General features: G+C 36.4%; 3 protein-coding genes across 5 annotated transcripts; 1 reads left to right on the top strand and 2 right to left on the bottom strand.

Annotated features, from left to right (window-relative positions):
- Positions 1–27,544: 27,544 nt before the first annotated feature.
- LOC128226767 (uncharacterized) lies at positions 27,545–45,140 on the bottom strand. 2 transcript variants are annotated; one of them, XR_008259726.1, is made up of 4 exons: positions 44,909–45,140; positions 32,485–32,515; positions 32,175–32,299; positions 27,545–27,912 (listed from the first exon to the last, which is right to left on the bottom strand). XR_008259726.1 is itself a non-coding variant. In XM_052936813.1 (4 exons), exons 1-4 carry the CDS (start codon positions 33,365–33,367, stop codon positions 27,853–27,855), a joined length of 303 nt encoding a protein of 100 aa, XP_052792773.1. In that variant the 5' UTR covers positions 33,368–33,463; the 3' UTR covers positions 27,545–27,852. The 2 variants fall into 2 exon arrangements, 1 of the variants encoding a protein (XP_052792773.1); XM_052936813.1 differs by lacking the exon at positions 44,909–45,140 and adding an exon at positions 33,281–33,463.
- A 3,610-nt stretch (positions 45,141–48,750) lies between these two features.
- On the top strand, positions 48,751–51,868 carry LOC128229419 (uncharacterized). 2 transcript variants are annotated; one of them, XM_052941336.1, is made up of 3 exons: positions 48,751–48,912; positions 49,637–49,740; positions 50,204–51,868. In XM_052941336.1, the coding sequence occupies exons 1-3, from the start codon at positions 48,788–48,790 to the stop codon at positions 50,461–50,463; spliced, it is 489 nt and encodes a 162-aa protein (XP_052797296.1). In that variant the 5' UTR covers positions 48,751–48,787; the 3' UTR covers positions 50,464–51,868. The 2 variants fall into 2 exon arrangements, with proteins under 2 accessions (XP_052797296.1, XP_052797295.1); XM_052941335.1 differs by lacking the exon at positions 48,751–48,912 and having other exon boundaries at positions 49,563–49,740.
- A 1,790-nt stretch (positions 51,869–53,658) lies between these two features.
- LOC128228174 (mortality factor 4-like protein 1) lies at positions 53,659–71,191 on the bottom strand. The gene is made up of 15 exons (XM_052939332.1): positions 71,107–71,191; positions 69,681–69,727; positions 68,866–68,933; positions 68,311–68,394; positions 67,657–67,707; positions 66,212–66,312; positions 60,387–60,572; positions 59,510–59,578; positions 58,818–58,957; positions 57,969–58,124; positions 57,676–57,764; positions 56,735–56,834; positions 55,611–55,680; positions 55,074–55,158; positions 53,659–54,319 (listed from the first exon to the last, which is right to left on the bottom strand). Exons 1-15 carry the CDS (start codon positions 71,141–71,143, stop codon positions 54,235–54,237), a joined length of 1,368 nt encoding a protein of 455 aa, XP_052795292.1. The 5' UTR covers positions 71,144–71,191; the 3' UTR covers positions 53,659–54,234.
- Between the last annotated feature and the right edge of the window lie 898 nt (positions 71,192–72,089).

Here is a 72,089-nt window from a genome sequence, read left to right as displayed (position 1 = left end):
TGTGTTTGGATAAGAACGCCTGTGTATGTTCTTGGTATTATCTAGATACTTTATTTTTTCATTTACACACATCTGTCTGACGAAACCCCCAAGAGCTACTTCACACATAAACAACCTCTGTAATGCAAAGAAATTGTACTAATTAAAACGTATCATATTAATGATACTGTTGATTAAATTGTATGAAGCTTCTATTAACGACCATTCAAAAAGACAAATACTTTTAATCATTTTCGCAGAACGCTCTATTTTTTTCAACGCTTTTACTTTCACTACATTGAACAAAGCACTTTTGATAATTTTACTGCTCTACTAGAAGATGTTTTAAACAGAAACTAAGTTCGATTTCGGTCTAAGAACAAAAACGCATTTCGTGAATTTATTGCTTTTTGTGAACACTCGGTTAGATAAATATCGATCTTACACTGAAATTTAACAAATTGAATGGAATTCATGAATATGAAATGGTATTGAAACCTGTTACAGACGGAAAATATGAATTTAGTACTTTGTTGTACAAAATTTTGTTGAGAATAGAGATTTTCATGAACAATAGATAACGTATCAAAAGCGCTTGCCAACTCTCAAAGAGGCAATTTCTCTCTTGTCTCCAACACATTGAAAACGCATTGAATTTGAGTTAAATTAATAACGTTTAACGCCAAATAGCATAACGGCATTTTCTAGTTAATGGGAAGCGATGCAACGTTAATGACAATATCATGTTTTCTGCATTATTGAAATCGGATTGCAATGCATTACTGTTTTATCCTGGCTTAAGAAACTTTTCTCAAAAGAGGAATGTGTGTTTTTTGTTAAGGAGAAATGTGTTGTTTTTTTATATTTTTCCATCCTATTGCCATTCTTACCGTACAGTGTAAATAACCACTGTGTCATTATTATCCTTTACTCTGTTATGAGAATGTATGAAACATGGGAAAAACGTTGAAAAGTTAATTATTGTTGTTGTTTATTTTAAACTGATACTTAATATTAGTTCGTGCACGTTGTTCATCATTTCTGGATTTGTTTGGGAGGCAGAGTAGCTATACTGTTCTTGAAATCTACACAACAGTATTTAGATGTCACTATTACACAAAACTAGTATTGTGTTTTAAGCCAGTGAAACCATTCGTAGAAATCATTAAATATTTATTCAAAATTATAAACAGTGTTACACATTTAGCCTTTTCTGTCAATAAACAGGCTCAATCAACCCAAGTAAGCTGTGTTATACATGCTAAGAATAAAATATTCATCTCGAGTCTGTGTTTTAATGTGCTTTGCACAAGGAGTGCTTTTGGGAATGTGCATGATTTTGCATTTGCCATCATTGCTAATACAAATGAGCCAACTGTTCAATTTGTGAAATGTGTAAGAAAGTATATGCTTTTGTGTTGTTGTTGTTTTTAATTCAGCTGTCTGCTGTCTAAGGTTTTGTATATAATGATATAGAAAAAATCGAATTCGCACGTGGTAAGGAGCGCAGGAATTAAATTGAGTTATTGTTGAGTGAATACATCCAATTGTTCAATTTTAAACATTTTAAATGAGTCCTAACATTTTAAATGGTAGACTTTTATCGTTTATTAAAGTATAAGATAGCAAATTCAGAAACACTAGAAACAGTTGGAACCTTTAAATTGCTTCCAACTGTTTGTCGTTTTCACGAAAAATCTAGAAGTACCTCTTATTTTAGGAAATAACATAATGGAAACTTCTTTATTGCATTATATATCAGGAAACAGAAAATACCGGTGTTAAAGGGACTGAACTCCATATGTTGAAATAGCGAAAAAAAAAGAAAATTGTCAAAAACTGACATAAACTTGGTATCGATGTGTATAATGCATTGAACCTTACTAACTGAAGTACCACATAGTTCTCAATTAATTTATTTTTCGCAGTTTTTTCGTATTTTGCCATTAAAAATATTACTAGGTATGTCTACCTAGTAGAATTCATTCCTTATGCGTGATTGGCTAGTCGATGTTATCACGTGTTATTACCAAGTTAGGTATATAGCTTAGATATTCCAACCGTTTTTAGTAAGCCTTCGTAGCACAGTGCATAAAACAGTGGACTGTGGCGTCACCGGTTCGAACCCGGTCTCCGACTCGATTTTTGTATTTTTTTACAATTATGATATCAAAGAGTAAAACATTTTATAAAACAATTGTTCTGAGATTCGTTACAGAAAAAACTTTTTTTGGTGCGAATCTGGTGAACAGTCCGTGTAAAATACCGGAACGTATATAAACGGAGACATTGTCATTAAGCGGTGAAGTCAAAAAACAATAGTCCAGCATGTTCTACTCTTGTTGCCAAATAGTTCAGTACTGACATTTAAGATTTTAGTTGTATACCCATTGATAATGTTCCAAAAAAGATGGAAAGCCTGATGAACGACACCTATTGGATTCACCCCTTCGCACTGTGTGTTCAACGAATCTAATATTCTGAACTACTGTATAATGAAGAATAATACATATTCACATTAAACTCATGCGCATTGTTTTGCATGTGATATTAGATTAGTGAAGTTTCTTTTTACATAGAACAGTGTTCTGTATGTGTAGACATTTTCCTACTTCTGACAGTAGTCCAGTTGTGGCTGTAATTTGTGTATGATATTTGCCTAATTATCAGTTTTCTGTTGTGACATCTTCTTCTACGGCTCGAATTTATCAAAGGGTACGTTACAATAATGTAACTTAATTAAAATGTTAATGTTTGACATTCAATATGTAGTTATGTTTTTGACATTCATTTTATAGTTATTGTTCTAGTGCATGTAATACTGATGATGTTAACCTCATGCCATAATTTGGGTGCAAGGGACGTGTAAAATATTCCATGTTCAAACGGTTGAGTTAGGGAGATCAGATCAAATTGATGGTTTTAACAACAAATGTAGGGGGTTACATCATGTTAATCGTTCAAAGCTAACTTATCGCAGCAAAGTAATGAACGGTAAATAATCTATGCTATTCCCAAATGACCTCCCTATATCTGTCCAAAGGGCTGTTCAGATTTGTCAACAAAGTTTGGTAGTCTTAAATCGCACTTTATTTGTTCCCAGTTTAAGTACAAGGATGTTTTTTGTTATGAAACTCTATGATCACATTGTTTTAAACTTTTTAGTTTATAAGTGTGTGATATTCATAGTCAACAATGACTGCATTGTATCTTTGAAAAGTGTCTGCAGATAGAGTTGGGATCTCTAATCATAGAAGTACTTGGAGTTTACCTATAAGTTTATTATTGTTTGTTTTATTATTAAGTTTCCTCAAGTTAATGCATACTTAGACAAGAATAACCTTTAACGTTCTTTCTTTATTTAGGATTGTTGGGATAAGAGTGAGGTTTGTGCACTTTAACTGGTTAAAAACCCCAGTAAATTAACAGTTTACTGACCGTTCCAAGGCGGTACCTAACAATCCTATATGTTTCTTGTTTGTGATTTTTTTATTTTTGTGTTCTATGTCTTTGGCGTTTACCTTGAGCCATTAAACCGGGTTTATGTTTAAATTTGTTGCTACTGAGCTTGTTTCTGTAGTTTTTCACATAAGTATTGAAAACAAGTAAAACTCCTTTTCGTCACTTTACTAGTTTATTATTTTTCGCGTGACATAGGACAGTTATGACAGGAAGCACTTACGTATGAGTCTTTCACCTAGAAAAAAATAAAATGGTTACTTTAAATCCCCCACATTGTGGTAGGAGGCTAGTAATCATGAATGATAAAGTAGTTTTTAGGTTAAGGTATAAAACTATTGTTTAATGAAATCTTATGTATCCGTGTTTCTGAGCACACCAAGTCATTGTAACGAAGTGACCTTTGATATAAATACCAGAACAGTTTACGCAGTGCTGCGCGGAATTGGGGAATCTTTTATATCTCAACATTCATTAATATCACAAATTATTTAGCCTTCATATAGGAAGAAACAATGGCAATGTCGTTAGTTTATTTAAACAAAGTAGCCTCGACTGTTTTTTTTTTCTATTTTCAATGATTCTGATCAACATGTGCGGACACAGTTGGGGAAAACACAAAAATGCTCCAATTGTAATGATATTAAAGGTGATCTTTCGTTTTAAAAGCAACGGAAAATAGCTGTCTCGATTTGATTGAGTTTGTTAATTGACGGAAATGGTAAGTTATACAGTGCCAACGCCACTTGCCGACGCCCGGCTTTAGCGGTGATAGATATGATACTAAGATACAAATAATAAATTTACTACTTCCAATTTACTTTAAAACAATGTATTGTAGCCTGAATTTTCCCGTCAAGACACCAATTTAAGCAAAGCAACAATTTAAAAAAGTTATCATGATTATGAAATCGGTCTTGTTTTAGCCTATTAATGACGTTTCTCTTAAGATAATGTTAAAATATAGATATTTCAGATCAGGTAAGGAAACATGAGTGTCATAATATTTTAACAAATTCTTACTTTAGATAAGTTATGTCAAAGACCGCACATCTAGCGCTAGTTGCACTACTGTTGGATTTTTGTTTAAATTGGAGTCTTGAAATGTTTCGTTATTTGAACAAAGGTTGACTTTTTACTTCTACTTCACATGCTTTCATGTTGCTGTGATGTAACAGAATGACTTTTTGATCTAACAAATTGACCTTTTGAACGGTTCAAATGACAATGGCAATTCGCATTGGCCTTCTACTAGCCGTCTTGGTCCTTTTATCAAGGAAGGAAGAAAGGACCACATTCTCTAATAAAATGAGACTGACTCTGTCTGAAAGTAAAATGATATGAAAGCGGTAACCGGTGGAATTTGTTTCTGACTCCAAAGTGGCGCCTTGTTATATCTTAGTATTGCATTGTTTTCATCTTGCTTATTGGTATCGTGAAACATTGTTTTATTCTGCAACACAAGCTTTTATCCTGATATTTTCATTTGAATCAGCATTCGACCACGATATTTTAGGGGAAACATGTATTTTAATTGCACAAGCACTGTTCGAACACAAAGCGTATCATATCTATGATATGATTTCTGGAGAAATTTCGTTGTTACCTTTTCACTCGTTCAGTGCATGCCGCTGAGAACGATGGACAAATAATTTCATATAGATACGTGTAAAAATATATACCGAATTCACGATATTTCTCGAAGGATTTGCTAAACCTAATTAGTTATCAATTAAAGAGACATCAACAATAATTGATACGAACGAAAATTCAGAAATAAATGCAAAACAACCCATAGTTGTAATTGCTATCCTCATGAAGATACAATGAAAACAGGCTACGACAAGTAAATCACACACCTTTCGAGTCGTTTAGAAATGCAAGAATTTAAATTGCATTTTCGTTTTGCAGTACAAATTGTAAAATTGTGATAACGAAATATTGAAGTGCAGTGAAATCCCCAGTCCGTTTACGTGATATGACGGAAGCCATGGACTGGACTTTTGTGTTACACGGATGACACGGAGTGTATGTTAACTATTTTCTAATATAGAAACGTTTTGCAATTAAGTGGTGCGCACATACAAAGTAAATGTTTTGTAAAACGTGAATTTTGAATAAAAATATATAAAATATATTTTAAACAATGTATTTCACTGAATTGTAGGGTTCAAATAACTATGAAACTGCTCACGTTACTGCAGCTACTGGCACTATTGCATCGCACGTTTCTTCTGAATGTTATATGTCAGCAAAGATTCGTATAAATATCAACGGCATAAACTAACATTCAAGGCCAAACTACAAATCAAGCTCTTTCTCTATCTAGATGTTGGTTATTCATATCAGAACATTCATCGTGTATTATTTTTTGTTTTATTATTAAGTTTTCTCAAGTTAATGCATCAGATTTACCTTTACGTTTTCACTTTATTCAGGATTGTTGTGATAAGAAAGAGGTTTGTGCATGTAAACTGATTTAAATCTCCGGTAAATGAACGTTTTACTGACCGTTCCAAAGCGGTACCTAATCCTCGATTAACATACCATATAGTTGTGTGTTTTTTCATATATTATATATGCACTGTATTGTTAGTGAAGTTTGGTGTTGTTGTTCCATGATTCTTGTTTGTGTTTTTGTTTGTTTTCTATGTCTTTGGCGTTTACCATGTGCCATTAAATGGGGTTGATGCTTAATTTTTTAGCTACTGAGCTTGTTTCTGTATTTTTTCACATAAATATTGAGCTCAGTTTAGACGAAAAGAGAGATAACTTAAACAGCCAATTTGAATGGCAATAACAATAAACAATCAATCCAAGTATTATTCCATTGCCAATAAATGAACTCGTCATGTTCCTATTTTGGTTTGGACATTTTTTTACGATATTATGTGTCAAAAATATATTCTTTACATCAAGTCGAAGTGTTAAATTGTTTGGCTCTTTAAAACAGTTTCTGAAATCTTGATATGGAAACAAACACTATACTAACGATGATTCTCGATTCGCTTGCCGATACATTTATTAAACAGCACAAATGCGATATAATAACGTTGTATTATCTGCTCTTGTATGAAAGATATATCTGCTTTTGATTCAGCAAGTAATTTAATTCCTGAAGCTTAGACAAAAAAAACAACATACTACAATTTCTATCGTTAATGCATTTTTCGTGCTCATTTGTCGACTTAAGTTTTCTGTAAGTATCTTATATGTCATAATTAAGACATGGGCAGTAAAAATAATATGCTACTTTGCACACCAGCCTTCGTTTGTCTAATGAGGTGTAAAAGCAGTGAAGAGCCTGGAAAAGTGTTTACCTGTGTTTTTTTCAATACGTTGCATGAACTACCGTACCAGACTATTGTGTGATTTTTATAATACTACAATTCAGCCTTGCTGTCTCGAGTTGGTAGCAATCCTGAACCAGTTTGCTTTTATACATGTGTGAGCCTTCGTAAAAAGAAAGACGCCCCATTGGTGTTTGATATCTATGGTCCGTTTTCATGCTCTTTAAAGATTGCGTCCGACATACAAGGAACGCATTATAATACATTTAAGTTTCTTTCATTAATTTATAATATTTCAAATCTTATCAATATGTTTATCGAACTCCTGTTTGTCCTGGCAGAGGGTTTTGAAAGAAGGAAGCATAAAGTTTGTCATTAAAAAGTTAGTCATTCCTATCATTGACAATACTTGCAAAACAAATTTAACGTTTGCTTATAGCATTGTTGTTAAGCTTGAATGAGCTCCAATTTCGAGTTTGACTCATAGTGAATACATAACACTAAAACAAATATCTAAGACACAGATACAACAATGATTACAATGAAACTACATGAGAAAGTTGGTTTATGAATGGCATTAATGTCGGCGGAGAAAGTACATGTATATCAATGTTGAGGTCTTAAGTTATTTTTAAAATTACATTTGAGCCGCATCGCGCGATTTTGGGCCTTCGGACATATACTTGTTATTATAATGTTTTATGATATCTAAATTAAATAATATTTCAGGAAGAAATTCTGAAAACTTCATGACGATATCACTTATATTTCATGAGATACGTGTTTACATGTGAGACCATGTATTGCGCATTTTGAATACTAAATTTGACGTCATTCATATGAAATCGTTACGAAAGCACATTATTCAAATGACTTGCATAATTAACCTATCAATATTACAACTAGCTTATAATTTAAATTATTTGCTTAACACAATATCTTTAAGGAACATAATTTAAGATGAAAATGATGAATATTTTTTGTATCTTTAATAGATTTGGCCGTTTAAACACAGACTATTAATGCAGTCAAAATATGTTGGGACGAAGCCAATGGTTGCTATGGAAACATGAGTAAACCAACGGTCATAAATTGTCAAGAAAATGATGCTCCAATGACATACCTTTAAAAGAAAGGAGTTTGAAAGGAATTGATATACATAGCAAAAATCATTATTTTTGGCATCTTTTATTTATGATTATTTCATTTGTAATAATTATGCCCGAAGGCCCAAAATCGCGCGATGCGGCTCATTTATAAATCACTGATATTATAATACTATTGAAGAAAAAATAAATATTACAGACTCAAAGGCACTATCCGATAAATCGAATGTACATAAAAAAAATATAAATATGAAGCATACTTAAATATTTTAAAAGCAAAAACAACCGTTGATATTTCCGAGGCAACTGATAGTAGTTTGTTCATATCATTACTTTCTTCAGAAATCGCCGCAATCGGCAACTTGTTGTACTTGCAAAGATCCGCAGATTTGTTCAAGCGATCGAGTGATCTTCAAAATACCATAAAGAAAGCAAGAATGGATTTGCCATATTTGCATGAGTTGCTTGGACGTTTTAGTGCAATAACTTCTTTGCCATTATTACGGAAATAGTTGGGCTGCTAAAGATCCTCTAGGGTAGATCAAATTATTTCCATTTAATTAATATTGATCAGGGCACGGTAGACCAACACTTTGCAGGGGCCTTGGCCAAAATCAAGGCAAAGATAATGACAGAGGCTGTTGCGGACGCGGTGGAAAGTCCGGTGGTCAAGGTGGCACTTCAAACAATCCAAACTTATTTTTTTTTCCATTTTACAATTCTTTTTTTGAACATATAAATGTTTTACAGAGTACAGAAACATCAAAGTACATTGTTAAATACCAAAGAGCAGTTGACTGTTCTTGAGAATTCCATTGGTTCATCCGATACGCGTGGCGAGATATACACAGGTTTTATGTTTACCAAAATATCTGAAGAATTTAATTTATGTTAAATCTGTTTTGCATAAAATGTCCAAATTCAGTTTGTCTTTTGAAGATGCCACAGGTGCAAACATGTCATATCATTGTTTCATTATGGGCTACATATCAGTTTCATTTATGAGTGATGGTACATTTTTTATCCTATCTTAGTTGCTCCTACTATTGACTACAGTAAGAGTATCCCTGTTATTGTTTGAACAAAAGCCGTACGTATCGGAAGATATGTCTCTGATCTGAATGATATTCTTGAACAATGTCAACAGCTTTTTTTGTTTGTTGTTTTTCTGTCCGTACAACCCACAGTTTTGCTATTTGTATTCAGTCGAATGAGTTTCATATTCAGTTTTCCAGAAAGATAAATGGATCTGTTTCAGCTGTAACTGAGCTTACAAGTGGTTCAATGCTGGTGGGTTGAGTCACCTGCAAATTTATGATTGGGCCTGATTAAGTTTGTTACAAATCTGCAAAAGGGATTGAATTTCCACCTACGCTTTTTGATCGTTTCTTACGTCGAATAAAGATTGTTGGTGGGTTTCGGAAGCCCGAGTTTGAACACAAATATTATCCTCCATTTGCAAAGATACTGGAGGGCATTGGTGTTATAATTGACGTTGAATATTTAATAAATGAACAACTTACAAAGGACAAGTTTTTGGTAACTGTTCACATGTATTTTCTACTGGTATCACTTATCTAGGCAACTCCAACATTGGTGTACATGAATTCAAGTTGTTTGATAATTCAAAGACGCTAACCGTCGTTTCCCAATCCCGGTGTTGTTAAAGATGTTTCTCAGCATTAGAACGAAATGACAGATGTAGGAAATATTAGGGTTTCTAGAAGTCCGTATTTGCCGAATGGTGTTCAGGCCCAGAAGAAACACTCCCTGAAACTAAACGATAAAATAATCAAAAATATGTATATTCTCCCGCGTGTGGATGTTATCATTTTTGTTTGTCATTTAGACTTTCAGAATCGAATTGCCTTTGAGTTTATTTCCGCACTTATAACGTCTTGCCGACTTAAATCTCTGCGAGGGCTTCATTTTTCTGGATGATATCGGATTTGTTCCGATATATTTCAGAACAAGTTCGGAGAGTAAAGCGTTAGCTAGTTTCGTCATTTAGTTAGAGACATGTGTATAGAAACTGATCCCGGGATGTTTTTGTCAAACGGTCCTTTCCTTAAATGACCAAGCTGTTGCGCTCTTTCTTGTTTCTTTCTTTCTAATCGGTTCAAACGGTTATTTAAGCTAACAAGAACAGGTTAGATATACAAAACCAAGCATTTGATGCACTCTAATAAACATTAATAACACTACATGCTCTTGCAAATGCTTTTAACTTATAATAAAACTGCTTTTGACGCACAGAGACAATGCCCAAACAGCAATTCTCTGCGAATTCAAGACTACAAAGAGCGTGTTATTGCTTATTGCAGTAAGGGTCTTCGTGGTAGTGAGAAAAACTATCGAGCTCATATTTCGGATTTTTCGTGTTTGAAGTGGGCAGTTAGCGGTAAGTTCTACAGTTAATTATAAAGTAACACATTTTTATTTAGCATACACCATTAACTGTTGACTAATGATTTAACCAAGCGAGTGAAGTAGGTTTTCCATTTTATGTGGTTTGCTACGTCTTGTTTCTACAATTGAAGGCCGTCCTATTCGACAGTTTGTTCTACCTATTGGTAGAATCAAGATTTACCGTTACATAGTCTGCATGATGATGTTAGTAAGCTAAGTTGCGATTGACCGTTTTACCTTGTCCTTTCTCGTTTTCATTGGCAAACATAACAAGGGTGTTTGATTGCCTTAAATCGCTCACCTTGTTGAAAGTTTTAAACCTCTTTTGTGATAATGAAAACTTTGGTTTATGGCAATGCAACTAGGGATTAAATTATGATTGGTTATTGTCAAATGTTGCTTCACTGCTGTAGCTTGAAAAAATAAGACAGCGGATCAAAAGGTCACAATATAAGCCACTAGGACAAGATTTGTATGTGTTTGAAAAACTGCACATATGGTCTTAATTGAATCGATGAAGCTTCCAAAATATTTAAGCAGGTCAAAGGTCACAGTCAATGTCATCAAAGCATCGCACTGAAATTTGTTTTCAAAACTGTGCACATGCACCAAATTTCAGTGCTGAAATTTAAAACAACAAAGTTGATGCTGAAATTTTAAACAAGTAAGTTGATTAAAAGGTCACAATCAATGTCATTCAAGAAGAACTTTAATATTTTTATTCTAATTCTACACATGACCCATATTGCATAGCTGTAATTAAAGTTTCAAACTAAGAAACTATGTCAAAAGGGTTGGGTCAGGCTTTGATCCCAAGGGAACATACATCGGAGATAGCCCATCATATTGTGAGTAAAGGCTTTTTCTTAATCCGAATATTTACGGTAACAGCATTTTACAAATTATTGTGATTATTTAGGATTTTATGTGCAGACGGGTATAACAATATGTTTAACTGACCTCCAGGGTGTTGTTATATCAATCCATTGTTAACTGTCTTTAAGTAATTGTTCTACTATAGTTGTAAATTCTGACAAAGTTTTCATATTGTTCCGTAGTGTCCGCCATCTTTATCTCGTGCTATTTGCTGTTGCGTCACCACTTCATGTGTTGACGTTCTGTTTGTTTACTTCAGACGATACATTTATAGATAATATGATGGTAGCTGTCAACTTAATATTCGATGAATAATTATATATTTTCATCTTGTGAAAATATGCCTTTAAACAGGTATTTGTTGTTTTCATGTATTGTCAATTGATTGCAAGCCAAAAATCCATATGTTTAACTTAATTCAGTAAAATTTGCCAGATGATTCTGCCGTGACTTGCGTAATTCCGCTACTAAATTCCTCCATTTTTCAAAGCCTCACGTTCTTTCATTCCAAAATCTTGCCATTTTCCGCCAAGTTGAAATTGATTCCATGTATATAACATTCTGTTTTTCTTACATCAGATAATCTGGCAATGGATTTTATTAAGTCAAGGTGAATATTTATCATTAAGTTTACTAAATAAGCGGAACTCCTATGATGTATGCATAGCAATGTAATGGTATTACATTGCATTTTCGGCTTGACTATGAGATTTAATGTTTATTTCTAAGAATGAAATAACTGATGAAATTGATATTTGCACAATATAAATTGCTGGAAGTAATATTTAATGAGTTATATGCAAATATATTACATATATGAACTGTTATGCCAGACTTTGTACTTAAATCTATGTGATTAGAGTCAAATGTAATACGCCATGCTACCACATAATCGATTGACCGTCACAATATAATGCAACATTAGAAATATTAAAGGTATGATACATGTGGTTTGCGGAACGATTTTCAAAGATTCCCTTATATAAGTATAACCGAAACTTGGTAGAAGATCACTAGACAATGTAAAATAACAAATTTCTAACGTTTGGCCTTTACTTTTTTCAAGAGGATTTATACAGTTGTTCCTTTCGGTTACCATGGAATCCCGACTTCCGCATGGAATTCATTTCTTTCAGCAATTTTGAAAGGGGTCAATGTAAGGAACATTCCAGTAAAGTGTACTCTTAATTGGCCGGGTGGTAAAGGAGAAGTTTTCGTTTTAAGACATTGTTGACAGACGGACGGACGATTGGAAAAGCCCTCTTGGAGCAATACGTGCTCAGGTGAGCTAAATTTAATATATTGAAAGGAACAGAAATTAGCCCAGAAACAAAAACCCTGTCTAGAGGCACAAGGAAATGAACGTAAGGTATATCTGTGCTTTTCTACGATTTGTGTCTTTTGTTCAGTGCTTTGTATCTTTAACTTACACTTAGACCATAGGCTTCGGCTAACCCTATTCGTGGGGAAGACGTAGTATGTCGTATGAACTTAAATAAGTGTCATTGCATCTTGCATACCTCGAACCTTGTCACGTACTCATGTCGTTATTGATTGCATCATACCGTACACACTCTTGCTACATGTAAAAGCGTTCTATTCTCGTAAAATTCGAGCAATATTGTATAACCTCGAACAATTACCCTAACACGTGTTCTTTCTCGTTCGTTTTCGTAGCAAATCGAATAAGTATCGATACATTTAGGAACACGTAAATGTGAGAGGAACACGTACAGAGTCGTTTCGTATCTATAACCTTCAAAATATCGAAGAGGTGTCGAAGAGTACAAGTAAATCGTTCTGACCCATGTTTGCTTAGTCAACTCGTATCAATGAACGGCGATTTCTGGAGTTTCTATAGCGCCAGGAATCGCAACATTTCGCTAGCAATGTTATAACAGTGTGTGAAAGTGCTATAATATAAACTGATACGTTTTACATCGCGCCATTTCGTACGAATCAAATGAAAAATGCGCTTATGAACCCGTCCTTTTGGTTGTAACACTTTAACAACATCAGTCTTTTCTGTTATGACGTTAATACGTTTTTGCTTATACATGTAATGTCGAAGCAACACACGCAAGTCTGGCTAATAAGTCTAGCATTCGTGGTACGTCGTAAAACCCCATTTAACTCTAATACATATACGGTTCTAAATTCAACAATTGGCCGTTTCTGGCGAGTTGTTTTCGCCACATGTTGTGGGCAATGTAGTAACAATGTGGTAGGAATAGGAATAGTTGCAATTTGATTAGATCTTGATGTATTGAGACATTGTGATTTTGTTTCCAAATCAGCATTTAAATTTGTTTTGTAAGAGCCAGGTAATGGAATTCTCGTACACCAGAGTGATGATAGATTTAGTATTGTCGAGCCTCTGATGAATGAGAATTGGTAATGAGGACATTTGCATTTTTCGGGACTTTCCAAGTTGTGATTATCAGCATACAATGGCCAAGAAAGCTGAAAAAAAACCTTTGAAAGTGGAAAATGACTATTGAGTACAAGACAACAATATAACTGGTTTATATTGCTTCAACAAACTCGATGTTTGTATTTGTTTATTTGCTTTGGTGTCTATGGCTTTTTCTATTCTTAAATATTTTAATGACAATTATTTACTGATTCTAAGGTATAAAACCCAGAAAAGATAGAGATTTAGAAGCGTGGATTAGAATGGTATTAGAAATAGAAGGTAGCCAATAGTGTGTCTTAAAGCGATCTAGATTATAAGTATCTTCCATGACCGAGAGCGTAAGATAGGTTCATTCGGACCCGAGTGTAGGATGTTTTGCGGAAACGAGGTTTTACCGAGTTTCCGCAAAACACACTGCGCGAGGGTCGGAAAGAACCTATCCTACACGAGCGGCTATGGTAGATGCTTTATCTCCCAACTCAGTTAAACAAAATTAAGTGAAAATGTATTTTTTTGCAGGAACTCTTTTGTGCTTAGTGAAAATAATTGCGTATGGATATGCGATAATTCGTGGTATGCGCGCAGTGATTCAGATTATGTTGATAGTCAAATCAGTCTTTAAATAGTTCTAAGGAGAGTGAAGCATTATTTCTTGAAAGATGCATGAAAACTGTTTTATGGTGACATTTGAGAAATAATTAATTAGCGTTCTAAATATTGCCACAAGACAAGGTTTCCATGATGCTACAGACGACAGTCTTCAACAAGGGAGGTAATTACAATGTGGTGACCATTAGGAGTTTCATACGGGCATTTTATCTTCGCCCGTGGATAAGATAAGAATTTCTACTAATTTCTAAGAAATTATTGGATCTACTTATATGAGGTGGGAGAAAACTTATATAAAGCATGCTTCATTCATTTTTTTTATGTTTTATGCAAAGAGCACCAACATAAAAAACAGACATTCCAATACCAAGCTCTGCATTTGTAGCCGATGACTTCTACTAACAAAACACATTTGTTAAAGCAGCCATATTATTCCCAGTTTTAAAACTGTCCGCAATGACCACATACACCACATACACACATATTAACACCACACACAGACCACGCACGCATTAACGCATCCAAATTTTGCACTGATGAAACACATTTAGAGCATTTCAGTGCAAATGTGAAGAATTCTGTCTGGTAAAAGTGAACTGTATCAATAAAGTATGAGTTCTCGTAGTTTTTGTGATGTTTGCTTCTCGAGTATAAATATGAACAAACTTTTATTATGGGACTCTCATATCGTCCAATTATTATGGAACAGAATAACACGCTTTCTAATCGATACATTTTAGACAGATACATCAATAATCATATAAATTACATTTTGTAACTTAAATTATTCAAACAAAAGAAACGATTACGATATAAACTTTGTAATACTTTTTGCATTTGTTTATCTGCAAATAGAAGTGTGAAAAAAACCCTTTTATTGTCAAAATATTTGTTCCATACTTTTCATGGCGACTATCACCAGAGGAAACACTAGCAAAAGCAAAATATGCATATCATTCGTGTTAGACTTGAGTTCCTTTTAAATATATTGTACAACGCAAATTCCAATTATAAAATATAAATTACATCCAAATTGTTTTCTTTTTATCGTCTTCTAATACCAACAAACATTTCTCAACCTTGCCTCTACTCATGACCAATCAAACCGGAATATTAGAATAATTTCTCAAGATTTATTTTGCTACACGACTTTTGTATACATTATCAACATATAGATAAATATATGTGTGTGATATACAAGAGTGTATATTTGAGCCAAGAATAATTGAAAACACGTAGATGAGCTTAGTCCAATTTAGAAAACACAAAAAACTATTGTTTCAATTAAGAATAGGTGTGTAAATATATGTTTAATTAACCTGTACTCTGCTGATATATATTGCCAATGACTGACGGAGAAAGGCCTTTACCATATTGAAGGTAGTTGGAACTTTAATGATGTTTTTACGGATATTGAAGAAATATAACACTTTGAAAAATGTCCTATGAAAATGCAGTAATGAGAGTAATTTCACATTTTAACATTCTATATTTTGGATATATTTGTCGTACCACAAAACATCTTCTTTATATCTATACACACCTATATTGCAAAACGTTTCTAGTTTGGATCAAAGTTAACGTTCGCATACCATCCGTAATTTACAGAACACAATACATTATCATAACCATTGATCACAATGTCACAATTTGTCAAGAAAACACAAATAATTGCTTAGGAGTGATTTTCATTGTTTATAAATATTTGTAATTTTCATTTCTATTTAATTGCATGGTTTCTGGTGAAGTTGGCTTTTGTCTAAAGTTTAAGGATGTGTTTGTATGCATTTGTTTCTGAATAACCATTCGCATCAAACGTGATTTGTGCCTTGTAAATTTACAATCAATCAGGTTTACTCAATCCTAGACGACATTTCTTGGTATTGCAATCTGTCAATTTTAATCTAATCGATGTTTGGTTTATTCGTCCTTTGTCTCTAATAATGAGGATTTACGATGTAAAACAACTTATTTCGTTCTCAGCGACATGCAATCACCGGGTAAATAGATCTCAACGAAATTGCGTCATTACTAGTATTGCATATACGAGCACAGAGACTTGAATGTATGATGCAGATCCAAACAGCTGTCCCTGGCGTACTTAAGATTGTCGCCTGTGGCCTCAGTTGGTAAAATTAGTCTTGATCCTGAAAATCGCCAACAATTTTCCATACACAGGTCGTTTTGACTAATTCTTCTGCTGTTATGAGCGCCTGAATTATCCTATGTCTTTGGCGTTTACCCAGTGCCATTAAACGGAGTATATGTTTAAACTTTCGGCTACTGGGCTTGTTTCTGTTGTGTTTTATATAAATATTGTTTCTTCATTCTTGATTTGTTTCTACTTAAAAGGCAATAACTCTTGTGCTCCTGACCCAGTCAAAACAAACCTTGCACTTGCACTACTACACTTTAGTTTTATAAATTTCTGTCATTATCAATTTTGTAGGACAAATTGTAGCCATTGTTATCAATTAAAGGCATTAACCAATGTGTTACTGACCCATTAAAGACAAATTGTGCACGTGCACCTTCACACTTTCGTAATACACAGTTCATAAAAGTTTCATAAATTATTTAAATGGCAATACCTCCGGATGTACACTTATTAGTGTTTATTTTCGATTAATTGACTTGGTTGTGACTGGCACTGGTCTTCTTTTTTACATGAGATAGTCGAAAATTAATGTAAGGCGATGACCTAGATGACCTAGATTAGATATAGACGGTTTATGCATTGTTCGTAGAACTATCCCTTCAATAATGGCAACTTTGCGTCTCCAGGATGTCGTTAAATTAATTGCATAATGCATCATTACATTTTACGGTATTGGTAATGGACGGCGCAGACATATTCATTGCCTTGGTTACTGTAGTGGATGAATCTCACAACACATCCATTAGCAAAACACATCTTGAATAAAACATATAATTATTTATTCTGAATAGTTAGTCTGATACCGGAAATAACAGCTGTCAATACTAATCAAAACTTTCGTATTATTTTTCAGTTGTATATATTAAGATAAAATGTAGTTAATTGACTAATTGTTCTTGCAAAATCAAGGATTGTATGCGAACCAATAAGGCATTGTGAATAACTTCTTTGTAAATTAAGCTCAAATCAAATGTTCCAATTTAAAAAAAATCAACTACGAAAAAAAAGTCGTTATAGAAGCACATGACCAGGATAATATTAGTGAATTAATAAAAAAGAATAAATACACCCTGAATGCCTCAATGGGGACTCCAGTCCACAAACACTGTAAATTATATGAGAAATACAGCGTGTGCAACAATTTACGACCTTTTACATGAACTAGAACGACGTCGACCTGATAATGATTACTTGAACAATGTTTTTGGGCAGTCAGAAATGCTTTTTTTTCAGTAAAATAGATTTTTTTCTGTTCTCAGTTATTTGTCTAAAAAACAATGAGGCAATCTGTTCACTGAAAAATTGAAAATGTTGCGTTTCAGATTTACCAACATATAAGATGATATGAAATAATTCCTCCTCAGAAATTCAAGCAATCTAATAACAATTTTTAACACACACATGACAAATGATGGGAACATGCTATTTATTGAAACAAGACAGATAAGATAACAAATTGCAAAAATAAAATTTGGCATTAATAGGATAGCTATCAAAAGAAATCAAATAGGATGCACGATTTTTGTTGGAAATTCATCTAAATGAGCTTAAGGGATACTCCTAATTTACATTTTGACCAAGAATTGTTTAAGAATAGTTGTTTCCGATTAAATATTTCATACGGCTATTGAATGAAATCAGTGAACGGAAACACAATCTTATATAGTATAAACATCGCAATGAAATCATATTTGTACTGACCGTTTCCATATGGTTAACCCAACATTATTCATAACGACGATATCAAATTTCCATATTTTATGTAACGTTACGTTTCGCTTGTTTGATGCTTGTTGTAGCGTTATGTTCCCTTGGTTGGTATGTTTTATCTTTGGCGCTATGTTTCTCTTGGTTGGTACTTGTTGCCTTGTGGCGCTATGTTTCTCTTGGTTGGTTCTTGTTGTGTTGTGCTGCTATGTTTCTCTTGGTTGGTACTTGTTGTCTAATAGCGTTATGTTTTTCTTGGTTGGTACTTGTTGTCTTGTGGCGTTATGTTTCTTTTGGTTGGTACTTGTTGTCTTGTGGCGCTATGTTTTCTTGGTTGGTACATGTTGTCTTTTGGCGCTATGTTTCTCTTGGTTGGTACTTGTTGTCTTGTGGCGATATAATGCTCTTGGTTGGTACTTGTTGTCTTGTGGCGCTTTGTTTCTCTTGGTTATTACTTGTTGTCTTTTGGCGCTTTATTTCTATTGGTTGGTACTTGTTGTCTTGTGGCGCTATGTTTCTCTTGGTTGGTTCTTGTTGTCTTTTGGCGCTATGTTTCTCTTGGTTAGTACTTGTTGTCTTGTGGCGCTATGTTTCTCTTGGTTGGTACTTGTTGTCTTTTGGCGCTATGTTTCTCTTGGATAGTACTTGTTGTCTTGTGGCGCTATGTTTCTCTTGGTTGGTACTTGTTGTCTTATAGCGTTATGTTTCTCTTGGTTGGTACTTGTTGCCTTGTGGCGCTATATTTCTCTTGGTTAGTACTTGTTGTCTTGTGGCGCTATGTTTCTCTTGGTTGGTACTTGTTCTCTTGTGGCGCTATGTTTCTCTTGGTTGGTACTTGTTGTCTCGTGGCGCTTTGTTTCTCTTGGTTGGTACTTGTTGTCTTGTAGCGCCTTGTTTCTCTTGGTTAGTACTTGTTGTCTTATAGCGTAATGTTTCTCTTGGTTGGTACTTGTTGTCTTATAGCCCTATGTTTCTATTGGTTGGTACTTGTTGTCTTTTAGCCCTATGTTTCTCTTGGTTGATACTTGTTGTCTCGTGGCGCTTTGTTTCTCTTGGTTGGTACTTGTTGTCTTGTGGCGCTTTGTTTCTCTTGGTTGGTACTTGTTGTCTCGTGGCGCTTTGTTTCTCTTGGTTAGTACTTGTTGTCTTATAGCGTAATGTTTCTCTTGGTTAGTACTTGTTGTCTTATAGCGTAATGTTTCTCTTGGTTGGAACTTGTTGTCTTTTAGCCCTATGTTTCTCTTGGTTGATACTTGTTGTCTCGTGGCGCTTTGTTTCTCTTGGTTGGTACTTGTTGTCTTGTGGCGCTTTGTTTCTCTTGGTTGGGAAGTGTTGTCTTGTAGCGCCTTGTTTCTCTTGGTTAGTACTTGTTGTCTTATAGCGTACTGTTTCTCTTGGTTAGTACTTGTTGTCTTATAGCGTAATGTTTCTCTTGGTTAGTACTTGTTGTCTTATAGCGTAATGTTTCTCTTGGTTAGTACTTGTTGTCTTATAGCGTAATGTTTCTCTTGGTTGGAACTTGTTGTCTTTTAGCCCTATGTTTCTCTTGGTTGATACTTGTTGTCTCGTGGCGCTATGTTTCTCTTGGTTGGTACTTGCTGTCTTGTGGCGCTATGTTTCTCTTAGCAAGTATTTGTTGTCTTGTAGCGTTATGTTTCTGTTGGTTGGTACTTGTTGTCTTGTAGCGTTTTGGTTCTCCTGGTTGGTACTTGTTGACTTGTAGCGTTATAGTCCTCCTGGTTGGTACTTGTTGTCTTGTAGCGTGATGTTTCCCTTGGTTGGAAGTTGTTTGATCAATTGATGTGTCAACAAGAACAAAGGAAACTACATGTAGTATTATCAACATATGTATATTGCATAACTGAATATTATTAACCATTATAAATGTGTTGTATCTGTGTGGAATGTTTAATGCTGGTCTTAAACGAACTTTTAGTTAAAAAATTATAATTAGGGATTCAATATGTTTAAACAGAAAGATACAAGAACCATCACTATGTCTGCAAAAACATTTCTCGAAACCAGATATCGGTCTACCTTTGTCTTAAAATACATCTTATTCCGTTTCCCTCGTGGTGATACATTCAATTCAACAACAACCCAATGAAATACTCCGTTTCAAGTACGTTTTGTATTAGGTTTTAACAAATTATAAAACCCACGCCTTGTCAAAGTTGATTTATTAGCTTTTAAGCTTGTAAAAGGAAACCAGTTTGACCAGTCGAAAGCACTTATTGTTTTATGTCTGAACAAAAAAATGCCAAAGCCCTTCGATATTGATATATGATGTCTGTCAGATAAACTAATAAAAGTAAAAAGGAGACGTCTGGTGTTGTGTTCAGTTAGCAGGAAAAGAAGAAAATCAGGCGAGGTTTTGTTTTCTTTCCTTTTACAATATAAAATTGCGATTTATTTTTAAAAAAATTGGGTGTGACATTCAAAACACATCTCCCAATATATATCATAAGGGCATACGATAGTTAATAGCAAAATTTGCACCACTTATGTCAATACCGTGCTTTCTACATTATACATTTCAGGTTCATTTTCATTGCTGTTTTATTCTGATAATTAATATCATTTTATAGTTCCTTAACTAATGACATTGCTTAGCTCTGCTAAAAATTGCATGATGATTAACTGATTATAAGCGTGTTGTCCCAGCTTGTCCCTAAAGTATTCATTGTATTACCGGTAAAACAATGATCTATACACGAACAGGAGACGCAAGCCGGGAGCCAAGCATCTACCATGTTGTATGGTGAACACCAGATAAAGTCCCAAATAACTCACATTTAAAGTGCACTTTCTATCGATACAATACCGGGTTACCGCATTAAATTTTTATTATTAGTATGTCCACTTTATAGATGTATAAAGTATTCTTGACTGAAGGGTTGAAATGCATCAACGATTTAAAACTTTTTTTGTTAAGAACGTTCTTAATAAATTAGATCCTCCTTTTATATATATTAACTATTACCGTTTGAATTTATTTACGCTCAACGTAATAATATATATTTGCAAAGACATTGGCATTTGCAGCTAAGTATGAGCTTCATGCCTCCCTCACATGCCTTAAAGTCCCTGTCTTAACTGTAACGAGTTTCGGCTACGAGATGTTGCGAGATACAACTCGCCTAAACACTTCAGGTGTCGTGTTGGACTCGAAGCCTTGTCGTTACATATCGAAGACATGTCTTCTCATAATTAAATCACTCCGGTAGGGCTGGCGAACAAACTCGAACAGTTGTGGTAGAAATGTTTTCACTTGTCGCAGCTTCTCGCCACGTCAAAAAGTCGCTCGTCATTCTACGAGTTCAGCAGCGACTCAGGAGGACATTATTACGATCTCTGCTCGAGATTCGGTCGAGCTGTTATGAAATCGTACGTACCCCTTCGACATGTTCTTGAGACGGTTGCGATTTCCGGCGAGTTCATATATATGAGTGATCATATCAATAAAAAGCACTGCATCATTTCTCCTAAAGATTTCAACCAGTAAAAAATCACTTTTTACAAGAGATAAACCGTTGTTAGACTATTCATGGTTAGTCATAATCTACGGCCTCACCCAATATCTTCTGCGGTTTCTCCTTCATCTGTTTTGCCTGTACTGTAAAAGCTGAGCAATCGCAAGCTCATCTTCTGCATTACATTCTTCCATCTGGGCAAGAAGTTCGTGGTTTCTAAGTCTATCTGCCATTGCTACGAAGCATCACCTACGCTGATCAAGTGGGATTTGGTCCTGATGTGCATCACCATCTGTATGTATACCCAGTTCGCTATGTGTCGTCCTTTCTCGACGTACACTCTCGTAGCTCACTCTTTATAACTTGTCATGATATCGTGCACATATCGGCAGAACTTGTAGAAATCCCAGTGGTTGTCGAAAAAGTGTCGTGTACATATCGTACCAATGTTGCTTAAACTCGAGTTTAACAGAAGAATTTCGTAAAACTCTCGTATTCACATGGAAGTGAAGTCGAGCAGGACTCGAACTGATGTACCTAGCATCAAAATCCGCGGTCATCTCGTGTCATTTTTAGCGAGTTATAATTCATCAGCACTCGTGGTAACTCGTGTGACAGGGTCTTAACGTACATTTTTATGACGACCTTAATACAGCAGCTGCCTGTGATATACGTCTATTTTGGCGAATGGTTCGCTTAAAACAAAATACGCATGCCAAGAACAATCAGTAAACAAAATTGAACACAACGTTTTTACACTACGAGAACCAATCAAAATTGCTAATGCTTTTTTACATTACATAAACAATGGCACCGGGTAATGACAAAATAGTTAATGAACACTTAATTCTCGTAGGGCAGTCTCTTAAGTCGGACATACAAACATTATTTACGCTGATGCTGTAAGCTGGACGTTCCAAACGGCTGCAAAAAGAGTTTTAATCCCTATACACAAAAATAGCAAACCAACGAATTTGTGTAAGAGTAACAGGCCAATCACGCTGTTACCTGTTATCTACAATTATTTCAAAGAATACTACATGAACGCCTCAAACTTTCGTTCACTGAACGTAACAAACAAAACATACATCAAAAATGACTTTGGTCACTTACCGCATCACTTACACGACATGAAACTATTGCAACCAACTATGAATACGGATCGAATTTATACGTTGCAATGCTTGACACTTCCGGTGCCTTCGACAATGTTCTTTATCCCACAATATTCATCATACTTATGAATTTTGGAATACGCGGGACAACACTGCGAACACTCATTAGCTGCTATACGGACATCCATAGCTACGCATTCGTGAACGGAGTTTCATCAGCGTCAATGTGGTTTGGAGGTTTTCTGGATATGTTTACCTTATATATTCTATAATTTTCAAGTATTTTTTAAGAATAGTATTGAAATGTCAAATTATTACTTTTAAAACAATATCAAAAGACCGAATGGCCATATTTAAAAATTCAAGCTATGTGACGATCATCTGTAAGTTAAATGAATGGTGAATACAGATTACTAAGGCAGATAACAAATCTAAAATTAGCATGATTTTACCGCTGTAGTCGTCTTGACCATGCAATCATGCAGTCCACGACAAATGAAGAATGTAAATGTGCAAATATTCAGCATTTTTCATCAAACATATAATTTAATTGTCTATTAAAGGGACTCGTTCAAAACATTTATAGGTTTCTTTCTTACCTTTATCAACAAACACCAAAGAGAAACATGCAAGACAATCATTTGAACAAAAGTTTGTTAATCCAAGAAAGCCTTAATTTATTCAATTTTCAATAGCGTTACTTACATTATTCTTTTAAATGTCTTACCTTATGAAAACGTGAAAGAGTTCCTTTAAAGAGGAAGTTATCGGTGTAAGGTCGGTAGCGCGACGCATTTCTTTTTTTCAAAGTCGCTATTTACTACCGGATCTGTCTTTTTTATTTAGCAAGACAATAATTAATTCACAAAAACGTTTTTCCAATATGCTAATATGATCGTAACAAATGATGCGTTTTTCTTCTTCCAACGGTCGCTTGTTAAGTGGTATGAGTGATAAAAATAGCGATCAAGAGCCGTACAATAGAAAAAAAATGCCGTTTGAAAAAAAGTCCATAATTTATTGTCGATGACAAAGATTTGTTCGTTTATCTGAACGACTTACATGGAATACATCGAGCCAAGTTATCGAAGAGAATGGCTCCGATATACAAAGGTTTACCTACTGTAAGGGTGTTTGTTATAATACCAGTTTCAGTTTTAGTTTCAACGACATAGAAGGAAAAAGAAGAGGTTAAATCCTCATGTTTGGTTCGCGGAATTAAAGTGACTCGCTCATGGTTTGTAAAGTGGACTTGTTTATATAAGGAAATAAAGTGTGGCAAATCATAAGGAGTGTTAAATCTAAAACACCAAAAGCTGGAACCCTTCATCAAATGTTGATATTTACTCAAATATCTCCTTTGAAGACCACAGTTTTTATTAGCATTTATATCGCGATTGAAGTTAATTACGGCTATGGTGTTGCGTGATTGGTTGTTTGACATTATCACGTGATGTTATCAATGTATCCTTAACAGGTCAGCATATCCTTCACTATTGTTCTAGTGTCGGTGACCGTGTCGAGTAGCCGCCTTTTTTCTTATATTTTCTTAACTTTACCGGCGTGGGTTCGAATCCCATTAAAACCAAAATACTTTTTAATGCTATAACTGTGGGTTTTTTCTGCAATTTCGATATCATAGAGTAGAATAATGATAAAAAAGTTTTTTCAAATGCATTACCGGGAAATCTATTTTTTTGGTCCAAAAACATGAGCGAGTCACTTTAAAGGGGTATTCAGTACCCACAAGGGTGATACGCGATACACGCAATTTAACTGTATTCGGTAAGCAGACTCTCAAATGTTCACAAACATGTATGTACGCAATATTCGCGTTGAATTTGAAGGAAATTTGGTACGCAAGAGAGGAGGAGGTTAGACCCTTTCCTGACTTACTGCATGTGATACTGTATGAAAGTACGAAAAAAGCAGATCAATCCTTATATTAACATTGAAGTATTTTTTTAAATCCGATTAAAATTGAATTAAATATTCTGAATCTTAGTAGTTATTGTTACGAAAATATTTGAAAACATACGTTTCGTATCGTCGATACCATTGGTTAAAGGTCGTCGCACTAATACAATAAAAATAGAAATATTCAGCCAGCCGTGCTTGATAACCGATTTAAGGTCAACCTTATAATAAATCTTAAGGATAAGTTATTCTTACGAAAGGTAAGGATATGGAACATCTTAAGTTTACTCCAACCTTAAGATTTGATCTTAAATTCGCCATTTAAGGATAAGGCCAATTTTAAGTTAAATCTTAAGATTTTTATTGAATACCACCCCTGAGCTCGATATCGAAATAATCTGTTTAGTGAACTATTACAGTGGATTATTACTTGATAAGCTAATCGTTCGCAAATTATGATTCAATTTCATTGAATCTTTATTACTTCAAATCAATATCCTTAATTCCCACTGACGTCTCGACCTATGTTAGGCCTATATATGCCCAAATTGTTGGGGATGTCGTGGGTGATTGTAAGACGTATACCAACATTTGTTGAGGTATCGTATGTACACTGACCAAAGCTATCGTATGTAGATTACTAAGGTTCCATATGTACATTGACCTCAGGTATCGTTTGTAGATTGACCTAAGTTACAGTGTGTACATTGGTATCAAAGTATCGTGTGTACATTGACCTAGGGTATCGTTTGCAGATTAACCTAAGGTATCGAATAAACACTGACCTAGGGTATCGTATGTGCACTGACCTAAGGTAGCGAGTGTAAATTGACCGAAGGTACCATATGTACAGTGACCTAATGTACTGTTTCTACATTGAACTAAGGTTCCGTATCAACATTGACCTAAGGTATCGTGTGTGCACTGACCTTAGGTTCCATATTTACATTGACCTAAGATATCGCATGTACACTGAACTAAGATATCGTGTGTGCACTGACCTTAGATTCCGTATGTACAAGGTATCGTGTGTAGAATGACCGTAAGTAGTATACGTAAATTGACCTAAGGTATCGTGTACATTTACCTAAGGTATCGTATGTGCACTGACCTAAGGTATCGTATGTAAACTGACCTAAGGTACCGTGTATACACTGACCTAAAATACCGTGTGTACATTGACCTAAGGTATCATATGTACATTAACCTAAGGTATCCTTTGTACATTGACCTCAGGTAACGTATGTACATTGACCAAGGTATCGTATGCACACTACCCTAAGGTACCGTATGTACATTGACCTAAGGTATCGTATGTACATTAAACGAAGGTATCGTTTGTACATTGACATAAGGTATCGTTTGCAGAATGACCTAAGGTATCGTATGAACACTGACCTAATGTATCGTTTGCAGATTGACCTAAGGTATCGTCTGTACATTGACCTAAGGTACCGTGTGTGCATTGACCTCAGGTATCGTTTTCAGATTGACCTAAGGTACCGTATGTACATTGACCTAAGGTACGTTTGTACATTGACATATGGTATCGTTTGAAGAATGACCTAAGGTATCGTATGAACACTGACCTAATTTATCGTTTGCAGATTGACCTAAGGTATCGTCTGTACATTGACCTAAGGTACCGTGTGTACATTGACCTCAGGTATCGTTTGCAGATTGACCTAAGGTATCGTATGTACATTAACCGAAGGTATCGTTTGTACATTGACATAAGGTATCGTATGTACATTGACCTAAGGTATCGTAGGAACACTGACCTAATGTATCGTTTGCAGATTGACCTAAGGTACCGTGTGTATATTGACCTCAAGTAACGTATGTATATTGACCTAAGGTATCGTATGTACATTGACTAAGGTATCGTTTGCAGATTGACCTAAGGTATCGTTTGTACACTGCCCTTAGCTACCGTATGTACATTGATCTACGGTATCATATGTACACTGACCTAAGGTATCGTTTGTACATTTGCCTAAGGTATCGTTTTTACATTGTAGCGTATGAACACTGACCTAAGGTATCGTATATACACTGACTTAACCTATCGTATGTACACTGACCTAAGGTAGCGTATGTTCACTGAGCTAAGGTCTCGTATGTAAACTGATATAAGGTATCGTGTTTACTTTGACCTAAGGTATAGTGTGTACATTGACCTAAGAAAGCATATGTTCACTACCCTAGGGTACTGAATGTACATTGACCTAAGGTATCGTGTGTACATTGACCTAAGGTATCGTATGTACATTGACCTAAAGTATCGTATGTACATTGACCTAAGGTGTCGTATGTACACTGACCTAAGGTAACGTATGTACATTGACCTAAGGTACCGTATGTACATTGACCTAAGGTACCGAATGTACACTGACCTAAGGTATCGTACGTTAATTTGCCTAAGGTATCGTATGTACACTACCCTAAGGTATCGTATGTACATTGACCTAAGGTATCGTATGTAAATTGACCTAAGATATTGTTTGTAGATTGACCTAAGGTATCGTGTGTACACTGGCCTAAGTTATCGTATGTACACTGACCTAAGGTATCGTATGTTCTCTGACCAAAGGTATCGTGTGTACATTTACCTAAGGTATCGTGTAAACACTGACCTAAGGTATCGTTTGTAAACTGACCTATGGTACCGTATGTACATTTACCTAAGGTATCGTGCGTACACTGAATTAAGGTACCGTATGTACACTGACCTAAGGTACCGTATGTTCACTTACCTAAGGTACCGTGTGTACTCTGACATAAGGTACCGTATGTTCACTGACCTAAGGTACCGTGTGTACTCTGACATAAGGTACCGTGTGTACACTGACATAAGGTACCGTGTGTACTCTGACCTAAGGTACCGTGTGTACTCTGACATAAGGTATCGTGTTTATATAGACCTAATGTATCGTTTGTACACGTAAGTTTGCCATTTTATTCAGACGTTTGTTTTGATGTTAAGATTTCATGCCGGGTTTAATTTGAGTCAGATCAAAGGTGTTATTTGCTTCAATATTTATTTTAAATGACAATGCTACAATTTCTAATAATACACTGCATATTCAAAATTTCTTATATCATGGTCAGAATTATGAATCGAGTAATCATTTTCTTTCATTTGGTTAGACATATACATGTTTAGAGATTTTGCAAATGTAGTCCTCCAAAAAATATTCAAAGTATATATTTTCTAAGTTAAAACAGTTCTTCAATTCCATAAATACAAGTTCACGCACAGTTGGAAACGTAAGTCATTCTATGTCTAGGCTCTGTCCTAAACCTTAACATCATTGCACCGTCGAAGCCTCACTTGCCTAGGCTGATGTTAGCATCACAATCGACGACAACCAGATCGGCAATGAGAACCACCCAATCTGTAATAGAAAAGAAATAGTCTCTAAGACAATGCAAAGCATGCATTCTGGAGGATAAAACAAGCAGGTTATGTCACATAAACACTTCAATGACAGTAATGGTTCAACAATGTCAATATGCCCCTTAGCACAAGCCTGTAAACAGTAACAGTGAGTGTAACTCCGTCAACGCCCCCTAGTTCAAGCCTGTAAACAGTAACGGTAAGTGTAACACCGTCCACGCACCCTAGTTCAAGCCTGTAAACAGTAATGGTAAGTGTAACTCCGTCAACGCCCCCTAATTCAAGCCTGTAAACATTAACGGTAAGTGTAACACTGTCAAAGTCCCCTAGTTCAAGCCTGTAAACAGTAACGGTAAGTGTAACACCGTCAACGCCCCCTAGTTCAAGCCTGTAAACAGTAACGGTAAGTGTAACACTGTAGACGCCCCCTAGCACAAGCCTGTAAACAGTAATGATAAGTGTAACACCGTCAACGCCCCCTAGTTCAAGCCTGAAAACAGTAACAGTAAGTGTAACACCGTCAACGCCACCTAGTTCAAGCCTGTAAACAGTAATGGTCAGTGTAAAACCGTCGACGCCCCCTAGTTCAAGCCTGTAAACAGTTATGGTAAGTGTAGCACTGTCGACGCCCCCTGTAAACAGTAATGGTAAGTGTAACACTGTCGACGCCCCCCTGTAAACAGTAATGGCAAGTGTAACACTGTCGAAGCCCTCTAGCACAAGCCTATAAACAGTAATGTTAAGTGTAACACTGTCGACACCCTCTAGCTCAAGCCTGTTAACAGTAATGTTAAGTGTAACACTGTCGACGCCCTCTAGTACAAGCCTGTGAACAGTAATGTTAAGTGTAACACTCTCGACGCCCCCCTGTATACAGTAGTGGAAAGTGTAACACTGTCGACGCCCTCTAGCACAAGCCTGTAAACAGTAATGGTAAGTGTAATACTGTCGACGCCCCCTAGCACAAGCCTGTAAACAGTAATGGTAAATGTAACACTGTCGACGGCCCCTAGTACAAGCCTGTAAACAGTAATGGTAAGTGTAACACTGTCGACGCCCTCTAGCACAAGCCTGTACACAGTAATGGTAAGTGTAACACTGTCGACGCCCTCTAACACAAGCCTGTAAACAGTAATAGTAATTGTAACACTGTCTACGCCCCTATCACAAGTCTGTAAACAGTAATGGTAAGTGTAACACCGTCCACTCCCCCTAGCACAAGCCTATAAACAGTAATGTTAAGTGAAACACCGCCAAAGCCCCCTAACACAAGTCTGTAAACAGTAATGGTAAGTGTGACACTGTCGACGCCCCCTAACACAAGTCTGTAAACAGTAATGGTAAGTGTAAAACTGTCGACGCCCCCCTGTAAACAGTAATGGTAAGTGTAACACCCTCCACGCCCCCTAGCACAAGTCTGTAAACAGTAATGGTAAGTGTAACACCGTCCACGCCCCCTAACACAAACCTGTGAACAGAAATGGTAAGTGTAACACTGTCCACGCCCCCTAACACAAGTCTGTAAACAGTATTGGTAAGTGTAACACTGTCGACGCCCCCAAGTACAAGCCTGTAAACAGTTATGGTAAGTGTAACACTGTCGACGCCCCCTAACACAAGCCTTTAAACAGTAATGGTAAGTGTAACACTGTCGACGCCCCCTAGTACAAGCCTGTAAACAGTAATGGCAAGTGTAACACTGTCGACGCCCCCTGTAAACAGTAATGGTAAGTGTAACACTGTCGACGCCCCCTGTAAACAGTAATGGTAAGTGTTACACTTTCGAGGCTCCCCTGTAAACGGTAATGGTAGGTGTAACACTGTCGACGCCCTCCAGCTCAAGCCTTAAACAGTAATGGTCAATAAAACACTGTCGACGCCCTCTAGCACAAGCCTGTAAACAGTAATGGTAAGTGTAACACTGTCGACGCCCTCTAGCACAAGCCTGTAAACAGTAACGATAAGTGTAACACTGTGGTCGCCCTCTGTAAACAGTAATGGCAAGTGTAACACTGTCGACGCCTTCTAGCACACGCCTGTAAACAGTAATGGTATGTATAACACTGTCGACGCCCCCTGTTAACAGTTATGGTAAGTGTAACACTGTCGACGCCCCCTAGCACATGCTTCTAAACAGCAATGGTAAGTGTAACACTGTAGACGCCCTATTGCACAAGCCTTTAACAGTAACAGTAAGTGTAACACTGTCGACGCCCCCCTGTAAACAGTAATGGTAAGTGTAACACTGTCGACGCCCCCTGTAAACAGTAATGGTAAGTGTAACACCGTCGACGCCCTCCAGCTCAAGCCTTAAACAGTAATGGTCAGTAAAACACTGTCGACGCCCTCTAGCACAAGCCTGTAAACAGTAATGGTAAGTGTAACACTGTCGACGCCCTCTAGCACAGGCCTGTAAACAGTAACAGTAAGTGTTACACTGTCGAAGCCCCCCTGTAAACAGTAATGGTAAGTGTAACACTGTCGACGCCCTCTAGCACAAGCCTGTAAACTGTAATGGTAAGTGTAACACTGTCGACGCCCTCTAGCACAAGCCTGTAAACAGTAACGGTAAGTGTAACACTGTCGAGGCCCCCCTGTAAACAGTAATGGTAAGTGTAACACTGTCGACGCCCTCTAGCACAAGCCTGTTAACAGTAATGGTAAGTGTAACACTGTCGACGCCCTCTAGCACAAGCCTGTAAACAATAATGGTAAGTGTAACACTGTCGACGCCCCCTGTTAACAGTAATGGGAAGTGTAACACTGTCCACGCCCCCTAACACAAGCTTGTAAACAGTAATGGTAAGTGTAACACTGTAGAAGCCCTATTGCACAAGCCTGTGAACAGTATTGGTAAGTGTAACACTGTCGATGCCCTCTAGCATAAGCCTGTATACAGATATGGTAAGTGTAACACTGTCGACGCCCCATAGCACAAGCCTGTAAACAGCAATGGTAAGTGTAACACTGTCGACGCCCCCTAGCACAAGCCTGTAAACAGTAATGGTAAGTGTAACACTGTCGACGCCCCCTAGCACAAGCCTGTAAACAGTAATGGTAAGTGTAACACTGTCGACGCCCCCTAGCACAAGCCTGTAAACAGTAATGGTAAGTGTAACACTGTCGACGCCCCCTAGCACAAGCCTGTAAACAGTAATGGTAAGTGTAACACTGTCGACGCCCCCTAGCACAAGCCTGTAAACAGTAATGGTAAGTGTAACACTGTCAACGCTCCCTAGCACAAGCCTGTAAACAGTAATGGTAAGTGTAACACTGTCGAAGCCCCCTAGCACAAGCCTGTAAACAGTTATGGTAAGTGTAACACTGTCGACGCCCCATAGCACAAGCCTGTAAACAGTAATGGTAAGTGTAACACTGTCGACGCCCCCTAGCACAAGCCTGTAAACAGTAATGGTAAGTGTAACACTGTCAGCGCCCCCTAGCACAAGCCTGTAAACAGTAATGGTAAGTGTAACACTGTCGACGCCCCCTAGCACAAGCCTGTAAACAGTAATGGTAAGTGTAACACTGTCGACGCCCCCTAGCACAAGCCTGTAAACAGTAATGGTAAGTGTAACACTGTCGACGCTCCCTAGCACAAGCCTGTAAACAGTAATGGTAAGTGTAACACTGTCGACGCTCCCTAGCATAAGCCTGTAAACAGTAATGGTAAGTGTAACACTGTCGACGCCCCCTAGCACAAGCCTGTAAACAGTTATGGTAAGTGTAACACTGTCGACGCCCCCTAGCACAAGCCTGTAAACAATAATGGTAAGTGTAACGCTGTCGACGCCCTTTAGCACAAGCCTGTAAACGGTAATGGTAAGTGTAACACTGTCGAAGCCCTCTAACACAAACCTGTAAACAGTAATGGTTAGTGTAACACCGTCCACGCCCCCTAACACAAGCCTGTAAACAGTAATGGTAAGTGTAACACTGTCGACGCCCCCCTGTAAACAGTAATGGTAAATGTAACACCGTCCAATGCCCCTAGCACAAGTCTGTAAACAGTAATGGTAAGTGTTACACCGTCCACGCCCCTTAACACAAGCCTGTAAACAGTAATGGTAAGTGTAATACTATCAACGCCCACTGTCAATTTGGTGAATGTTAGTTTAAAAATGATATTTCACTCAAGCTTACGCAACATGATTCGAAATCATCCATACAAACATCTAATAGAACAAAATACTATTTCAATTCAAATCTTAAAATAATCAATATAAAAAAGGGATATTAGGAAACGATTTATAAACTTACCCCCAACATTCTGCTCGATGAATGGCTAATGCATTGCTGTGAAAGCCCTCCGGATAGTGATTTACAACAACAGGGCAGTACTAAAGCTGTTGTGTTCCCACTTTGGTCGCAACAGTATCCCAATTCTAATAAATATAGACTTTTTAAAAAAAGATACGTGCAAAACTTAATTTCGATTAAGTTAATACATAGGTAGTATATAAGCATAGTTTTAATTTTTGGTATTCAACATCTGTATTATTATTAGATATAATCCTTTTAACTCTAGTGTGCACTCATCAGTTAGAACATTCGGTACGAAGGCGCTTACCGCACGGTGTCTGGACGCACATTGTCTCTGCCTGAAAATACCCATTGTACTCTTTACAATATGCAAATTAAAATCATAATTTTACTGCATTCATGGTCTGATAATGTAGCTTGTGATTTGACTTTTCATAATTACATGACATTATTAGCTTTATAGAATGGTAAGTCATAATTGCATTTGAAAGGTTACAAAATATGGATAAATAATAAAGAAATTGACATCATTGTCATATATGGCTTTTATTAACAACTCAGCGTTTTCATTGTTAAGGTCTCAATTTGATGTTAACATTTTGTGGTTTTTGTATGGTTTATTTGCCGGCCAACTAGGGCAGACACCGACCAGTATGCCCCCTTCCACACTAGAGAGCCGCCACTGCATACTAGTGTCGCGTGTTGAAGGCTGCATTTTACACAATGAAGATCATTAAGGATTTTACGATATTTATGTACATGAATTAATATCATATTTCTCATGAAAATACTTTAATTACTAAGGAAACTGTTACAAAAGAATTTTAATATCTTATAGATTTGTGTTTATATGTTAGATAATTAATACGCCTCACCATTAACGCATTGATTGATGATGTCGTTTCCGGACAGTGTGAATTTCGTTTGTTATAACTTTGAATAGTGCGTTAAAACATGCAATGAATCATATCTTGCATAAACGGAAAAAGACTATTACGATAGGGCGCATTTCAGACGACCTGTATCACGAAAGCGACCTTTCATAATATCTCCTATATATTTCTGACTCTTAATATGAAAACGAAATTAGAAAAAAATCTTACCATGGTGAGCGTTTGAACAAATGAGATTACAAAACATATCCATAGGAACAACCTTAAAAACTTTCTTGATGAATTTACGTCGCCCATTTTGCATAAATTCTGGTGTACTAGAATGATAATATTGCGAAATTAAGAAATGATATAATGAATACAATTTCTCTGAGCTATGCCAAATAAAGGGTAAAAGAAACCATCGAATTGCAAACATGTTTGCATCTCACACGAAGGAAGAACGAAACACAAAAGGATGAAACCAAAGATATTTTTTTTAATTATGGTAATTTTATCTTTCTGTCAAAATACCATATATCTTTCTTCTTCGCTGGGTAGTTCAGTCAATAATGTGTATCAAAATGTCAAGGAATGTGATTATTTAGAGATCAATATCTGATAATGCGTATATTAATGTATTATATGGCTTTTTGATTTTGTGATTTTTAAAAAAAAATGGAGCAAGTTTGAGGAACTGCGCAGTTTATTTTCTCATCCTTTGTGTGAATAAACGCTTCGAAAAACAGGAAATAATTTATGTTAACAATAATTATCAGACGAGTATAAACATCTCTTATATAAATTCCGTCACAATTGTAAAGCCTATTGGCGTGAGCGCATGACTAGTGTGAATGGTCCCGCGACAGAATCTTTTGACAATAATATCAGTCTCGCGACAAGTCTCAGTGCAGCATAGAACCATGGCCGTATAAAGTATACGACTAGATCTACGACTGGTACCACAACAATCTAAGACCTATTCACGCTCGTTTTATGTCTGTCATGTACATTTAAGTAAATTTTGGATGCCTGGTAACCAGATTTATTTTTATACGCTTTGAAGGGGTTTGTGCGTATGAACAAAATATGTAAAACGTCTTGTTTACTGTAAAATATTGCAAAATCAAGGGTAGTAATGTCAGGTGCGTCCAGGTTTCCTGTTTCATTGTTTGGGGTGAAAAACGTCCTCGATTCGGTGAGTATTAACACAGTTTTCTATATATTTTAACGGTATTTTTAGAAATGACCTCGTGCAGCAAATGAAGAGCTTGTTTACGATGACCCTTGTTTTACGGTAAAATTATGTGCGTATTAAAATATCTCGTGAAAACAATACACGTTCTTACTAGGCTAACCGACTCACTCAGTGCACTTTATTCTTCAGAAATACGATTTAAAGTCACTGTCTTTTGTGCAAACCTTATCCGATAACCTGTTTGGTCAATTATAGTATTGTTATTGTTTTCCGAGTGCAGGTAGCCAGATTTTGAGATAAATCAGCACATTTTAAGGATATCTTATCTGGTTCATTCTGTTCATTTTTAGAACCCAGGTTCATCCCAAATTTGGTGAATCTATGCCACGTTATAATTATCCCAATTATCAGTCATTTCAACTATTTTAATAACGCACGTGTACTGAATTAGATATATTTAAATTAATGATTGTACAATAGAAGTCGTTGATCATTTCAAATATCTAGGAGTTTTGTTCTCGAAAATAGACATTTGCATTAGCTAAGAAACATGTAACAGAGTAAGCTCGTTAAGTAATGTTTAGTTTGTACAGGAAAATTAGGAATTTATACCTCTCCATTGACTGCCAACTTAAATTGTTTGACCGCACCATTGTACCAATTTTGACATATGGTTGTGAGATCTGGGGCAATGGTGACCTGTCGTGATATTACCATGTTAGGTATGTAGCTTAAATGTTCCAACCGTTTAGGGTGAACCTTTGTAGTAGATACAACACTGGACTGCAATTTTGGCGACGCCGGTTCGAACACGGTCTCCGACTAGATTTTTTTTACATTATGGTATTTTTTTACAATTATGATATCAAAGAGTAAAACATTTTATTAAATAATTGTCCCGGGATTCGTTACAGAACAAAGCTTTTTTGGTGCCAATCTGGTGTACAGTCCCTTTAATAATATACAGTATTACGTCGAGTGTGTGCCATTACATAAAATTGCAGCGAGTGTGTGCCATTACCCAAGATTGCGGCGAGTGTGTGCCATAACACAATATAACACCGAGTGTGTGCCATAACCCAAGACTGCGGCGAGTCTGTGCCTTTACACAATATAACACCGAGTGTGTGCCATTACACAAAATTGCGGCGAGTCTGTGCCTTTACACACTATTACACCGAGTGTGTGCCATTACCCAAGATTGCGGCGAGTTTGTGCCATAACACACTATTACGCGAGTGTGTGCCTTTACACACTATTACACCGAGTGTGTGCCATAACACAATATAACACCGAGTGTGTGCCATAACCCAAGATTGCGGCGAGTGTGTGCCATAACACAATATAACACCGAGTGTGTGCCATTACACAAAATTGCGGCGAGTCTGTGCCTTTACACACTATTACACCGAGTGTGTGCCATTACCCAAGATTGCGGCGAGTGTGTGCCAAAACACACTATTACACCGAGTGTGTGCCATTACACAAAATTGCGGCGAGTCTGTGCCTTTACACAATATTACACCGAGTGTGTGCCATAACCCAAGATTGCGGCGAGTGTGTGCCATTACCCAAGATTGCGGCGAGTGTGTGCCATAACACAAGATTGCGGCGAGTGTGTGCCATAACACAAGATTGCGGCGAGTGTGTGCCATTACCCAAGATTGCGGCGAGTGTGTGCCATAACACACTATTACACCGAGTGTGTGCCATTACCCAAGATTGCGGCGAGTGTGTGCCAAAACACACTATTACACCGAGTGTGTGCCTTTACACACTATTACACCGAGTGTGTGCCATTACCCAAGATTGCGGCGAGTGTGTGCCATAACACAATATTACACCGAGTGTGTGCCATTACCCAAGATTGCGGCGACTGTGTGCCATAACACACTATTACACCGAGTGTGTGCCATTACCAAAGATTGCGGCGAGTGTGTGCCATAACACAATATTACACCGAGTGTGTGCCATTACCCAAGATTGCGGCGAGTGTGTGCCATAACACAATATTACACCGAGTGTGTGCCATTACCCATGACTGCGGCGAGTTTGTGCCATTACACAAAATTGCGGCGACTGTGTGCCATAACACAATATTGCGGCGAGTGTGTGCCATAACACAATATTGCGGCGAGTGTGTGCCATAACACAATATTGCGGCGAGTGTGTGCAATAACACAATATTGCGGCGAGTGTGTGCAATAACACAATATTGCGGCGAGTGTGTGCCATAACACAATATTGCGGCGAGTGTGTGCCATAACACAATATTACACCGAGTGTGTGCCATAACCCAAGACTGCGGCGAGTTTGTGCCATTACACAAGATTGCGGCGAGTGTGTGCCATAACACACAATTACACCGAGTGTGTGCCATTACCCAAGACTGCGGCGAGGTTGTGCCATTACACAAAATAACGTCGAGTGTGTGCCATTACACAAAATTGCAGCGAGTGTGTGCTATAACACAATATTGCGGCGAGTGTGTGCCATAACACAATATTGCGGCGAGTGTGTGCCATAACACAATATTGCGGCGAGTGTGTGCCATAACACAATATTGCGGCGAGTGTGTGCCATTACACTAAATTGCCACGATGTGTGGTATTACACAAAATTATTGCGAGTTTGTGCCATGACACAATATTGTGGCGAGTCTGTGCCATTACTCAAGATTGCGGCGAGTGTGTGCCATTACTCAAGACTGCGGCGAGTCTGTGCCATTACTCAAGATTGCGGTGAGTGTGTTCCATTACTCAAGACTGCGGCGAGTCTGTGCCATGACACAATATTGCGGCGAGTGTGTGCCATTAGTCAAGATTGCGGCGAGTGTGTGCTAATTACTCAAGATTGCAGCGAGTCTGTGCCATGTCACAATATTACGGTGAGTGTGTGCCATTACACAAATTTGCAACGAGTGTTTGCCATTACACACCCTTATTGCGAGTGTGTGCCATGACACAAGATTGCGGCGATCGTTTGCCATTTCACACAAGTACGGCGAGTTTTGGGCTAGTGGGCTTTTCACTGTAATAAAGGTAAAGCCGAGTCATAGTTTACTTATTTTACAACCGTCACATGTGGCTTGTATTGGCAATATGACACGGCGGCCATTTCTTTATCCAATCAAAAAAATCAGAAAATTGCATTTGGTGTCCAGTCGACCAAATTAACAATTTACAATATCTGTTATTTCCTTTAACATGTCTATTTTAAATCTTTATTAAATCCTCTTAAAAACCAATCTTGTCATTTACAGACAAAGCGGTGCCATTGTCAGGATACGTGTTCTAATTAGGAGGCACGTTTCCAGAACAATAGCTGTAATTGCAGCCTATGCAATCTTGAAATATATTTTCACGAACAGGCCGTCTAGAACTATTTATAATATAAAATAAATGATGTGAATTGATTCGCATCACTTTATGTCTTTCAAATCGTTTGATGTGGGACTCATGTGGTAATGTGGTGAAAGCATTTGACTCATCTAGTTTCACTATCGTTAGACAACCGATACAGTATATTAATGTCAATGCAAGTCAGTTAGATGACCTAAAGTAATTTTGCTTCGCCGACTCCGAACATTCTGAATCATTAAGATTTTACTTCATGTTCAACTATTTCATAAAGGGAAACTCGCGCGTAGATATCTGCATGTGCTTGTGGACCTTGGACGTACATGACCTGTTCCATCTGTTCGAGTGTCAAGGGTTACCAATCTTGGTTTACCTTAAACGTAATTAGGTCACCGGTTTTCAGCGTCGGCACCTTCCTGCGAAACACTATATTTTATATACATTGTATGTACATGCAGGGTTTTTGCTGCACGTATTTCTGCGCATGCGCACCTCATGAAGGTCACGGATCGGTTCAGTTCGAGTTCTAGGTCACCGGTCAGCATCCGCGCCTACCCGAGAAACCCTATGTATAGGTTCGTCGGGGGTTTTGATGCGCTCGTGTATGCCCAAGCGCGTTCCAAATAAATGATTGGTATCAAATAAATATTAAATAACTGATAGACTGAAATTATTGCAACGTTTACGATGAAGGGTATATCGCTTGTATAAGACAGACGTACTTGTATTGAAGTTGTTGTCCTATATTAACTGGAAGAAAAGAAGCACACGTTGTCACTATGGTGCTAACACCTCGTAGAACTGATATGTTTTGGATCAGTTCCACCAGAGTTATTGCCCTTTTAATAGTGACCAATTTCATTAAATCATATTGTGACGTTCACTTTATTCCATTACGTTTAAATCACATCGTGACGCTCACTTTATTCCAGTATGTTAAAAACATCTCGTGACGCTCACTTCATTACATAGCGTAACGTCGTAAAGCGTGAATTTGGGATCTATTTTAATGAGATTGACGAGTGACAAACATGTACTTGAATGTGTCTTTTTGAAGTGACAGCTATTTTATGGCTGTAGGCTAATATTCATCAATATAAAGCAGTTAATTTAAGTAAGATGTAATCCATGAAAACACATTAAAACAACACATATTAATGATGTATCATCATGATCCAATTGTAAGCTTATAACAGCGAATCGCAACTTTCAACCAATTCACAATTTCTGATTTTAATGCATTACTCTTTGTGAACAGGTTTAGTTGGTTTTCAAATTTGAATTCTTCGGCCAGGCATCAACGCCAGTAAGCTCGGAGTCGTGAAAGGAAATCGTAGTTTTCTCTAGATGAGGAGATAGGTTGTCATCATTTTACCATTTTCTTTTACATCTTCTCGGTCTTGTGTTTCTATTAAATCCTTATTATTATTTACTCGGTTGTGTGCGAAACATCTAAATTTAGGCGGTAATATCCTTAACTGATTACTATTGATATGAAGTAAAATTGAAAATCGCAAAAAAAAACTTTCGTTACATGTGCACAGGTGAATTCAAGCTCATTTTACAACTGTTTTAAATTAACTTGTAACGTATAAATCATATATTCGCATTAAGCAGGGAACAGTGAGTCGGGAGTTTGAATACAATTGGGAATCAAAGTGCTGAAAGCACTGATGGACTATGGCTTCATTCAGGGGAATGCTGACAACCATGTTCTAAGCATTGAAAAAATCGGCTCACATCACAAGGGGTCACTGTTTAATGGGCTAGCTTAAACATTAGACTAAAACTGCTTGCAAGCTGCAAAGGAAATTTGAAAAATCTAGTTAAGTGTGTGTAGAGTGAGGGGGGTGAGGGGGGGGGGGGGGGGGCTTAAGCGTTAAATCAGATAAAGTCATAGTTCTTTTGAATTTCTCAAAGTCGTTAAATCAGACTTGTACAAATTAATTTACGTGGTTGGCACACATACTTCTTTAATTTGATCAATTCCTTTTATATCAAAGGACTATTATTTGCAGTTTCAGAGAAGATTTTCAATGATGTAATTATATACTATATAGAAAACCTGTCACCTCTTTTTCAGGGGAGTTTTAAACCACAGGGCCATACTTTGAAAAATCTTTGTAAAAGACATCTACATTGTACACCTATGTCAGACTGCATACACAATGCTATTAGGAAGTAGTTTTTATTTAAAAAGTGAAGAATTATTTTCTCCCTCTTAATGTGTGCTTGGTATTCAATTCATATAACATGTTACCATGATAACTCAGTGCTGTTGATAAATATAAGGCACTGCCTTCTGTCTAATGCTATTCATATAATTCATATAACTGCTGCAGACTTTTGTACATAGAAAAGCAAGTGGAGTAGATTAAGATGAGATGAATATCGTTTTTAAAGTATGAAATATTGAAATGTCTTTTAAATACTTTGACCATCAAATTTCATTACATGGTGTCAGCAGTTCATCACACTGCTAGTGAGAATGGAATACCAAACATAATTTTATTCTTTATTTTATACCCATCATCAATCCACATGCAATACATATCACAAAATACTTTAACCCATATTCCGCTCCAGTGCAATACGGCCATATACCACTCTTGTGACGTCACGTCATAACAAGTATGTTGCGCAATATTAAATTGACGTCATTAAACCAATGAGTGCATCCTTAAAATGAAATTTATTACGCAAAGATGTGGCTTCTAAGTCATCTAATCAGTAATGTATATAATAAAAGGGTTATTAGTACTGCGTTTTGATCCGGATATGGCGGAATGTCATATTTGATTCTGGTAGTTTTTTGTAGATTTTGATTTTACTCGGCTTGTGCCTTGTGGTGTCCGAATCTGCAAAAATCTACTTGAGTCGAATACAACCTCCTGGATCAAAACGCAGTACTTATAACCCTATTATGTACAAAACCTGTTACCCCGTGGACAGAGCATCTTTAACCCACAGGGCCATTGTAACTTTGAACAATCATTGTAAAAGACAACTACATACATGCACAAGATGCTTAAGGAAGTAGTTTGGAAAAATTTAGAATTATTTTCTCCGTCTGCATAAGATAACTCAATAAATGCAGCAGTTGGCAGTTCTTATATTGTCCTCTGTCACTGTCCTGATAGCTCCCTATCTCAATAGATGCAAAAGGTTGTAGGTTCATGATTCTCATGGTCCAATATGTCATACAGAAAGAAGATGTTGAATGTAGAATCAAGAAGCTTTCTTTTCAGGCACTCCAAATTGAATAGTACTGTAACATTTGGAGTGCCAAGAATGTGTTGGATTCCTAGGCAACAGGTATCAGGTGTTGCAGTTCATTTGGCAAATACTTTTCACCCGTCCTTGTAAATCTAAAAAAGCTTTCATTTCGCAAAAGTAGTTCATATAACTAAATTAAAGTTGCTAAATCAGAGTTTGAATAATTCTGAAAACTAGATGTGCCTTTAATTGCAGCAATTTGAACTCCAACTCATAATGTCAATTAAGCTGGTTATGCAATACTGCAGTTCCTTGGTGTTGGGATTGCTTTATTTACTTGAATAAACAAACAGTTCTTGTGTTGGAAAGTACAATGCATTAACATGCATTTTTCTTGCCCTGACTCCATCCAATCCTTAAATCTTAGATCAACATGTACTTGGGGCTATGTGTAATATCAATGGTATGACATATGCCTTAAGTATTGTGTGTACACTGACCTTAGGTATCGTATGTACATTGATCTAAGGTATCGTGTGTACATTGACCTAAGGTATCGTATGTACACTGACCTAATGTATCGTATGTACATTGACCTAGGGTATCGTATGTACATTGACCTAAGGTATCGTTTGTACACTGACCTAATGTATCGTGTGTACATTGACCTAAGGTATCGTGTGTACATTTACCTAAGTTATCGTATGTACATTTACCTAAGGTATCGTATGTACATTGACCTAAGGTATCGTTTGTACACTGACCTAATGTATCGTGTGTACATTGACCTAAGGTATCGTGTGTACATTTACCTAAGTTATCGTATGTACATTTACCTAAGTTACCGTATGTACATTTACCTAAGTTATCGTATGTACATTTACCTAAGTTATCGTGTGTACTCTGACATAGGGTATCGTGTGTACATTTACCTAAGTTATCGTGTGTACATTGACCTAATGTATCGTGTGTACATTGACCTCAGGTATCGTGTGTACATTTACCTAAGTTATCGTGTGTACATTTACCTAAGTTATCGTATGTACATTTACCTAAGTTATCGTATGTACATTTACCTAAGTTACCGTATGTACATTTACCTAAGTTATCGTGTGTACTCTGACATAGGGTATCGTGTGTACATTTACCTAAGTTATCGTGTGTACATTTACCTAAGTTATCGTATGTACATTTACCTAAGTTATCGTATGTACTCTGACATAGGGTATCGTGTGTACATTTACCTAAGTTATCGTGTGTACATTTACCTAATGTATCGTATGTACATTTACCTAAGTTATCGTATGTACATTTACCTAAGTTATCGTATGTACATTTACCTAAGTTACCGTATGTACATTTACCTAAGTTATCGTGTGTACTCTGACATAGGGTATCGTGTGTACATTTACCTAAGTTATCGTGTGTACATTTACCTAATGTATCATATGTACATTTACCTAAGTTATCGTATGTACATTTACCTAAGTTATCGTATGTACATTTACCTAAGTTACCGTATGTACATTTACCTAAGTTATCGTGTGTACATTGACCTAAGGTATCGTGTGTACATTGACCTAAGGTATCGTATGTACACTGACCTAAGGTACCATATGAACACTGACCTAATGTATCGTATGTACATTGACCTAAGGTATCGTATGTACATTGACCTAAGGTATCGTATGTACATTGACCTAAGGTATCGTATGTACACTGACCTAATGTACCGTGTGTACATTGACCTAAGGTATCGTGTGTACATTGACCTAAGGTATCGTATGTACACTGACCTAATGTACCGTGTGTACATTGACCTAAGGTATCGTGTGTACATTTACCTAAGTTATCGTATGTACATTGACCTAAGGTATCGTATGTACATTGACCTAAGGTATCGTATGTACACTGACCTAATGTACCGTGTGTACATTGACCTAAGGTATCGTGTGTACATTTACTTAAGGTATCGTGTGTACATTTACCTAAGTTATCGTATGTACATTTACCTAAGTTATCGTATGTGCATTTACCTAAGTTATCGTATGTACATTTACCTAAGTTACCGTATGTACATTTACCTAAGTTATCGTGTGTACTCTGACATAGGGTATCGTGTGTACATTTACCTAAGTTATCGTGTGTACATTGACCTAATGTATCGTGTGTACATTGACCTCAGGTATCGTGTGTACATTTACCTAAGTTATCGTATGTACATTTACCTAAGTTATCGTGTGTACATTGACCTAAGTTATCGTGTGTACATTGACCTAAGGTATCGTGTGTACACTGACCTTAGGTATCGTGTGTACACTGACCTAATGTATCGTATGTACATTGACCTAGGGTATCGTGTGTACATTTACTTAAGGTATCGTGTGTACATTTACCTAAGTTATCGTATGTACATTTACCTAAGTTATCGTATGTGCATTTACCTAAGTTATCGTATGTACATTTACCTAAGTTACCGTATGTACATTTACCTAAGTTATCGTGTGTACTCTGACATAGGGTATCGTGTGTACATTTACCTAAGTTATCGTGTGTACATTTACCTAAGTTATCGTATGTACATTTACCTAAGTTATCGTGTGTATTCTGACATAGGGTATCGTGTGTACATTTACCTAAGTTATCGTGTGTACATTTACCTAAGTTATCGTGTGTACATTTACCTAAGTTACCGTATGTACAATTACCTAAGTTACCGTATGTACATTTACCTAAGTTATCGTGTGTACTCTGACATAGGGTATCGTGTGTACATTGACCTAAGGTATCGTATGTACACTGACCTAATGTATCGTATGTACATTTACCTAAGTTATCGTATGTACATTTACCTAAGTTACCGTATGTACATTTACCTAAGTTATCGTGTGTACTCTGACATAGGGTATCGTGTGTACATTTACCTAAGTTATCGTGTGTACATTTACCTAATGTATCGTATGTACATTTACCTAAGTTATCGTATGTACATTTACCTAAGTTACCGTATGTACATTTACCTAAGTTATCGTGTGTACTCTGACATAGGGTATCGTGTGTACATTTACATAAGTTATCGTGTGTACATTTACCTAAGTTATCGTATGTACATTTACCTAAGTTATCGTATGTACATTGACCTAAGGTATCGTTTGTACATTGACCTAAGGTATCGTATGTACACTGACCTAATGTATCGTATGTACATTGACCTAGGGTATCGTGTGTACATTTACCTAAGGTATCGTATGTACACTGACCTAATGTATCGTGTGTACATTGACCTAAGGTATCGTATGTACATTGACCTAAGGTATCGTATGTACACTGACCTAATGTATCGTGTGTACATTGACCTAAGGTATCGTGTGTACATTTACTTAAGGTATCGTGTGTACATTTACCTAAGTTATCGTATGTACATTTACCTAAGTTATCGTATGTGCATTTACTTAAGTTATCGTATGTACATTTAAAAAGGTTACAAAATATGGATAAATAATAAAGAAATTGGCATCATTGTCATATGGCTTTTATTAACAACTCAGCGTTTTCATTGTCAAGGTATCAATTTGTTAACATTTTGTGTTTTTAATGGTTTATTTGCCGGCCAACTGGGGTGGGCACCGACCCGTGTGCCCCCACCCACCCCCACTTGAGCCGCCACTGCATGCTAGTGCCGTTAAAGGCTGCCTTTTACACACTTATGATGATTTAGGATTTTACGATATATATATGTACATGAATTAATATAATATTTCTCAGGAACATACTGTAATTACTAAGGAAACTGTTACAAAAGAATTTTAATATGTTACTGAGTTGTGTTCATATTTTAGATAATTAATACGCCTCACCTTTAATGCGGTCATTTCCGGACAGTGTGAATTTCGTTTGTTTTAACTTTGAATAGTGCGTTAAAACATGTAATTAATCATATCTTGCATAAACGGAAAAATACTATTACGATAGGGCGCATTTCAGACGACCTGTATCATGTCCACAGGACCAGAATGCGACCTATCATAATATCTCCCATATATTTCTGACTCTTTACATGAAAATGAAATTAGAAAAACAACTTACCATGGTGACCGTTTGAAGAAATGAGATTACAATACATATCCATAGGAACAACCTTAAAAACCTTCTTGCTGAATTTACGTCGCCCATTTTGAATAAATTCTGCTGTACTAGAATGATACTATTGTGAAATTTAGAAGTGGTATAATGAATACAATTTCTCTGAGCTATGCCATATAAAGGGGAAAGGAAGCTATCTAATAGCAAATCTGTTTGCATCCCACACGAAGGAGGAACGAAACCCAAAAGCATGAAACCAAAGATGATTTTTTTTTAATTATAGTAATTTCATTCGTCTGTCAAAATACCATATAACTTTCTACTTCGCTGGGTTGTTCAGTCAATGATGTTTATCAAGATGTCAAGAAATGTGTAAATTATGTGAGAATGCATATATTACAGTACTATATGGATTTTAATTTTGTGATTTTGGATAAATTTTAGAGCAAGTTTGAGGTACTGCGCAGTTTATTTTCTCCTCCTTTGTGGGAATAAAAGCTTCAAAGAACAGGGAAAAAAATATGCGTACAATAATTTCAGACGAGTATAAACATGCCTTTGTATTGGCGTGCACGCATGACTAGGGTGAATGGTCCCGCGACAGGGTTTCTGCGTATGAACAAAATATGTAAAACGCCTTGTTTACTTTTAAATATTGCAAAATGGGCCATTTTGCTTAAATTTCGTCCTCATAACTAAATAGAGTCCAATTTGGACAACAACATGATATCCACTCTTATAAAAGCACTGTATGGACACATTCATAAACAAACAGAAAAAACAGGCCCATAAATAACACAAACATTCTGAAAGCATTTCCAAATTTCGGTCTCAACTCATCTTTTCACAAAGAAACCTAGTATGATTCGAAATCCTGTATGTTTTAACTCTATTTAAAATAGATTATGTTTGCTGCTTCACAAGATTGCGGTGAGTGTGTACCATTACACAAGATTGCAGCGAGTGATTGCTATCACACAAGATTACGGCGAGTGTGAGCCATTACAGAGGATTGCGGCTCGTGTGAGCCATAACAAAAGATTACGGCGAGTGTGAGCCAATACACAAGATTACGGCGAGTGTGTGCCATTACACAGGATTGCGGCGAGTGATTGCCATAACACAAGATCGAGGAAAGTGTGTGCCATTATACACGATTGCGGCGAGTGTGTGCCATTACACAAGAATACAGCGAGTGATTGCCATTACACAAGATTACGGCGAGTGTGTGCCATTACACAATATTGCGTCGAGGGTGTGCAATTACACAATATTACGGCGAATGTGTGCAATTACACAAGATTACGGCGAATGTGTGAAATTACACAAGGTTACGGCGAATGTGTGCAATTACACAAGATTACGGCGAATGTGTGCAATTACACAAGATTACGGCGAGTGTGTGCAATTACACAAGATTGGGTCGAGGGTGTGCAATTACACAATATTGCGTCGAGTGTGTGCAATTACACAATATTACGGCGAGTGTGTGCAATTACACAGTATTACGGCGAGTGTGTGCCTTTACACAAGATAACGGCGAATGTGTGCAATTACACAATATTACGGCGAGTGTGTCCCTTTACACAAGATTACGGCGAATGCGTGCAATTACAAAATATTACGGCGAGTGTGTGCCTTTACACAATATTACGGTGAGTATGTCCCATCACAGATTGTGTCGAGTGTGTGCCATTACACAAAATTGCGGCGAGTGTGTGCCATTTCACAAGATTATGACGAGTGTGTGCCATTACACAAGATTATGACGAGTGTGTGCCATTACACAAGATTATGACGCGTGTGTGCCATTACACAAGATTATGACGAGTGTGTGCCATTACCCAAGATTGTGTCGAGTGTGTGCCATTACACAAAATTGCGGCGAGTATGTGCCATTTCACAAAAGTACGGCGAGTTTTGGGCTACTGGACGTTTCACTGTTATAAAAAATAAAACCGAGTTATAGTTTACTCTTTTTACAACCGTGACATGTTGCTTGTATTGTCAATAGGACACGGCGGCCATTTCTTTATTCAATAAAAGGAATGGAAACTTGCATTTGGTGACCAGTCGACCAAATGAACAATTTACAATATCTGTTATTTCCTTTAAAATGTCAATTTTAAAGTTTTATTAAATCCTCTTAAAAATATCTTAATATAAAATAAATGATGTGGATTGATTCGCATCATAAGTCTTGCAAATCGTTTGATGTGGGATTCAGAAGGTCATGTGGTGAAAGCATTTGACTCATCTAGTTGCGCTATCGTTGGACAACCGATACAGTATATTAATGCCAATGCAGTCAGTTAGATGACCTAAAGTAATTTTGCTTCGCCTACTCCGAACATTCTGAGTCATTAAGATTTTACTTCATGTTCAACTATTACATAGAGGGAAACTCGCGCGTAGATATCTGCATGTGCTTATAGAACTCTGACGTACATGACCTGTTCCATCCGTTCGAGTGTCAAGGGTTACCAACCTTGGTTTACCTTAGACGTAATTAGGTCACCGGCTTTCAGCGTCGGCACCTTCCTGCGAAACACTATATTTTATATACATTGTATGTACGTGCAGGGTTTTTGCTGCACGTATTTCTGCGCATGCGCACCTCATGAAGGTCACGGATCGGTTCAGTTCGAGTTCTAGGTCACCGGTCAGCATCCGCGCCTACCCGAGAATCCCTATGTATAGGTTCGTCAGGGGTTTTGATGCGCTCACTTTATTCCATTATGTTAAAAAAAATCACTTCATTACATAGCGTAACGTCGTAAAGCGAAAATTGGGGATCTGATTTTAATGAGATTGACGAGTGACAAACATGTACTTGCATTTGTCTTTTTTCAGCTATTTTATGGCAGTTGGCTAATACTCATCAATATAAAGCAGTTAGTTTAAGTAAGATGTAGTCCATGAAAACACATTAAAACGACACATATTATAGATGTATCATCATGATGCAAATGTAAGCTTATTACAGCGAATCGCTACTTTTTAACCAATTCACAATTTCTGATTTTAATGCATTACTCTTTGTGAACAGGTTTAGTTGGTTTTCAAATTTGAATTCTTCGGCCAGGCATCAACGCCAGTAAGCTCGGAGTCGTGTAAGGAAATCGTAGTTGTCTCTAGATGAGGAGATAGGTTGTCATCATTTTACCATTTTCTTTTACATCTTCTCGGTCTTGTGTTTCTATTAAATCCTTATTATTATTTACTCGGTTGTGTGCGAAACATCTAAATTTAGGCGGTAATATGCTGAACTGATTACTATTGATATAAAGTAAAATTGAAAAACGCAAAAAAAAAAATTCGTTTCATGTGCACAGGTGAATTCAAGCTCATTTTAAAACTGTTTTAAATTAACTTTTAACGTATAAATCATATATTCGCATTAAGCAGGGAACAGTGAGTCAGAAGTTTGAATACAACTGGGAAAAAACGACGATAACTGGTCCATTATTTGAGAATAGTTCGACCTTAGCACTCTTCAGACACTCGGTATGTTATCATTTTGTTAAAATGTAGCAAGTGTTTTCATATATTGAGTGTCATCACATGTAAATACTTGGCAAGATCTAGTTGACTGATCGTATACTTATACAAGTTTTTATTACTGTTTATATAATGACTTGAGGCGTATGTTACACGTAAATCACGCGTATAAAATGTATTGAAAATCGCTATAATCAGATATAGAACCATGATGTTTTCTCACACCTCAGATATTTTTATATTTTTATTTTTTATTTTTACAGTAAACATTGTTTGAGTCGATGTATGAAATATAGAAAGTAAGAAATTAGAGCGGTAAAATCAACACCAGCAAGCTAGGAGATGTCAGAACATCGTGAGCGGACTGGTGCTAGGAATGATATGGCGTTTCGGGTAGCGGAAGTGGTTGCGGTGGACGTACGTGCTGAGGCGGCTGTCTGCCTAGAAAAGGCTGTCTTTTCTGCCGTGCAGTCCATTGTTGAGGAAGTCGGGATGGCTAATCCAAGGTAGAGATCCTTAATGTTATTCTTACAGTAATAACCTTGAGGTAGACTCAATCGTATACAATTATACTGTCCATAGTGTTGTCTTATTTTCTCCATAATTTTAGATTAATATATATATATATCGGGAACCCTGTACGGTGTTTACCCACAACCGGTCGCTATATTATTTAATTTTTATCAGAGCACTTCTTGTATTTTTAATTAACAATGCAATAGACTCTGTATCAACTCTAAATCAACTGACCAAAACTATAACCCACGCTATACGTAGACGGGAAAACTTTAATGCATCACATTATCACATTAATTTCTGAAAAAAATATAGCGGAAACCAGTGACCTTGACTGTGAACCTGTTCACCCTAATGTTGTCCCTAACTATACAGCTATACAATAGTATGTGCAATGCCGTATCCCTATTTAAACTAACGGTATAAAACTAAAAATAATAATAAAAAGTAACAGTAACCTTGACCCTGATCATTCTATTTCAGCAACAGTGACCTCGGGGCCTATGCAGTACTTAATATACTATGTACTATAATTAATATTCTGTTAGTTTGCTTCCATTTCTTGTTATTTGGCGGGAAACAGTCGTTTGGGGCCGGTAAGCAAACAACTAGCTCAATCTAAACTAATAAAAGTCATGTGCGTATTTCTTCTTTTTTAAATTGTAAACAATGACCCGCCGGTAATTGTATAAATTCTCGTTGTTTTTATTCAAGGTTTCGAGACTCAGTAGTATTGACATGTGGGAGTTTCTATGCAGAAAATAAACTGACACCGCCTGACGAGTTCGACTTCATAATAGCACTGGGACATTATACAGGTTCATGTTTATGCTTTATTAGGAAACATTTATGTAGCATTCTCGCGTCATGATTGTACTGTTGTGAGCATAGAACCTCCGCCTCTATATGCAAATTAGTAACCGCCCTGCTAAGGCACCAAGGTGGAACCCCTAGAAGTATCAGAGAGGCAGTATGATTCAGACTATTGATGTACTCACATGTTATACACTTGTAGAATAAATGTAGTAAATATTTAAGTGTCTTTATTACATACCTACATTAAAACACAACAATGATATTTCAGAAATACCATGAAATACTTTTGTAGCATACACAAGTTGCACGCTTGTGATTTGTATATGTATGTGCTATATTTCGATTTGATATTTAGTAGGTAACGACTCATAAACCTAATCCATGAACATGAACTATGGAATCATTTATTTATGACAGTCTTAGCTAACGACTTTGGTCAAAGACATCTTAAAATACATTTTGTAGTCGACACTGGGAAGATGGACATACTGGCGGACGAACGGAATAATCGTTGTTTGGACATCACCGTTTCTGGTCAAGCCAGTGTGGATGGAGAAGGTTTGACGCCAAATGCCTTGCGTGTTGAGTTCAACAAAACGTTGCGGTCTGTTGTTTCGGGAAAACATCCATTCACTTTCCCGCAGTTCAACAAGTATCCGGTCGCTTCCTCGAGTTGTCGCTGTAGAAAACCGCAACCCGAACACTGTGCTTGTATTCCGCTATGACAGTAAAGTTATTAGTGTGGATATTTCTCTTGCATAAAGCGTTCCCATGACGAAAGTTAACATAAGTGAAAATAACGTCATAAACGAGAAATTAAGGAAATTGATAAAGAAAACCGAAACTACAATGCTCATAGCGTTTAATGGGGAGTTCCGTGTAGATATCGCCCCCGGTGTTGAACAGATATATTGGACTACGGTGTCAAAACACAGACATGTTTTGATATTCTTGAAGTTCATAAATGAATGCACGGTCAAACGCTTCAAAATCAGCGAGCTGAGTTTCAAAATGACCTCTCATATGATCAAGTGCCTGGTTGCCTTACACGAGAGCGAATGTCGGGATCCAGATGTCGACTGTATGGGACAAATCCTGCATCTACTCTACTCAAGTTTTCACTCGAACAGCATGGACGAACTTCGAGTAAAAATGAAATCCCCAGACGCGATACATAAAAACAATTTTTGCTCTCGGTTAACTCTCGATGGGACTGGGTATCTGCCCGACATGCAAGATACTCGGCTGAACCTGTACCAGGAAGCCTTGTCTAAAAAGCAATATCTAGCCATTGACTTCCGTAAGGTGTTCCTGGGAGTCTTCATATCTGTTCAAAATCAAGGTCACAAGTGGACGTCCGCGGCTGAAATGGTGAAAAATATACGATCTATTGCAGAAAATGCAGTAAAAGGCTTAAACGTTTCGATTGAATGTACCCAGTCCCGTTGAGTCCAATATTCGAACTTGAGCGAATACTGGATAAGCACCCACATTCGACAAGTCTTGTTACATTAAATGTGCGATAAAAAAACCTATGAATCTATTCATCTAACTGTTGTTGAATGTATGTGTGTATGTAAGAAGCAGCGCTCAACATTAGCCACAGTAAAGGCGATAAGCCATTATCCAGAACAGTTTGTAGGTAAGAAGGCATCACTCAACATTAGCCACAGTAAAGGCGATAAGCCATTATCCAGAACTGTTTGTAGGTAAGAAGGCATCACTCAACATTAGCCACAGTAAAGGCGATAAGCCATTATACAGAACTGTTTGTAGGTAAGAAGGCAGCACTCAACATTAGCCACAGTAAAGGCGATAAGCCATTATCCAGAACAGTTTGTAGGTAAGAAGGCATCACTCAACATTAGCCACAGTAAAGGCGATAAGCCATTATCCAGAACTGTTTGTAGGTAAGAAGGCATCACTCAACATTAGCCACAGTAAAGGCGATAAGCCATTATACAGAACTGTTTGTAGGTAAGAAGGCAGCACTCAACATTAGCCACAGTAAAGGCGATAAGCCATTATCCAGAACAGTTTGTAGGTAAGAAGGCATCACTCAACATTAGCCACAGTAAAGGCGATAAGCCATTATCCAGAACTGTTTGTAGGTAAGAAGGCATCACTCAACATTAGCCACAGTAAAGGCGATAAGCCATTATACAGAACTGTTTGTAGGTAAGAAGGCAGCACTCAACATTAGCCACAGTAAAGGCGATAAGCCATTATCCAGAACTGTTTGTAGGTAAGAAGGCATCACTCAACATTAGCCACAGTAAAGGCGATAAGCCATTATCCAGAACTGTTTGTAGGTAAGAAGGCAGCACTCAACATTAGCCAATGTGAAGGCGATAAGCCATTATCCAGACCAGTTTGTAGGTGAGATGGCAGTGCTCAACATTAGCCACAGTAATGGCGATAAACCATTATACAGAACAGTTTGTAGGTGAGATGGCAGCGCTCAACATTAGCCACAGTAAAGGCGATAAGCCATTATACAGAACAGTTTGTAGGTAAGATGGCAGTGCTCAACATTAGCCACAGTAAAGGCAATAACCCATTATCTAGAACAGTTTGCAGGTGAGATGGCAGTGCTCATCATTAGCCACAGTAAAGGCGATAAGCCATTATACAGAACAGTTTGCAGGTGAGATGGCAGTGCTCAACATTAGCCACAGAACAGGCAATCACCCATTATCCAGAACAGTTTGCAGGTGAGATGGCAGTGCTCAACATTAGCCACAGTAAAGGCGATAAGCCATTATCCAGAACAGTTTGTAGGTATAAAGGCAGCACTCAACATTAGCCACAGTAAAGACAATAAGCCATTATCTAGAACAGTTTGTAAGTAAGAATGCAGAATGATCTTGAAGGACACCCAAAATAGACGAGTTAAAAGTTAATTTCTATGAAGCAGGAAGCTGTTGTAGATCTAGCTTTTTTCTTCTTCTAGTTAAGTTTTCTAAAAAAATTCTAAGTTGTCTTTTTCTACTGCTCTTATGGATACGTGGATCTTCATTTGGTATGGTTATCTTCTATTGGTCATCTGGTTAAGTTGTCTTCTTCTGGTCATCTGGTCAAGTTGTCTTCTTCTGGTCAAGTGGTCTTCTTCTGGATAAGTTGATCTTCATCTGGTCAAGTTATCTTCTTCTGGTCATCTGGTCAGGACTGAGATTTGTTTCAGTCAACAGCTATATTTTTAATTAGTCAAGGGCAATAACTCTACATAACTTTGCCTTACGAAAAAAATAAACTAGCGTGCATAATCTCCATATTGCCCTCTTTATACTAAGTTTCATTAACCTAGCTTTGATACTTTTTTTAGTTATCGCAGAACCGAGATTTTTGTGGACAGGCGGACGGAGGGTAAACCTGAAGTCCCCTCCAGTGAAACCGGTAGGGGACTAATAACGTAAATTACAGTGCATAAAGCAACAAGCATTCATCAATATATTTACATCATAGGTAATATTTTCAGGAATACTTATCAGAGAAGTGGATAACCATTTTTATTAAAGTTATTACTGTCACAATAATGTTGAGTAATTTGATAATCCAAATTATCCAGTAATATTTTTGATAAAAAAAAAATCCTAAATGAAAAAGATAAACGAAGCCCCATAGTGGGATAATCCCACAGGGGAGTTAAGTCCCTTTAAATGCATCAGAATGATTTAAAGCATCAAATTATTATAAAAGAAAGTATGCAATGATTATAAGTGTTCAAAAAGATATTCCCTAATTCAAATCTGAATACATGACCTTCATGTATTTACAAACACTGACCCCTGATTCTTAGTGGACAAGTCTGCAAGTAAGCTAAAAATAGATTTCCAATACTGAAGTGAACAGGTCGGCAACTTTTATAATGACAATGTCATTATATAATTAGTACTTTTTGTATGAAAAACAAGAACGCGCATTGACATTTTGTTTATTAAGATTGGTCATACACTCACAAAATAATCACTGTCTCCAAAGGAACTCTCCTTACATGTAAACAACATTCATATGACACAATGTGCAACATTGAAGACTTCTAACAACTGAACTAAGATAAAAATGTCTGTGATAAAAATATTAAATGAATGACACTGAATTCTCAAAATATACCGTCAGTATAATTAGTGTTTACACTCAGTCCTCTGTCAATGAGATCGTGATTTAGCGGCTACTAAGCCAGCACTAAGTAAGTTATGTATTTGTTTGGCTATTACTTATCACTGAGCCAGCCGTATGCTGAGTTAATGATTTAGTGAAGCAAATATAAACAATAACTACAACATAGTTTTGTGATAGTAACCAGAACACAAATATGGCATAAAACTGTACCAATAAGGTATCTAAACTTGGGCAAATAGTTGTCAGTGCAACATTCTTATCTTCAACCCAAGATTGGTCACCCTAATTAGTGCTTGGGTGATTGAACTATTACTGCTACACTGAGCTACATGTATGCACTAGAAATCACATTGTTTGTCAGGTAATAGCTGTGTTCACATGGCCTTCCGATGGTACTCTGGTGATGCCACATGGTAGTCGGACAGGTTATATAAGCTAGAGGCATTTCTTTGCAGGTATCTGAAACAATCATAATTTAAGGTTAAGGTTAGTTAAACAGCATTTATCTAAGCTGAAGAATGTGTGGATCTAAATTCTTATAAATATAATTTCTACTGCAAATACCTTTAAAAAAATAAAACATATACTTGACTGCACTGGTTGCAATGCTACTAGCAGTCGCCTAGGAATATGACGAAACGCTACCATTTGTTCAGGCTACTGATATATCTTGGCAAAGCTTAGAACAGCTAGAGTAGCAAATGTAGTAATCCGGAATTGCAGTTAATAGTTTGGAAAAATATGAAAAATTTAACCAATATTTAGGGTCGGTTGATCTTCGGGGTTCGGGGTTGCTTGTGAAAAGTCCATATCACACTGGACCTTTCAGTGCAATGTATCTTTACACAAGCAACAAAGTGTTACAAGCTACAGATTAACAGACTAACATAGTATTTTTTTAAATAAAAACAACACATTTTTCTCTTCACAAAATTCATTAAAAAACATCCTATTTCTTTTGAGTAATATTCCTGAAGTAGATTTACACATGAAGCCTACTGTGCGAAATGGAATCAGAAAACAGTGTCACACGGAAATTTTTTGCGACATCCATTTTTAAAGTTAAAATCGTGCAATACCATGAAAAGAAACTTAACATGTATGAAATAAATAACTCATAATAAATGACTAGTTTAAAAATACATTAAATGATCAATCTTTTATTAAAAAGAATAACTTTTTAGTAAATGTGGGTGTCTAAAACTACACCTACTTGAGAAAGTCCTGAATGTGATGTAACAATATCTGTATGCTTTTTTCATCCAGTGCTGTGTAGGCGAGCATACTGCCAAGTTTAACTGAAACAAATCATTCTTATTATTTATAAATCATAGCTACAAAATCATTTATTACAAGTCCAAAATACATTTGATGAGACTTTTGTTCTAAAGACCATATCAATCAAATATATATACAGTGGAACCCTGTTGGTTCAAACTCGCTTGGTTTGACTTCTTCGTTGGCTCGAACTAGATGGTAAGGACTGATTTCTTAATACTAAAGGTTAACATTCATTTGTTCGAACCACCCAAGACACAAGGGATTTTCAATGGTTCCTTGGACTTCAAGCTAACGGGGTTTGACTGTCATGTTAATTAAGCTACTGGGTATATCCACAATTTAATCACACCCTGAAATGGCAAAGGCTTCATTTAGCATTAATGGCTAAACAGGGCATACGGGGCTTTACAAAACACATTTGATATTGAAAACAACACAACTATAGATTGCGTTCTCCGATATATCTCACCAAAAAGCCTGAGAAGGTGTGTAGCACCATAAATACTGGACATAGCTTTATCCGGGGAATCACACAGAATCTGAAATGCACATAAAAACATGAGCTGTACATCAGACTGTATGGTAACATGAGCTGTACATCAGACTGTATGGTAACATGAGCTGTACATCAGACTGTATGGTAACATGAGCTGTACATCAGACTGTATGGTAACAAGAGCTGTACATCAGACTGTATGGTAACATGAGCTGTACATCAGACTGTATGGTAACATGAGCTGTACATCAGACTGTATGGTAACATGAGCTGTACATCAGACTGTATGGTAACATGAGCTGTACATCAGACTGTATGGTAACATGAGCTGTACATCAGACTGTATGGTAACATGAGCTGTACATCAGACTGTATGGTAACAAGAGCTGTACATCAGACTGTATGGTAACATGAGCTGTACATCAGACTGTATGGTAACAAGAGCTGTACATCAGACTGTATGGTAACAAGAGCTGTACATCAGACTGTATGGTAACATGTTTGAGTGTTCTACACCATATTGTATAAAACTGGACAAGTTGTCCACACATTTTCTCTTGGATAAGTTTTCCCAAAAAAAAATTTGATTGGTCATCTGTACTTATTGAATAAATATCATATGTGGATGTTATAATCTGTGTCAAGAGCCGTGTTGTTGTTGTTTTTCAATTACTTTATATTTGTGACTGTTGTACTAAAATCATTTTGATACCAAATAAAAAAATAGACATGATGACTGTTAGGTTTGTATTCAATATGATTGGGATAAATGTGTTACCTTCTTTTGAATTAAATCATAATTAGTAGTATTTTAATTATTATTTTTATTCTAATTATTATCATTACTATTATTACATTTGCTACAGAATACTTTCACCGTACATGCATTGATGGCCCCTTAAACCTCAAAATGTTTCAATTAAACGCCACATAAACAGAACATCAGTCAAATCTTTAGCGAGCAAAATGAAAAGGTCTCAAAACAGAAATATTTAAGCTAACCAAGGAATCATTAGAATGTTAAATTAACATAATTTCTTCTAAATATTCAAGTAAGTGTTATGTAATGGTCAGAAAATCATGGATAAATGACTTACTGTTCCATACTGGGGTCTCTCAAACTTGTATAACAATTGGGTTCCCAGCATCGCATTGAAGTATTCTCTGATGCCATTGTTCACTTCTATAATTGTGTCTCTGAAAAATTTGTTTCACCTTTAGTTAGATACAGCAACAAACAAATATAAAACTAGCTGAGCAAAGGCAAACCAACCAAACTATTGTTATATAGAGTGTAGAAATGAGTTCAAACATCTCCAAGTCTTCATTTCATTGTAACTTTCCTTCTAGTTCTAGTTGAGTATTGAATGATAACAACATTTACTGAAGTTAACTACTATTTGGAAATGAACTTTATTTTGGTAAAACAAATGGAACAAGAATTAGATCGGAAACAATCTTCGGGACGTATTTTTCAAGTCTTTTTTTGCAAATAAAGGGCCGTAACTCCTAAATGACAAAAGCGATTTCCATGGCTATCGAACTTGATCAAGATATTATGGTCACAATCATGTATGTAAAGTTTGGTGAGGATTGGACACATACTTTTCAAGAATTAGATTGGAAACATATATTTTTGAAGTATTTTTGGCAAAAAAGGGCCGTAACTCCTAAATGACTAAAGCGATTTCCATGACTATCGAACTTGATCAAGATATTATGGTCACAAACATGTGTTTAAAGTTTGGTGAGGATTGGACAAACGGTTTTCAAGAATTAGATCGGAAACAATCTTCGGGACGTACGTACGTACAGACAGACAGACAGACAGACGTACGGACAAGGGCAACCCTATATGCCGCCACTTTGTGGGGGCATAATAAAATGGACTTTGTAACTTAATAAAAGTTATTTTCTGAGTCCATGGTTCAAACTGGCAATATCCATGATGGGCTTCCAATAGAAAACTCCTAAACTTATAAAGCAATATTAAATGTATTAGTTAGCATGGGAAGGAAACACTGGATCATTAACTTACCTGTTAGGATGGTTAGGTTTTGTAAGTTTCAGCTGGAGGTAGTCATCCAGTATGCTGTCCACTGTATGCTTGCAGGGAAGAGTCACCAACTGAAGAATATGATGACCAAGTTTTAACAACAGTTTGCTCTTCAAAAAAAACTGCAATTTATGTGAATAAATTCCTTAGACTAAAGAAGTAACAATGTTAATATGCAGTGTAATGAGTATTAAGATATTTAATTCACATACATGTACATTATACATAACAAGGAGAAGTCACAATCAAGTTTACTACTTGGACATTTTCCACACCTGTTTTTGTCGTGTAACAAGATCCCAGTCATCTACAAGCCATGGTTTGAGTTCCTCAGGAATCTTCACTTTCACCTCGATCTTGGCCAAGTACGATTCCTCAGACTCGATTGTCTGGTCCAGGCGAGCACGTTTACGCTTCTGCTCACTGGACGCCTGCACAGATATGAGGTAGTTTAATTGTTGTAATTATTATTTTGAAGAAATATTGGACAAAAGAAGATTTAATTGCATGACTTCTAGAGTGAGATAATCATAATTGGTATCAAACTCCACACTGAGGTTTCTGCTCTTCGTAGTACAGTAATCACTGACACATGTCTTATGAAAATGGTCAAAATCAGATGACATCTTCTATTTTGTTATATGGTGGGAGAGACCGTCTCTTCTTACCAAGGGAGTTCACTGCGTAGGAGATTGAAATGGTCTAAATAGGCCACTGATATTAATATGAAAACACCACTTTTCTCTTTTCTAAGGAATCCTCAATCTCCTTGACTATCCCAACCATGCAGAAAGATCATCAGATAGTTCTATTACTGTACAATGAACAAAATACTGGACAAGTCTGTATGGCTGTCGACCGACATGTGCCCCAAACCTCCCAAGATAATAAGGACCTTATAGCTTGAAAAAAAACTTAAATCAAATCCAAAAACTCAACCACAATTCATAACTACAAGCAAAAACTTATGTAATGTCTTTGTCATCACGTTTACAAAGTTTCATATGAATATAATTAAGAGATTGCGAAAAGTTTATATATTTTACACAGACAAAACCGAGAATACGAAGATGCCGACCACATGCTTTTTCTGAAAACAGATTCAGAAAATCCTGAGGCCATACCTGACTAGCAGGTGTGGCAGGGGTGGGGGTTTCCTGAGTGCTGGGCTGAGATGGTGGTTGGGGCGTGGGTAATGCTGGGGTTGAAGGCTGTGCCTGCTGGGCTATCTGACTGGCCGCTGCACTTGCTGCCGCTCGCTCAACTACAAAAACAACAGGAAACTGGTTTAAAATAACATAGACAAAGCAAAAACAAAGTAAAAAGGAGATATCTATGACTCACTACGATATGTGATGTTTTTCAGGTGGTTCCAAATGCTAAGTTCCCACAAATACCATCTGACATGCTTCCGAATGTACATAATAGATACAAATTTTACTTAACCTTTCACATAACTATGTATGTGTTATAGGCGGGTGAAAAAAAATGCTCTTCACATCCACTTTACTTTGTAATATGAGATTTATAGAGTTTGCGCATGAGGATATATATATTCATTACTGAAAATACAAAGCAAAAATATACTTAAATATTTAATAATTTCTTTCTGGGATGTACTTGTTAGGCAACAACACTAGTGTGGTACGGAGAGAGGAATATCAGTGAAAGCATGAACATAGAAAAATACTGTCTCATAACTAAAATGCCATTGAAGGAGCCATATTTTCCAAAACTATAAATGCAGTATTCATACTTAAAACATTCTGATATTGATGAAGCAACCTTTGAAATCAATCAGTAAACTTTCAGGTACCTTTCTGTCGTTTGGCTGGCTGGGGTATGGTAGGTGTTGATGATCTGGACGTACGTTCTTTCTCGCTATCTGAAGAAAGACAACAGCACAGACATGAACAATTCTTTCCTTAAACTAATGACATTGGTTCTTATATCATCCAACAATATACAACAAAAACTCTGCAAAGCAAATGCCCAATGGTTGTTTCAGTCTAAATAGGGTTATTACCCAACAATTTTTCAATCCAGAGTAATGGGCCCTGCTGTATACATGTATGTGTGTATTGTCTCTAGTAGCATGTCTATCAAGTTTGATTTCAATATCTTGAACATTCTGTTAGTTCTGTCAAGGTTAAGGTTACGCACAACAACAGCACGCACAATGACATCGTGCACAACAACACCACCGACACCAAGGCTATGATTAAGGCAACAGTTAATATACAAAAGGATTAACATATATGTACCTTCATTTACACAACTGACTTATCATTCAACACATAATTAACCATGTCCCACATGGTATGTAGCTACGCCTTATTACTTGTCCAAGACTATTTGTCTCAAGTTATATAGTGGAAATATGAATTCTTCTATAAGTCACCTTAATAACTTTGAAATTTCCCATTTGATTTAATGAAAATCTCACAATTCATTAAATAATGTGACTAAGTGATATAATTACTGCATAATGGATATTTTACCACTGCTTAATTGATATTTTACCACATTTGTCCATATTGTTTGAAAAATCAATGTAAAAGACTGAAAAAAAGTGGGAGGTCTTCACTACAAAATGAGCTAGGGTCACTTCCAGATACTTGGTAAAAACGCCAGCAGTTTAAAACATCACAACACAGTCAGACAATGACCTCTACTTGATAATGGTATGTCACCTTTGCTGCTCTTTTTGGATGTGGATGATGTGGAGGTTGGTGTGGACGCCCGTGATGATCGGTCTTTATCTCCATCCCCCCGTAGTTTCGCTGACCTCTCTGTTGTATCACCACCCCGAGACTTGCTCTTCGCAACAGGAGCTGGCGTTGACTTTTCTTTCTCTTTCTTTTCATCAGCTTCGGGGCCTGAGGGATTTAGTTTTGCAAATAAATTTCTATCCATCTTAGTTTATTCCTATCTTAGCTTATAGTTATGTCTTTTAGCTCAATTGTGACATAAGCTGATAGCTCATAGAATCACGCTAGAGTCGTTTCCCGGGTAATTTTTTTTACTAATGTCCTTTTTTTTGTAAAGCTTCTAAAGTTATTGATTGGACAAGACCAATTTTAGGTAACTTCCATAATTAAAGGGAATAAAACTTTTGTACGACTCATAATCCTGGTTCTCAAAGTTGTCTGAGATATTATTCCAATACACATTCTAACCAAATTTGGTGATGATTGGATAAATGCTTCTAAAGTTTTTGAGCAGACAAGACCACTTTTTTTTCATACTTATTTCATGTCGTTTTCTGGAGGAGAAGGATTCTCATGATTTCCAAGTTCAACAGTATCCGGATAATTATATTTCGGACAGTATCAACGTTTTACCAGTCAACTATGGACAACTAGTGTATTTTAATACCTTTATTAATTATTCAGTGTCCACTAGAAAGTATGTTTCTCGTACCATAGAGAGCAGAAACGATTTACTTCCTATATGCTTGTTGTTGTGTGGAGATATCCATCCGTGTCCCGGACCCTCAGCTGACACTTCTAGTTCCACCACAAGTGATTTTAAAGTTTTCAATAAACGTGGTCTTCACTTTATTCATGTCAACACTAGAAGTCTTTTACCAAAACTACATGAAATTAATTCTGTAGCTCGTACATCTAGAGCCGCATGTATTTGTGTTTCCGAAACCTGGTTAGATGACTCAGTTCCAGATTCAGAGGTTAACATCAACAACTATTGTATTCAGCGCAGGGATCGAAACAGACAAGGCGGTGGCGTTTGTATATATATCAGGAAGGATTTATCATTCAACACACGCGATGATCTCAATCATGAAGAATTAGAAGCTACTTGGATTGATATACTTTGGCCAAAATCAAAACCTATCTTATGTGGTGTTATTTATAGACCTCCTGTGCAACACAACTTTTATACAATTTTAGACTCTTTATGTTCGTCAAGTAGTGACTTTTTACAATGTGAATCTATAATATTAGGAGATTTTAATACAGATGTGTCTAAAGTTAAGTCTTATCCTCTTTTGCAATGTTTTAAGTCATTTATTAATATGTTTCATTACAAACAATTGATCTCAGAACCTACTAGAGTTAGTACTACAAGTGCAACTATTATTGACTTGATATTGGTGTCTGATAATGATAAAATTACTCAGTCAGGTGTAATTCATACTTCATTTAGTGATCATAGCTTAATATTTTGTACAAGAAAAGTCAGTAAAATTCCTATTTGTTCTCATAACAATGTCACTTTAAGATCTTTGAAAAATTATAACAAAGATGACTTTCAGGCTAGTCTTCTAGCTACTGACTGGTCTCCTGTTTTGCTGAGTGATAGTGTAAATGATGCCTGGAATATATTTAAACAGTTACTTTTATCTGTGATAGACAATATAACTCCTGTGAAACAGACTAGAATTAAACAGAGAACAGAACCATGGATTGACTCAGACATTCTTAGTGCGATTAATGATAGGGATAAAGCTTTTAATAAATATAAATGTGATAGAAACTGTGATAATTATGAATCATTTAAGACTCTCAGAAACAAAGTTCAGAATCTTATTGTCAAATCAAAAAAGGAATATTTTACTAATACACTCGAGGAGAACAAAAATGACTCAACCTCTTTATGGAAAACTGTTAAAAATCTTGGTTTGCCTTCCAAGAAGGGTTCATCTTCAACTGGTTCAAATATTTGTTTAAATATCGATGATAATGTGTGTTTTGAAAAGAAACTTATTGCTGAATCATTCAACAAATTTTATACAACAGTTGCATGTAAACTTGTTGAAAAGTTGCCAGAAAGTGTGCATAAATTTAGTAAGAATTTTGTTAATACTTATTATGCAAATAAGGGTGCTTTTGCAAACAGTTTTTCTTTTTCCATTGTTTCTGAAAGTAAAGTTCTTAAATACTTAACTTCATTAGGTGTCAAAAAAGCTACTGGTTTAGATGGTATACCTTCTCGTTTTATCAGAGATGGATCCCCAGTTATTGCTGGTCCATTAGCTCATATCATAAACTTATCCCTTATCCAAGGTCAAGTCCCTGATGATCTTAAATCTGCAAGAGTTGTTCCCCTCTATAAAAAGAACGACAAATTGTCTGTTGGTAATTACCGGCCTGTGTCCATTTTAAATGTTGTATCTAAACTGCTTGAAAAGGTGGTTTATGACCAGGTTGAAGCTTATTTTAAGGATAAAGATCTGTTATATAAATTACAATCAGGTTTCAGGAGTGGTTTCTCTACTGATACTTGTCTAGTTCACCTTACAGACTTTATCAGGTATGAAAACGATAAAGGTAATGTTGTTGGTATGGTGCTGCTGGATTTGCAGAAAGCGTTTGACACAGTCGACCATTCCATTCTTTTAATGAAACTACAAGCATCAGGTCTTAGTATTGACGTCCTAAATTGGTTCAAATCATATTTATCAGATAGACAGCAGCTTGTAGATGTCTCTGGTACTTATTCTTCCAATTCCAAAATAACATGTGGGGTTCCTCAGGGCTCAATCCTTGGACCCCTTCTCTTTTTAATTTATGTAAATGATATGTCAGCTGTGGTCAAAAATAAATTGCTTTTATATGCTGATGATTCTGGTATCCTGGTATCTGGTAAAAGTTTATCTGTTGTTGAAAAGGCGCTGACAGATGATATGGATTTGGTCAGCCAATGGTTAGTGGACAATAAGTTGTCACTGCACTTGGGTAAAACCGAGTCAATTTTATTTGGGTCCAAGCAAAAGCTTAGGTCACAATCTAACCTGCATATAACCTGTTCTGGTACATCCATTGAATCAACTTCATCTATCAAGTATCTTGGGATTACTATAGACCAAAATCTGTCATTTTGCTCCATGGCCGAGTCTGTTCTTAAGAAGGCCAACTCTCGGTTAAAATTTCTTTACCGCAAGAAAGAGTTTCTTACTCAGCATACTAAGAAACTTCTGGTTATGTCTCTAATTCAGTGTCACTATGACTACGCATGCTCTGTTTGGTATAATAGCTTGACACAGTCTTTAAAAAATAAGTTACAAACTTGTCAAAATAAAATAATGAGATTTGTACTTGACTTAGATTCCAGAGCCCATATTGACCCATCCCACTTTAAGTCCCTTAGCTGGTTACCGGTCCACAGAAGAGTTGAACAGATAATGTTGTGTCATGTTTTTAAGATAAAAAATGGCCTGTCTCCGGATTACATGGGTGAACACTTTATTTCGCAAGATTCCGTACATAATTATAGTACAAGACTTAGTCAAAAGGGTGGGTATTGTCTACCTAAAGTCAAAAGTCATGGTTCTAAGTCCTTTGCTTTCTCTGGAATTAAACTATGGAATGATTTACCTGTAGAGTTAACGGAGATCAACAGGTTACAAAGTTTTAAGGTTGCCATCAAAAGGCATCTTATGAACAGTATTTAAAATTGTTTTTACCTATTTCGGCTCAGGATTTTAAATTGTTTGCTAATATCTTTTTACAATTTTAGAAATGTGTTTTAAATCCTAGCTGCAAACAGGAGTGTCACTAAATCAAGATTTGACTGTGATATACATTTTTATGACTCAATAGTACTTTTACACATGATTATATTTAGGTCCGCCTCTCTGTGTCATGCCGCCAATACAAAGGACCACAATGGAAATAAGGGCTTGCCCTTTTTTGTGTTATCCTTGGTGTTGGTGTGTATGTCATAGTTTTCTCGTATGCAGTGCTCCAGCTAGCCCGTTTTTCAATGGCGCAGCGCCCGTGCCCCTTTTCTTACCGCCCTGCCCCCTTTTTGAGTAGTGCCCTTTTCACAAATGCTCTACTGGCCCCAAATATCCCGTTAGTGCCCTTTTTACTATTGAAATCATTATAAAAGATTGACAGCCCTTAATCCGCTGTCATAATTGAGACAAATTACGTAATACTTATGATAATAGTGTTCCCGCTAGGTGTCACCATGCCCCCATTGATTGCTTAAAATATGCCGTACTGCCCTTTCATCTTTCCATGTGCCTTGACCAAGTCATATGACAGCTAATTGTGTATTTGTGTAGTGAGCAGACGACCTGTGTATTCATAATCGGTCATCTACTAATCCGATAATTAGGAAGAGCCAAATAGGGAAACATCGGCAGGAGGCGTGCCTATTGAATGTCAGCCAATCAGAATATACATTGAGAACTCGTTCAACCAATGATGAAAGTTCGTAAAATGCGATAGAAAATGCGAAGGGATGGTGAAAAAAGTTGTGAAGCACAATTAAATCTTTTAAAATAATTGTTTATTGTATTGTACAGACGAACCTTGCCATTTTCAACATTGTTGATTTGAAGCAGACGGCACTGCCGATATGTAAACATAAGAAAGGTGGCGCTAATACAATCAAATACATCACCTTTTCAGTAAATGTTTTGAAAGTTTATTTATAAAATATTCATGATGAAAATTTCTTTGTAATCCACAAAATTATGTTGATGCTTTATTTAGTATTTACTTATCATGTCCACGATCTTGTCAAAATTCGCCGAAACCGCCATTTTATCAGAACGATTTTCGGAGTTATTTTATCAATGTTCTATGTTTAATAAGTGATTTTTTAAACCAGGGTAGTGATTTTTATTGTCATTTTATTCTAAAACATCAGCATATTAAACATTATTTTACCAAAGACAATTAAATAACAAACAGGCTGAATGTAACATTCGTACCCAAACCCGATCGTACCAAACTAAGATTCGTCCCCTACATTTATTTTTTTGTGTGTATCTATTTATTTGATGTTTAACTGTGTTTGTTTTTGTCTTCATCTTACAAACTTTTAAAAGAAATATGTGACATTGCACTAAAGAAGATGCCAAACAAGTACAATCATACTACCACAGACAAAAAGACAAATTTTAATTTTGATATTAAAACACACCCTTCTAAATTTTGAGAAAAAACAACAACACCATTTTGTATAAGTCTGAAAATCATGGAAAATGATTTAAATTGAGTATAAAAACAAAACAAATTCTAGGGGGAGACCCCCCCCCCCAAAAAAAAAAAGAAACACCTTGTGGCAGGGGTGGACCCCCCCCCCCCACAACCACCCCAACCTCTACACGACTCATGTAGCTTGCCCTTTTCAAAACTCCACCTGCCCTTTTCAAATCCTGGCTGGAGCACTGCGTATGTGATATAGTATTTAATAATGCTCATTATTTTATCCTATGTTATGTTGTTAACTATGTATATGCTTCCTATGCCGAAATAAATCTATCTATCTATCTATCTTTTAGGTTAATTCTTTAATTTAATGTGTTTCTTGTGCATGGCTAGTTATCAAACTCGTTTGAGATATCATGCCGATGAAGGAATGAATGATACTTCTTTGATAGGGGAAAGGGACTGAGGACTGAATAAAGGCATGGAGGTTTAAACTTGCAAACACCATTGGTGCCAAATGCAACAAATTGTGAAAGGATCTACACTTGTTTAACTTTGGCGTTATTACATGGATTCCACATGCATTTTCCACACATAACACAGCTATTCACCTTTCTGTTTGCTCTTGACATCTGTAGTGGGCGTGGCTGCTCGGTCTCTGGGCCCTCCTTCCTTCTCCTTCTTTTTCTTCTTGCTTGGTAATGGTAAGCCCCTGAAAAACAGCATTAACTCAATGAAAATTTGTGACCATAGTTAAAGCATTTACATTACAGACTGTTTAAAAATTGTAAGGACAGGTTTCTTTACTGTTTTCTTGGTTTTGGGCCATGCCTTAATTGTTCCTTATAAGCAACCAACTTATTATGTTTTTCTTATCAAACAACATAGGTTCGGCCGGTCAGTCTTGAGATTTGACTTGTATCCCAGAGAGGTTTTTCACATCAAACAAGAGTTCATTGTATTTTCAAGTGATGCATGAGACCTACACACATATAGGGCTGAGTTAAGAAACCAGAAATCAGCCATAATACCAATGCTTTAGTTTCAGCCTTCATTATCAACAACTCAGTGACAAAAAAGGCTAACTTACACTGACTTTCCAAGTTTCCCAGCTCTATTGTCAAGCATAAAGAATAACTAATATTCTTTAGTTTAACATGGTCAGACTGGGAATTAAACCAGCAACCTCCAACACCAAAAGTGCAGGCACTACAACTGAGCTATCTCTGCATTTCACCAAAGCAAACCGCTTTACTAGTGCATCAATAATAAAAAGAACTTTCTTAATGCTTTATATGATAATTTTCTGTCAGCTTTGCTGTTTCTCTTTGATGTTGATGTGAATATCATTCATTCCCAAAAACATAAACCTTTTATTTCTTAAGTTGGAAAAAGACATCAGATTGTATGTGAAATGGTAGAAATGTATATGTTTCAAGCAACTGTTATTTGCATGCCATCTTCCACAGCTACGATACTTAATTATTTTATTCATCATAAATATCGTGGGACAATTGACTGACAAAATCTGGTTTCAATTAATATGTATGAGGCAAGGGAGACAACTCTTCTTCCAAGAAGTTGCATCATACCATTAAGTGTTTCAATAACCCTCTGTTACCTTAATGAACCAATGAAACTGCCAAATTAATTATTCATAATAACTGGATTTTCCTCGCCAAATCGCCCACAGTACACAATGAAGCATAGCGTAGTAGTCTATGGGTTGTATACATCCTTTTGTAGAATTATAACAAAACTTTACTAGAAAGTTGTATAACATTGGAAAAAACATACACTTTAAGTGTTCAGGATTTGTGTCTTCCGTAGCATACATTAAGATGGTGAATTACTTTCCATAGCACAAAATATGTTTGACATAAAATTAAAAAGATTGTCTTCTCTTTGACAGATGTTGACACAACCAAGATGTTTCATACGAAATTTTAAAAAAAACTTTCCAAAATAATTGTAAAATCCTCCTAAAAATGTAATTCTCTAAACAAGCAACGTGATATGATCAAATTGAACACTGATATAAGGAAGGCAAACATACGCCTCTCTTGCTTCCCGGGCTTTCTCTCGATTTCTTGCCTTCTCAGCTTTCCTGTGAAAGTAAGGAAAATACTTATTCAATGCATTGTTGTTGATATACATGTACTATATAACAAATTTGTTACTTCTATAACAAGAATATGCATACTATCTGTTTAAGAAAGTACAGAAAGGTTCAGAGAGCTCAGCTTAATAATAATATTAGCAACTGGCCCCAATACATCAGTGTAACAGGTTAAAGTATCTGATTTCATTTAGCCAAATTAATTAATTAAACTTGAGTTTACAGAACAGAAAGTAGTTTATCAAGATTTTCTGTAGAATTATTACATTACACAATGTTTTTTTTTAAATATATACCAAATAAAGATTATAATTAAACAGTTTGCATAAATGTTTAAAGCTATATTTCCAAAAGGATTAAGGGATCCCAGCTAAATATCAAGATAGATTTTACTTCCCTGCTATATCAAAGAAATTTTTTGTGACAGAAAGACCCTGATTGGCTGATGCTTATTACTTTAGATCCTAATGCTGAGCATATTGCTTACATCTTAAAGAGATTGATACATGGGTGTAAATTTCCTAAAATAACCATGCATGCACGGCCATAAGAACAAGTGTTTAAGCGAGGATGTATGCGGCAGGTACTCACAGAGCATCGAAGCACTCCTTCTGTTTCTGTAGGCCGGCATCATTCAGCTTGAGAATCCTCGTCTCTGGAACCCACTCATCCCAACTGTAACAACAAAACATTCACGTAGATCTTCGGCTTATATTGCTTTGAGTTTTAACTAATTCTACTAAAATTAATCATCAAAACACAAATTCAAATAAGTAGCCATTAATAGATGATAAGATTCTAAGAACAATATTATATATTGACAACGACTCACTACAACATCATACATGTAGGTCAATTACCAGTCACGATCATTCTGATTAGATTTTCCCTTATCAACAAGCTAAATGAGAATTTACAATGCAGGATAATCAATAACAGACAGTTTATTAAGCCATTTTTCTTAAATGCGCAAGTCTATGACACTTAATACTTATAATAACTGGCTTCTAAACTTAAATAAATAAGCAGTATCTCATAGTACATGTATGCCCTGTTATAAACAATCCAATGATAGAGAAATTCTTTATACAAGGAATGTGTACATGTGTATACACATATTGATACATGTAATTGGTTAACACCAACCTTTTATTCCAGCCGTTGTAGTGAACAAAGTAATGCAAGGCTCGTTCCCGCAGCTCATTCTTCATCACCTGAAACAAATTGACAGCACTGTAACACATCTTCCTTAGTTAATACTTCTGGTTGCTATATATAAAAGCAATCATCAAAAAGACCAGGATCAACAAGCCTTAAGATTTACACTACATATCACTTTACTACACTTTATAAATTAACTTTCTATTTCAAGGTTTAAAGAATCCAAAAATTGTGGCATTACCAGTACTCATAGAATATCAAGGCTTCTGATATCTTGACAATAGAAAGGTCAGAAGTTCCGCCGCCACTATGAGCAATTAAAGTATGAGGTATTTTGTGATAATCACTATACTAAAGAGGCAGGTAAAAAAACAAATGTCATTATATCAGTTTGACCACATCTTCATATAAAGATGTAGATATGCATTAAAAGTGAATCCAAGCACATTTCAGTAAACACACTGGTACAATAAAATGGTCATTTTTACCGACCCATGTAAACGTTACCTTATTTCATGCAAAAGAGCTGAGTCAAAAACAGACTGCAGACTGATTGAAAATTCCATCAAATCGCAGGTGCACAACTACACATGCTGGCCAAAATTTCTATTTAGTTTCTTTAATTATAGTGGGAAATACTATTTGGTAGCATGTGACACAAAATTTATCAAGGGGAACGAGACATGACAATCACATCTCTAAGTGCCCTCCCTAATCCCCTGTGGACATAATACTTACCTAGCACTGTAGTATACAAATCTCTTAAATTTCTGACACATAGTTACTGAGCTGTACCTTACCTTTGCTTCATATAGCAATGGACCATGGAAACACAAAACCTTTTCCTCTGAAAGACAGAAATATTCAATAAGGTCATGTCAAATTTGATAAATTGATATATAAGATACCATGATTTTTGTTTAATGCCTTCTAAAGACTGTTTCTCCTTGCGAAAAACTGTCCATTTTTCCCAAAATTTAATATGTTGAGATCATGGGCTTTCGATAATTTTGGATATATAAATTTGGATATTGCATTTAACCTCTTAATTCTCAACCAATTATCGCAGTTTCTAGTCCAAATAATTGTACGTTGACGGATTTTTTTTTAGATTTTTGATATGGCAAATCCTTCACGTACAAATTGTTTAGTATCAAAAGTGGGTAGTTGTTCCGATCAGGATTCCGGGTTAAAGCATATAGCGTCTATAAAATATCATAAAAACAAGAAATATTACCAGATAATGTTATTTTATATTAGTTCCGTACACAAAAAATAAATATCCAACTTCTGATTATGAGTTTGACGGCTTTTCTTCATTTCATTCTGTCAAAACATAACGATATATACATGAAGGGCACCTGCAAGGCTTTAGGGCACAGTTTTAAATCGCTCGGAACATTTCGGCCATGGCCGAGTTGTTACGATTGTATAAAGAGGTCTATCTCGAAGCTTTGTCGGAGGAGGCCGAGTTATTACGATTGTATCGAGTTGTTCCCCTTCGCATAATTGTTGTTTGTGTCAGTCAACTTTCGTTTTATTGGAAAGGTAAACAACTTGTTTTTATGCATTAAATGCTTGTTTAGTGCAAAATAACATTTCACTTACATGGTAAAATATGAATATTACTCTTTATGATCAATTTCAACAATAAAATACTTCACTTAAAACAATTTTAATATTTTTAAAACACCCCCGTTTTTTGCACATTCCCGTTTAGACGTTAGGGATTGGAAGAATCCCGTACAACACGTCTATTATTTTAGACTATCGCAGTTTCATGCCAATGTAATGCACCAGTCAATTGTAACCACAGCCTCCCAAGGTCCAGGGAATAGCAGGGACTTTGACATTTGGTCCAGGCCTGCACTGGGGAGACAAACTACTGGTAAAATCACTGCCAAAAAGCCCCTGCACCCCAGGGTCATCCTAGGTGAGGCCCATTACCCGCTATTTGCGGCGCAAAACCAAAACCTGGTAGGTAAAAACTCTGCCAATTTCCCCCCTATCCCCGGTATACCCCCGGACCTGGGGGACCGTGGTTACAATTGACTGGTGCATAATCAAAAGGATACATATTTCAACGCTGTTTGGTAATTAGAATGACAATTCTGTTAATTTTGGACGTTGATATGAACTAAAAAGAAATTCTTTAACCAAATAAACAGCATTGAAATGATTGCAACAATGAAAAACACTTAATAGATTAAAGAAAGTATAGATTACCATCCTGAAATTTATGTTTTGGTGGCATTTTGTACATCTACAAAAACATAACACCCGCGAAAACTGTTTACGGAAGTACTCAAACACATTTAGTCAAAACGACTACGTAAAAACGGTAGTTCTTAGTCCGCATTACCCAAGGTTTTCGGGTTTTCGGTAATTCCACCGACCGCTACCAAAGGTAAAGAATAAGTCCATAATCAGCTAGAGTTCTAACAGTGTATAAAGGATAGCTTGCTTTTTAAAACGAACAAATACTATACCTCCCAAGAGTAATAATTAAAATCGTTTTCAGCAAGGATTTTTATCCTTTTAAGCTGTGACCAATAATGTTATCTTACTCCCAGTCTAAACGAAATACAAGATCGTTCTATTTAACGACAGTAGCCTTATTTTAAAATAGCATTTTTTTCAAAACAAGGCTGCTGGAAATGTTAAATAGAACGATCTTGTACATGCCATATCTCCGGCGGGGGGAAATCCCCCGAAAAATGTTCTTTGTTTTGGGGGTTTTTTTAAAAAAAAAAATAAAGATATTTTACAACAGGCAATAATGACAATGTGAAACCACAGTATGTGAATGAAACTGAATGTAAACAAACAACTCCACAAGGGAGAAATGACTGTATAAATCACAGTGAATATTATAAATAAAGGTTTGATAAATGCCAAAAGGAAACTTTTACAACAAGTTATTCATTTATTTGTAGTAATGATCAAAGGCAAAGAAATATTACTATTTGAAAAAAGGAAGAAATTAATAATATTTATTTCATTCTCTTATTGTCTGAACGTCATCATAGCTGATAGTATTACTTAGCAGATTTTTTAAATGACTTTGAAGGAAGGTAAACCAAATTAAATTTTCTCGAAAACATATTTTTCCAATGATATATTTTGATCTGCAAGTGCATTACAGTATTTGGATCTTCTCAGTGCTTTTATCCCATACATTGACAGTGTATCATAAGAATATGATGAAT

The sequence above is a fragment of the Mya arenaria genome, chromosome 3 (assembly GCF_026914265.1).
Source record: "Mya arenaria isolate MELC-2E11 chromosome 3, ASM2691426v1".
Taxonomy (NCBI): domain Eukaryota; kingdom Metazoa; phylum Mollusca; class Bivalvia; order Myida; family Myidae; genus Mya; species Mya arenaria.
Note: the sequence above shows the minus strand (reverse complement) of the source record. Positions and strands in the feature narration are given on the sequence as shown.

Bases quoted from the DNA above. Each gene is read 5' to 3' on its own strand.
- LOC128226767 (XM_052936813.1), bottom strand. From the start codon at position 33,367: ATGGGCGACGTAAATTCATCAAGAAAGTTTTTAAGGTTGTTCCTATGG. The intron at 32,516-33,280 runs GTAAGATTTTTT...GGGTATTTTCAG, and splicing joins TTGTTCAAACGCTCACCATG to GCAGAGACAATGTGCGTCCA. The intron at 32,300-32,484 runs GTAAGCGCCTTC...TATATTTATTAG, and splicing joins GTGCGTCCAGACACCGTGCG to AATTGGGATACTGTTGCGAC.
- LOC128229419 (XM_052941335.1), top strand. From the start codon at position 50,510: ATGACGAAAGTTAACATAAGTGAAAATAACGTCATAAACGAGAAATTA.
- LOC128228174 (XM_052939332.1), bottom strand. From the start codon at position 71,143: ATGTACAAAATGCCACCAAAACATAAATTTCAGGATG. The intron at 58,958-59,509 runs GTACCTGAAAGT...TTGTTTTTGTAG, and splicing joins GCCAGCCAAACGACAGAAAG to TTGAGCGAGCGGCAGCAAGT. The intron at 55,681-56,734 runs GTAAGTCATTTA...TGTGCATTTCAG, and splicing joins AGAGACCCCAGTATGGAACA to ATTCTGTGTGATTCCCCGGA.